At 37.2% G+C, this 69,378-nt stretch overlaps 1 protein-coding gene across 1 annotated transcript; it reads right to left on the bottom strand.

Moving 5' to 3' along the window:
- Positions 1–19,098: 19,098 nt before the first annotated feature.
- Positions 19,099–35,326, bottom strand: ANKRD7 (ankyrin repeat domain 7). The gene is made up of 7 exons (XM_086683465.1): positions 34,932–35,326; positions 32,261–32,375; positions 31,934–32,107; positions 30,142–30,248; positions 29,328–29,465; positions 20,630–20,739; positions 19,099–19,196 (listed from the first exon to the last, which is right to left on the bottom strand). Exons 1-7 carry the CDS (start codon positions 35,159–35,161, stop codon positions 19,189–19,191), a joined length of 882 nt encoding a protein of 293 aa, XP_086539591.1. The 5' UTR covers positions 35,162–35,326; the 3' UTR covers positions 19,099–19,188.
- Positions 35,327–69,378: the final 34,052 nt, after the last annotated feature.

Here is a 69,378-nt window from a genome sequence, read left to right as displayed (position 1 = left end):
TTTAAGTAGTATTTAATAATAAATGTAGGCTCTCCATGTCAACATGTTTCTCAGACATGTAACAAAGGATTCACCATGTGGATGAGCAAGTATAATGTCTTCACAATGGCATGTCAACCTGCCTGGGTACCACCCAGAATTATAGAGCAATCTTTAACCGGCCATACAGTGTAAGTTAGGCCTTCACCTTCAAAATTTAGTAGGTTAAGTGCATATTATGTGTTGGGCATGATGCTAAATGCTTACAACAGTGACCATTTTACACATGGGTAATTTGATGCTCAGCAGGGTTAAGTGCCTTATGAGAGGTCACACTTATGAGTAACAGGGCTTGAATTTGATCAGGTCTTCGTATTTTTATAAACTGCCTATGAGTAGAAAGTATAATATCAAATTCCTGAGGCCTGACTGAAAGAAATATTTAGATGATCTAAGGCAATTTGCAAAGCTGTGTTGTGGGTCATTTTCAAATTACCTGAATTGCTTTAAATATTATCAGGTCCCACGCACTGATACGGTTCAGTAGATCTGGAATGATGCAAAAAGTAATAATAAATAGCTAACTAAGGAAAGTGTGGTAGAATTATTAAAAGACCTATTATATGCCTTGATGAGTCCCTAATTATGCTTCAAAATCCTTACCTTTAAGACATGGATAACAATATGGATCTTTGGGCATTGTGACAAAATTAGATTCCCTTTACAAAATTTGATTTGATTTATGGGATTTTACAGTAAACAGCTTATTCTAGGTATTCAAAGGCCAAACTGGAAATGGCGGTCTTGCACCTTCGGTTTTCAGAGTCCCACTGGCTACCATATCTCTATGTAAGAGACTGGAGTATTTATATTATGATGATTTAAGGTGAAGTGGAAGGTATGTGTAGTAAGTTTATATTATTTAACAAATATACAGTATAAATAAATTTGTTTTATGGCAATCATATACACTTGATTGTTGGGGTTTAAATGAAAACATAAGTTTTTCACATATAAACTAGGATATCCAGGGGCGCCTGGGTGGCGCAGTCGGTTAGGCGTCCGACTTCAGCCAGGTCACGATCTCGCGGTCCGTGAGTTCGAGCCCCGCGTCGGGCTCTGGGCTGATGGCTCGGAGCCTGGACCCTGTTTCCGATTCTGTGTCTCCCTCTCTCTCTCTGCCCCTCCCCTGTTCATGCTCTGTCTCTCTCTGTCCCAAAAATAAATAAACGTTGAAAAAAAAAAAAATTTAAAAAAAAAAAAAATTAAAAAAAAAAAAAAAAAAAACAAAGATAAACTAGGATATCCATTCTGAACTTGTGTAGTTATATACCTCAGTTTATAAATTTATTCATTTTAATATTCTTGTTTACTGATTTGGCATTTTGTTTTGTTTTTTTACCTTGGGCTGTTATTCTCAGTTTTTAAGTCATTGTCAAATTTGGTAAAAATTCTGTTTATGTTTAAGACTGAAAAACAATGTTGACAAGTGAGAACTCTCCACTCAAGTTGATGCTGATCCATTAAACAGCACAGTGTTCCCATTCAACCAGCTACAAATTTGTTTAATTATAAGATATTTAGTCTTTTTTCTCCATCTTGCTTATAGGGACTATTTATGTGAAATTTGGTCAAATGCTTTGCTGTGATCTTCATTTCTTTTTTAGCAGAGAAACTATGTGACATGGGCATATTCAGTCTTTGTGAATCAACGCTGCCTCCTAGTGATCAGTGCTTCCTTTTCTATTTTTCCACAAACTGAAAAATATTCAGTACTTTGGAATTTTATCAGAGACATTTGTAAAGCCATTAAGGCACACTAGGTACCATGCTTTAAACTGTGGATATACCAGGGAATGACATTAACAAGTTTATGTCCTTGTGAAGCTTGTTAGCACCTCAACCAAATCATCTTGACTCAAAAGTTTACTGTCCAAGGTCATGAGTTATTTTGTTAAATTCCTTCAGTACCTTAGGAAGTAACTTACAGGGCTTATACTCATTTAAAGCAACTAGAAACTGTCTTTTTAAGTGGTTCTAATTTTTTTCATGTTTTAAGATTGCAGAGTCTCTGTAGTTGTGTAACAGTAAGAATAAAGGCAAAAGAGGACTTCAGCAGCCATTTTCTCTCCTTAGTTAACAGAATACCATCTGCTGCCCACGATCTTTATTTGGTGAATGGAGGAGTTGAGAATATTCTGCAAGACATCTTTCAGATCTTAGGTGCAGCATTAAAAATTTTTAAACCTCCACTTTATTGATTTTTTTGTTATACCTTTTACTTCCATCTTTTGTGTACATGTTTCTTTTTTAAACATCCTTTTATCTTCTAGATGTATTACTTGCCAGAAGTGGCACAGGTAAAGTATTGCTACAACTAAGATCCAACTCCCATCCTATTATTTCTACCCCAGTGTTCTTTCAAATATATGATATGGCTTCTCTTTTCTCATTAGGGTAATTTTCAGTTATACTGTAAACCTTTGGTTTTTGTTTCCTTTTCCCTGTATAATGTCTTCAAAATACCAAATAATGAAAATGGTACCAAATTGTTTCATTTGAAATATATTAAAAGGAAAAGAATTCAGGAGCAGGGGTATGGGGGGGGCATATCTCTGGGGGATATATAACAATTCGTGTGTGAAAACCGTGTGCGTGTGTATGTGTGTATTGGGGAGCAGGCGAAAATAACGTTCTGTTTGATGTCTTAAAATATGCACAATATATCTTTTGTTTCACTTAATTTGTCTTATACCAGGAAAATCATAGATTATAATAAATTGTACTCTACAAAGGGTAAGTTTGTAAGCTGATACAAGTTGCCAGAAAGCAATGCATTATGGCTTATATAACATTTTAAAAATAATGATGTTAATGACATAATGATAGCTAAAAAGTTTTTAATTTTTCTTAAAAGTTAAAATTTTATTTCAAAAAGTATTTAGAGATCTCAGCCCGACTTGGGTAAACTCTACTGTAATTATGTAGAAAAGGACCAGAGACACTGAAGATAAGTAGGAGGTGTAATTTTTAGGGATTTTTAAATTAGAGTCAGGTGAGGCCAGTGTAGTATGTCAGTGAAGGGAATCAGACTTAGCTTTTGTAGCAAATTAATCTTCCCATGTCTTAGATGCTCTAATAAAAATGGGACAACCCTCCTTGAGTTGTTAAATGAAGATTAAGATAGTAAACAGAACACTGCCTGGAACAAAGTAATGTGTCAATGTTAATAACACCTAACATACATCCTAATATTGAATGAAGGACTTTGTCTATTGTGAGGTAGGAAAAGTACTCAAAAGTAAGAGCATTTCCTGATAAAGCTCTTTGATGGAAAAAATACTAGTAAGATTCTGTACAGAGCTGTAAGTTAACGAAGTAAAAGTATCTTTCCCTTAAAGGTGATAAGTTTTGATCACCACTTTTTTTAAATACTGGAGGTAGAGAAAGTACAGAGAAAAGCAATTAAAGTCAAAATGATTAGAAGTCCTAAAAAGATTAGATCTCTCTAGCATGAAAAGATAGATGGGAAATGGGAATGTGTTAGAAGTCTGAAATTAAGAATGATAAGAACTTGCACAGTTAATTTTGTGTATTAAAATTATCTTACGAAGATTGGAAGTTTATCTTCTAATAAGCCGTTTAGGGCAAATAAAATTCTATATTAAAGAATGAATAATAAACCCAAGCAATTTGTCAATACAACTTTACTTCCTGAGAATGTGCTATATGAGAATCTTCACTGAAAGATGACAAAGTGATTATTTGAGGGCAATACATAAATGTGCCCGATGTATGGCAGAGTTTGCAAATGCTTCCGTGTGCAGAGATGTGGGAGAGCACGGAGGAGAATTCATGGAAACAGATTTGTGCTGGGTCCTTAGGGATAGTAAGGCTTTGCATATGGTTGAGACAGCTTTCAGCATTGGTAGACACAAAGGCCAGAATGAGCAAGATGTGTAATAATTCCTTGAGTAATAAGGAATAGACTGATGTATCTGTGCAGGAAAAGCTCCAACCCTGCACACTCCAAAGAAAGGACTTGGCCTGACCCTCTGTCTTCTGGGGGGGGTAACCTCGGAGTCCTTGGAATATCCTTCCTCATAAGAGAGCTTTCATATACCTGAAGTCTTGGGCCATGCTGGTTTCAGTTTAACTTAAGGGGGTGGGAGCTGCACATCTATCTATCTATCTATCTGTCTATCTATCTATCTATCATCTATCTATCATCTATCTATCTATAAACAGTGTTCACTGAACTCCTGATAAAAACCTCGAACGCCAAGGCTTGGGTGAGTTGCTCAGGTTAGCAACATTTGGCACATGTCGTCAGACATTGTTGGGAAAATTAGAGGCTATCTGCAACTCCACTGGGAGAGGACTATTGGAAGCTTGTAACTGGTTGGGGGTTTTTTGGTTTGTTTTTTGGGTTTTTTTTTTTTTTTTTGGATTTCACCCTAAGTATCTTTTTCATTTGCTGATCTTAATCTGAGAAGGCAATCAAATAATCTATAGTCTTAAGGCCACAGCTGAGATCTGCCCTCAAACCCTTATGGCAAAAACAAGGTATTGATTACTACTTTAACTATCAAACACATTAGAACAAACACATTCTAGGCCTAATTAGGCTTCTCAGAAAATAATAAAACCAAAGCAGTTAAAATCTGACTTCTTGAAGTAGATTTTTTTTTTTAATTTTTAATGTTTATTTTTGAGAGAGACAGAGTGAGAGTGGGGGAGGAAGAGAGAGAGGGAAAGACAGAATCCAAAGCAGGCTCCAGGCTCTGAGCTGTCAGTACAGAGCCTGACCGCAGGGCTCAAACCCACGGACCACGAGATCATGACCTGAGCTTAAATTGGACACTTAACCCACTGAGTCACCCAGGCATCCCTTGAGGTGGATCTTAACTGGATCCTGTCTCTTGCTACTATGGGTGCAAAGGTACCCATGGGGAGAGGAATTGGTTTGAAAGCCTGGTAGGCTTGGAGTTAAGTTATGGGGCTGAATGTATTACCTAAGGGATCTTGGGCCAATTAATCAAGCTCCCTAAACCACAATTTTGTAATTAATAAGAAAATGACAGCATGACAACTTTGCAGAGCAATTATGATTATTATACAGAGAACATACATCAAGCACATAACGTCCTGTCTAGCCCAGAGTCAAACACTGAATGAATGTTAGTTCCATTTCTCTTCATTCCCTTATTTAAAAGGTAATAAATGAATCTATAAAAATCCTACCTGCTAGTAAGTCTTCTTCAGAACTTTCATCCATAACTAAAAAATAAAATGAATCAGCAAAAGGAAAATAATATTATTAATATAATACTCTTATGCTTTTCCACAAAGTATCCCTTTGGAACACCCCTGGAGAATATTCCAGAATGAGTATTAAGTATACTATTGGTAGGTAGTTGATACATTAAAATCTTACCCACTATCACAAATCATTAGATGCAAAGGGCAATGTGATTTATCAAAATTTGATACATGTATAGTTATAATCGTAACCTAAACCTAACAAATCAACACAAAATGGCATCATGAATGGAATTGGTACTACAACTGAACAACAAATTTAAGTACCACAATTTTTCTAGATCTCTTCCATTGGGGGCAGTCAGGTGACAGCATACTTTGCTAATTCTTTAGTTCAAAGAGGAGATGTAGGTAGAAACTGTTCAGTTTAGCATGAAGAACCCATTATAAGGTCTAGAGGGACTATACTATGCAATGTTAGAAAACAGGTAAGAGACAATGAACCTTGCATAAACTTTCCAGTAGCCAGAGGAGAGGAGTACAAAATAGACAAGTGTATTTACTTCCTGTTCTCTGAGAGATGGCAGTAACTCATTTAATCCTAGCCACTTTATGTACCCTGCAAACATATCTACTTCTCTCTTGAAAGAATAAATGAAAAAGGTCTGAACTACTTGGGAGTTTATACTTATTAACTCCAAGATGAACCACTGAGCAGGTGGTGGCAATTTTCCAGAGTGGATCCTGCCGGATATGTAATTAATAATTTACATCAACACAGTCAGGCTCCCAGAGTGTGACATTAGGTATCCCTCTCTCTAGTGGGAGAACTCTCGTTTATAACATGTAAGCCAAAACAGTACCATCTTTTAAAAGTACTTTTCATGACAGAAAAACTAGTAGAAATTAAGCCATATTGTGTGGTACAGGCTGTTTTCAGATTTGTCCCTCAAGGGAAGAGGATCAATGAGGAGCCTTTGAAACAGCATTTATATTCTGTATTGACTCTGTTTCCAATAAGGAGATGGTTGTGGAAAAGTCTGTGATTCTAGTTTTAAGTGGTGACCACTTGAGATTCTCTCTTTTAGTGCTAGAGAATCTGGACTCTCATACAGTAGGATGGTCCAAAGAGTGATGTCAATTTCTTATGACAAGCCCTATGTCAAACGACAAGAAAAATCTTTTTCATTAGCTTGGCGTTTTTGTTTTCTAACCATTTAAAAGCCATCCACTGACCCTTCTATTACAGTATGTTATAGCATGGTTTAGCTGCCTAGAAAATCAAATATAAAGATCAAATTAAGACAATATAGATATTACCCTCAAAAGCGTATGGAAACACACAAAGGAAATAATCTTTAATGTATACTGAGGTAAGAAAAATACTTTCCATCCCCCAATACTAAGAAGAAATACTAATACAACTAAAACAATTATCTGTTGAGTGAATAAATGAATGGATGAAAACAATGTTTTCCTTAGAAAAGATTAGAACCACGGAAATTAATTCTGCTCTAACATGAGTACCTTGAAGATGAGAACTACATCTATTTCATGTTTGTATTTCTGATCTGAAGTAAAATGCCAGATTCATAGAATGTCTAACGAACTTAGACCAAATTAAGATGGCTTCACACAGTTTATTAAATCTGCATTGCACAAGTCACCACATCTAAGGGTACAACTTACATCATAGCATTTTTGTTTTTGTGACACATTTTTGTACTTCTATTGAAACTTTAAGTCCAGAGATGGGCTGGATGTATATTTATTTATTATACAACTACAAATCTGGCTGATGGTAATAAAATATCTTGTTCTAACAAAATTAGTAAATGTTACCAAGTAAATGTTTATGTCCCTCCAAAAGTCCTATGTTCAGATTCTAATTCCAATGTGATGGTATATGGAGAAGGGGGCCGTTAGGAGGTAATTAAGTCACAGGAACCCTCATGAATGGGATTAGTGTCTCTTAAGAAGCCAGAGATGGTCTTTCAGCCATCTGAGGACACAGAAAGTCAACAGAGAGGGCCCTCACCAAGAACCAGATCATGCTAGCACTCTAATCTCATACTTCCAGCCTCCAGAATTGTGGGTAATAAATATTTGTTGTTTAAGCAACCTTATCTATAGTAATTTGTTATACCAACTTGAATAGATTAAGACAGTGAAACATGACAATTAGCCAACAAATGGAAGAAAAATATTTTGTTCTAATGGGAACTCATTCTCTTCAACCTATTAAAGAGAAAGGTTAATAGATTGTTAACGTAACAACATATAAAAGAACTTGTGATCCTCAATAAGGAATTGCTTTTCCAACTTCCATACTGATCTGCAAAAGTAAATTAAAAATGTAACCTGAAATTTCTTATTGCTTTGTGTTTATTTACAGTCCCAGTTTAAATACACAGGTACTTTTATTATGAATAAGTTGCTATCATTTCTTATAAATGATTATTACTTATCATTTATTATAAATAATTACTACTTAATAATTTATTAACTTGTAAAAATAACTTGTAAAAATAGAAATAACTTGTAAAAATAATAAATCCATTTTATAACAAATCCAGTTTGTAACTGTATAGAAACAAATAACAATTATTTTCTAATTTATACAAAGGTACCATATGTATTTAATGAACTTAGTAAACTTTTGAAACTACATTTCTCTTCAGACAAAAAATGTTACACTATGATTTCAGAATCTCACAATTAACATCTTAATTTTAAATTGTAGAATTTTAAGGGGTGCCTGGGTGGCTCAGTCGGTTAAGTGTCTGACTTCGGCTAAGGTCATGATCTCACAGTTCGTGGGTTTGAGCCTCGCGAGCGGCTCTGTGCTGACAGCTCAGAGCCTGGAGCCTGCTTCGGATTCTGTGTCTCCCTCTCTATCTGCCCCTCCCCCACTCACGGTCTGTCTCTCTCTCTCTCTCAAAAGTAAATAAACATTTTTTAAAAATTGTAGAATTTTAAGAAAGGAAAACAATAAAACTTACACACTGATTTTTAAATAGCTCTTTTATTATCAAAACTGTCATAATCCTACTTTCTGTATATTTGTCAGGACCACCAAGAGAAAATTCATTATCAGAAGTTTTAACTAGATAGCTATGTTTGGATACAGAATATTTGGATCTCCCTTATTTTTTCTGGAAAATCACATGGTGACTATTATATAGAAAGAAGTCATAAATAACATTGCTATTTTAATACTGATATAATGTACCAACCATACTACATAATACTCATATTTATAATAGAACAGAAGCTTGTAACTACAAATAATTATATAAAATTGGTATATAATTTCTATATACTCCAAATTTCTGAGCTATACTAACTTTATATTAGCATTTCAGTAAAAAAATTATCATTGAGTAGTCCTGAATTGAGGGCAGTACATTTCATTAAATTAACCAGAAGTTGCATGATATGATGGGAAGATTTTAAAGTTCTGAAGATTAGCTCTTCTCCCAGTTTGGACACATAACTATTTTTCTTGGTCAAGTACTTTCTCTTAGGCTCCACTGTCTTCTCTAAGATGTGAATCTTGCCTGACTTTCCTAATCCCTAAGTGTTGTTGTGGGGCTTTAATGATTGTGAGATAGTGAAGCAACAGAAGAAATTGCTCATTAACTTAGTTACTATCCTATTCTGGATCCTTAAATAAATTCCACTGTCTGTTTTCTTTCTTTTTTTTTTTTTTTTTAATGTTTATTTATTTCTGAGACAGAGAGAGACAGAGCATGAATGGCGGAGGAGCAGAGAGAGGGAGGGAAACAGAATCCGAAGCAGGCTCCAGGCTCTGAGCTGTCAGCACAGAGCCCAACGCGGGGCTCCAACTGACAGACTGTGAGATCGTGACCTGAGCCGAAGTCGGACGCCTAACCGACTGAGCCACCCAGGCGCCCCCCACTGTCTGTTTTCATATAGTTGCTACAGTTTCCAAGTTCTGCAGTTTTCATAAAATATTTTAAATCCCAATATTACTTATTAGGTGGCTTACTCCTTGTGGCTTGTAATTTCATGACTTGCTCCCAGCTACTGCATCATTTGTAACTAAAGTTACATATATTATAAGTCATTAGATAACACATTTGTGATTGCATATAAAAATTTTAGGGTCTCTATTAACAGTGGCTAATCATGCTAATGGGAGACAGCTAACAGAGGTCAAGACTGATTTAGAATACTGTTCCCACTCTATCCACAAACATTCCAAACCAACTGATCTTAGTGAGAATAATGCTCAATCTCCACGTTGATCCCCAATTGTTTTAGAAGATGAACATTAACCTTTATATTTGGATTGTCATATATGGATGGGTTTGAATGAACTTTCCCTGAGAGACTTAGGTTCCCTAGATTTAGAGAATTCTGCTGAACCTTGAAAATTATGATAGCGTCTCCTAAAACTAAGGTACAGATACAAGCCACATAGGAGGTTTTCATTACTATATCAAACTTAGGACTTGAGTAGTTGACCTTAGTAGTTGGAATTGAAAGTAAGTGGTCCCCTACTGCTCTGGAGGAAGATGACATAGGAATTTTCACAATCTGACACAGGCAGCTTCATCAGACATAGGTCTTCTGAGACCATCTAGGAGCAAAGAAAGGAGACTGATCCCTTTTTGCAATACTCTTTGAATTTGATGGCTTAAGCTGGTCCCTATTAGCACTCCTTGGATTTACACACTAAGTGTCCCACTTTCCTCATCCTAGTCCCAGCCCTGATTTCTTGGCAAGAACAACAAAGGGCTCAAAAGGGAACCTAGCAGAGAGTCTGGGTGATGATCTGGGCTCCACATAAAATTCTAACTGACATGAGGGAATGCTTCGGAAACAATGCCTGAGCACTTCAGTGTGCACTAAAAGAGCTGTACTCTAAGACTCCAAGTGCAGTTCAGTACTAAAAATCTGGGCCAGCACTTATGAATTAACCTTTCCCTACTAATGTGAATTTTCATAATGATCAAGTATTGATTCTCAGATATATTTGGGTATGTTTCTAGACTTTCTCTTCTATTCCATTCATTTGTCCACCTATTCTTCTGTCAGTAAAACAATATTTTAATTAATGGAAATTTATAAATATCTTTATCTGTTTCCAAAACTTTTCTTAATATCATCATAATGGTATACGAGAATAGCATCACAAATGATTCTAATTTTTAAAATCTTGATATTTGATTTGGTTTATAGAAAATTACTAAAATAATAAGAGAAAAGTTTACATATTTTAGATTAATGAGTCTTTTTGTTCAAGAACATGGAGGACCTCTCCACTCCAAAGGTTTTTCTAAGATGCCTTAGTAAAGCATATAGTTTATACCTCTCTACCTACCTACATACCTATGATTAAAACAACTATGTTGATTAAAACTACTAAGAGATCTACACACCTATCACAACAGCCCAAACCTAGAAGACTGACAATATCAGATGCTGGTGAAGATATGGAACAAAAGAAACTCTCAGTCATTGCTAGTGGGAAGACAAAATGGTACACCCATTTTGGAAGACAGTTTGTCAGTTTCTCACAAAACTAAACATATTCTTAGCACACAATCCAGCAATCATACCCCTTGGTATTTACCTAAAGGAGCTGAAAATTTATGGCCACGAAAAATCTTGCACATGAACATTTATAGCAGCTTTATCTATAATTGCCAAAACTTGGGAGCGACCAAAATTTCCTTCAGGAGGTGAACGGATACTGTGGTACATCCTGACAATAGAATATTGTTTAATGCTAGAAACAAATGCACTGGGGTTCCTTGATGGCTCAGTCAGTTGAGCATCTGACTCTTGATTTTGGCTCACGTCATGATTCCAGGGTCATGGGATTGAGCCCTTCGTTAGGGCTTTCTTTTAAGGGATTCTTTCTTTTAAGTTTCTTTCTTTCTCCCTCTCCCCCTCTCCCCCACTCGCTCGCACTCTCTCAAAAAAGAAAAGAAAAGAAAAGATAAAAAGAAAAAAGAAATGCACTACCGAGTCATGACAAGGCATAGAGGAAACTTAAATGAATGTTATTAAGTGAAAGAAGCCAATGTGAAAAGGCTATATACTATATGATTCCAGCCATAATGTCATCCTGGAAAAGGCAAAACTATGGAGACAGGAAAAAGAGGTTGTCAAGGGCTGGAGGGAGTGTGGAATGAATGGGCGGCGAACATACAAGACCAAGAGTAAATGTAACCTATGGATTTGGGGTGATTATGATGTGTCAATGTAGGTTCATCCTTGGTAACCAGTGTAGTTTCAGTGAGTGATATTGATAGTGTGGGAGGCAGTGCATTTGTGACAGAGGCATATGAGAAATGTACCTTCTGCTCAATTTTGTTGTGAACCCCAAAGTGCTCTAAAATATAAAGTCTATTTTAAAAACATGATTTTATCAAAAGTATTTTTAGTTCACAAGTTCCTATAAGAGTTTTTTTTTCTCTCATTACAGACTTATCTATAATATGCTAATATTCGATAATTTAAAATGTGTAGGGGTGTCCAGGTGGCTTAGTCAGTAGAGAATCCGACTTCTGCTCAGGTCATGATCTCAGTCTGTGAGTTCAAGTCTCACATCAGGCTCTGTGCTGACACCTCAGAGCCTGGAGCCTGCTTTGGATTCTGTGTCTCCCTCTCTCTCTGCCTGTCCCCTGCTCGCGCTCTGTCTCTTGCTCTCAAAAACAAACATTTTAAAAAATTAAAAAAATAAATAAAATGTATATATTAAAAAAGGACATGGTGGTTTATGTACTTTCTATTACTATTTAAGCTTAGTTAAACCTCTTTAAAATTGTCAATAATGTGTCCTATAATGCATTATGAAAAGATCAGGATCCAGCTAAAAGTTTTTAGTTCTGTTGTTGATGTTAAAATTTTGATAAATGGCTGACAGACACACAGTGTCTTGGATCCTATGTGAGGTTACGATTTTTTTTTTTAATGTTTATTGATTTTTGAGAGAGAGAGCATATGCATGTAAGGAGGGGGAGGGGCAGAGAGAGAGGAGAGAGAATCCCAAGAAGGCTTCACAAGCAGAGCCCCAAGTGGAGCTCGATCCACCAACCCTGAGATCATGACGTGAGCCAAAATCAAGAGCCCAATGTTTAACCAACTGAGCCACACAGGTCCCCCCTGAAGTTACTGGGGTTTTTTGTTTTGTTTTAATTTTTAATGTTTATTCATTTTTGAGAGACAGGGAGAGACAGAGTATGAGCGGGAAGGGGCAGAGAGAGAGGGAGACACAGAATCTGAAGCAGGCTCCAGGCTCTGAGCTGTCAGCACAGAGCCCGATGCCGGGCTCAAACTCACAAACTGCGAGATCATGACCCGAGCTGAAGTCGGACGCTCAACCAACTGAGCCACCCAGGTGCCCCCTGAAGTTACTGTTTTAAGTGCTACTATGTCCCAGCTGCTAAGGAACCTTCGAAGGGGAAACAATGCCTCACAGGGGATGCAGATAGTGTCCATCTACGCCGGGGGGTGGAGTCAGGGAAGACACACAGTCTTTTCCCAGAATGTCTCCACTTCTTCCTGGCCGCGCCCCATTGGCCTCCTGTCACACTGTCCCTATTACCTGCTCTTTTATGACTTGTAGGTGAGGCTATTGATCCCTATCAAAAGGCTACAGGGCACTTTCCTCATGTTCCCCACACAGCACCCCTGTGGATTTCCTGAGCTCTGTTAGTGGGACTCAGGCTCGTCACCATTCCTGCCCATGGCCCTGCAGTCTCTTCTCTGGGTGGAGGACCTGATGTGTCACTTGCCCTTCCTTTCCAAGGAAGAACACAACCTATTTCATTGTCTAGGGGAGTGGGTTGAGGATCGCCTAAAGGAATCCTGATGCTCTCCTAGTTTCCTGTTTCTTGCTGCCACCTGATCCCCGCCCCCCCCCCCCCCCAGAAGCATGAGGTCACAGGAGCAGTTCCTGCAGCAGCGACCCACAGCATCAATGCTCTGTTCCTTATAACCTCGTACTTCCAAGGAAAGGAAAAAAGCTAAACCCTTTGAAACTAAACCTAACTGTAAGGCAGCAGCTCTGGGCAAGTGCATTTGTTCTAGCCACAGGCACACAGTGAGCTGGTGCTGAACTGGCCCTTCTGTGTCATTCGCTAGATATGGTTGTACTTAGAGGAGTGGTTGGGGAGGTGTTCAGGAGGGCACTACAGCCTGTGGACAGTAATGGTAATAGCCTGTGGCATTGTGCTTTGCACCCAGAAAACTTCCCCTGGCACCTTGCACTTGTTTTTCTTCTACTTTCTGATTCTAATGGCCAAAGCTTCCTTCCTGAAGCTGATTCCACTCCCACATCTGGAAGGTAGTGGGGATTATAATTTGGGAGCCCATGCAGCAACCTACGTCCCTGCCATGGTTTCAGAGTGTGACAGCACATGTGCCCAAGGGGAAACCTATGAGGAAAAAGGGAAGTACCCTGTCCAGATGAAAAGAAAAAAGGCATTTCGTCATCTCTCCTCCCCTCCTCTTCCAGCTCTGCCTCACTCAATAAAACCTTACCTTTAAACTTTATCCCTGATGCCAAGTAAGTTTCATGAATTTGATCATAGAGATGGCACTGCCAAGATTTAAAGAAATTTCTCCTCACACAACTTTAGAGAATTGTTAACATCATCAACTCTCTGTTTGCAAATAGCTTAATTACATGCAAAATGTTTTTGTGTTAAGGATTTTTATTTTAAAATTTATTATTCAAAACAAATCCTTCATATAAATCTGTTTCATGTGTTTCTCTCCTCCTCCTCTTATAAAATATGACAAGACGGCCAAAGAAGAAATTGGCTCCTGTCACTGTGGTTTCTGGTCTTCCATTTTTTTTTTTTTCAGTATAGTCAAATCTTTTTTCTCAGCCAACTTTTGATTCCAGTGGATCTTAACACACTGAAAGACTTTTGGGGTGCCTGGGGGACTCAGTTAAGCATCCGATTTAGGTTCAGGTCATGATCTCACATTTCGTGGGTTTGAGCCTCACATCGGGCTCTGTGCTGATAGCTCAGAGCCCAGAGCCTGCCTCGAATTCTGTGTTTCCCTCTCTCTCTCTCTCTCTCTCTCTCTGTCCCTCCCCCCACTCTCTCTCTGTCTCTCTCTCTCTGTCAAAAAATAAATAAATATTAAAAAAATAATTAAAAAAACACTGAAAGACCTTGGAAAAATATTGGTAGTGTATTTTATGAAGCATACATACTTTTATACTTTAAACTAGTAATCTCAGTGTAGAAGTATGTCTCCAATGGACATAATCCCAAAGAAGAAAACATGGATAGCAAGAGAAGCTTTTCAGCCTCTAAGGGGGGGGGGGGGGGGGGGGGGGACAAAAACGTAATACTTCACAGTAAGGGAACATCTGAATCATTTAGCCAATCAATACAATTTATATCAAAGATCCATGATTCCAAGGATGCTAAAGTGTAGTATAACCATAGGATAAAGGAGAAAAGATCTGCCTCATGAGAACGATCTTGGGAAGTGGTTAGTGTATCATCCTTATATTACATTGAAGGAACTGAAGCTATAGTTAAGAACCTTGAAAATTCTTCTGCATTTGAGGGGCTAGGTAGACTTTTGATTCCACCATATCTTTTCCACTGTGCTACTGAAACATCAATGGAAATAGTAAATATATATAGGAAGTGTAGAAGTTGGCAAATTTTTCTCTTGTAATGATTGTAGAAGGCAGAAAAATAAACATCTTAATAGTAACTTGTTGATTAAGTACTTACATTTTCTCAAGACTTAATACTCAGAAGTCAGAAGGAGGCAAAGAAATTGATATTAGAATACATGTGAAACAGTAAATACACAGATGGACAATAGCCAGATTGTATATGAAAACAGTACTCTGCAGTAATCATCCCAGAATGGTCAAAACCTTGTCAATAACTGCCAATTTCCCAGTATTTCACTCCTCCCTCCTTCTGCTTCCAACTCAGCACCAACCAGAGAAAGCCAAATATGCTCTTCAAATTAATCACATAAAATGCAACATTTCTAATTAACCAATCTCTAGCTTCCCCATGCCAACCACCCCCAATCACAGCATACTTGAAGTCTTCCATTGTTTTCAATATTAGAGCTTTCTCATTTTCCTACTTTCCTTTGAGTCTCCATCAAATGTAAGTGATGATGGCTGACTCCCTTACTATAATCTCTGAATGAATAGCTTCTATTTATTCTCATTTGGGTTATCTTTATTTCCACGGTTTCCTTAGACCACCCGGCAAGACTTGATTTACATCACCTATCACTGCAGATCCTGATTTCAGCTGGGTGCAGTTCCCTTGGAGACTTCTTGTGCCTTGCTTTTAGTGGCTTGTTGAATCCCTGCTAACATAGAAAGTCACCACTGGGTCTGAATTATGCTCAACTTCATGTTGAGTTCCTGGGCTATTTATTCTCAGCTTGGTAATAAACTAAGATGAATGTTTTGGTTTCCTAGTTCATATCAAGGTTATGTTTATACTACACTGTAGTCTATTAAGTGTACAATAGCATGTGTCTAAAGATATAATGCACATACCTTAATTAAAAATACTTTCTTACTAAAAAATGCTAACCATTATCTGGGCGTTCAGCGAGTCATAATCTTTTTGCTGGTGGAGGGTCTTGCCTCAGTGCTGATGACTGCTGACTGACTAGGGTAGAGGTTGCTGAAGGCTGGGATGGCAATGGCACTTTCTTAAAATAATGCAGTGAAGTTTGCCACATCGATGGACTTTGCAAATGATTTCTCTGTAGCATGTGATACCGTTTCATAGCATTTTACCCACAATAGAACTTCTTTTAAAATTAGAATCAATCCTTTCAAAACATGCTGCTGCTTTATCAACTAAGTTTACACCATATTCTAAATCCTTTGTTGTCATTTCAGCAATCTTCATAGCATCTTCACCAGGGGTAAATTTCATCTCAAAGACTCACTTTATTTGCTCATCCATAAGAAGCAACAACTCATCCATTAAAGCATTATCATGAGATTACAGCAATTCAGTCATATCTTCAGGCTCCACTTCTCATTCTAGTTCTCTTGCTGTTTCTATCACATCGGCAGTTACTTCCTTCACTAAAGTCTTGAACCCTTCCCTTCCAAGTCATCCATGAGGGTTGGAATCAACTTCTTCCAAACTTCTCTTAATGTTGATATTTTGTCTTCTTCCTATGAATCACGAATGTTCTAATGGCATCTAAAATGATGAATCTTTTCTAGAAGGTTTTCAATTTACTTTGCTCAGACGCATGAGATGAATCACTACTTATGGCAACTCTAGCCTCACAAAAGTGTACAAAAATGTATTTCTTAATTAATAAGACTTGGAAGTCAAAATTACTCCTTGATCCATGGGCTGCAGAATGGATGCTGTGGTAGCATGAAAACAGGCACTATTCTCCTTGCACATTTCCATGAGAACTCTTGGATGACTGGGTGCATTTTCAAAGAGCAGTCATATCTTGACGGAATCTTTTTGTCTGAGCAGTAGGTGTCAACAGTGGGCTTATAATTTTGAGTAAACCGTGTGGTAAAGAAATGTTCTGGCTTTGTTATTCCATGTATAGAGCACAGGCAGAGTAGACATAGTATATTTCTTAGGGGCCCTAAAATTTTTGGAATGGTAAGTGAGCAATGGCTTCCTCTTAAAGTCACCAGCATTAGCCCAGAACAAGAAAGTCAGTCTGGCTTTGAAGCTTTGAAGCCAGGCATTGACTTCTTCTCTCTAGCTATGAACATACTAGATGGCATCTTCTTCCAATACAAGGCTGTTCTTTCTACATTTAAAATCTGTTTTTTAGTATAGCCACCTTCATGAATCATCCTAATTATTATTAATTATTATTAGCTAGATCTTCAGGAGAACTTGCTGGAGCTTCTACATCAGCACTTGCTGCTTCACCTTGCGCTTTTATGTTATGGCAATGGCTACTTGCTCTAAACCTCATGGCGACCTCTGCTGGCTTCAAACTTACCTTCTGCAGCTTCCTCACCTTTCTCAGCCTTCATAGAATTGAAGAGAGATAGGGCCTGGCTCTGGATTAGGCTTTGACTTAAAGGAACGTTGTGTCTGGTGATGTCTCCAGACCGCCAAAATTTTCCCCACATCAGCAGTAAGGCTGTTTTGTTTTCTTAATTCATATAAGTTAACTTGATTAACACTTTCAATTTCCTTTAAGGACTTTTCCTTTGCATTCACAACTTGGTTAACTATTTGGCACAAGAGGCCTAGCTTTTGGCCTATTTCAGCTTTCACCATGCCTTCCTCACTAAGCATAATCATTTCTGCCTCTGACTTAAAGTGACTGACTTGAGACTCTTCCTTTCACTTGAACACTTAAGAGTCCATTATACAGTTATTAATTGTTCTAATGCCAATGCTGTTGTGTCTCTGAGAATAAGGAGGCCTGAGGAGAGGGAGAGAGAAGGGGAACAGGAGGTTTGGTGGAGTGGTCAAAATACATGTTTATCGATTAAGTTTGCTGTCTGATGTGGGTGTGGCTTGTGGCACAAGCCAGTTATAATAGTAACATCAAAAATTACTGATCGCATCACCATAACAAATATAATAATAATGAAAAAGTTTGAAATATGAAAATTACCAAAATGTGACACAGAGACACGAAGTAGGCAAACTCTGCAGGAAAAATGGTGCTGACAGACTTGTTTGATGCAGGGTTACCACAAACCTTCTAGTTGCAAAAAAATATTTCCAAAGTGCAATGAAGCAAAGTGCAATAAAATGAGGTATGCCTGTATTTGGCAACTGAATATTTCCTATCACCAGACATTTTACAAGTGGTGAGGATTTACTATGAACCAAAAGTTCAAGGTCTCACAGATCTTGCAATCCAAAAGGCAAGGGGGAGAGGAATAGATACTAAAACATTGTAAGTGACAGAATGGCCAGGCAGCCAGAGAAGACTTCATTGATGTCCCGTATGAGGTGAGGAAGCATCCCAGCAGACAACTCAAGGAAGAGTCTTCCAGGGAAGAACCCTGAAGCTACACTGTGATGGATGTGTTGGAGGTAGGACTTGGAACACAGTGAAAACTATGTAGTAGGTATTGTTTTTAAAAAGAAAAATGTAAAACTGTAAATTCCCTTTGAGGAAAAAAAAAAAGTCAAGCAGATTTTAAAAGACTACAAAAGATGCCAAAAATGAACAGATATTTTGTTTGGGTGATGACACTATGGGTGATTCATTTTCTTATTTTCTTTTCTGTAATACCCAAATTTTCATGATATGTATTATTGCAGTATTTATCAAAAATTTAAAAAAAAGGTTTTGTTAGTGAAAGTACTTGTAAATAGGAGAGAATTTCCATTTACACAGGATTATTTATCATTTCTTCCTCTATAGCTGCAATTTCCTGTATTTTTATACATCAGTTACTTCTTTGTTTTTGCTTTATTTAAATGCTCTACTGCATACCTAACACAATATATTGCAAAGCTTCCTCTTATGAATATCCCATTCAAAACTATGACTAAAAAGATTTTTTTCTGCCTATAAGCTGAACACAAATTGTATCCTTTCAACGTTTATTTATTTTTGGGACAGAGAGAGACAGAGCATGAACGGGGGAGGGGCAGAGAGAGAGGGAGACACAGAATCGGAAACAGGCTCCAGGCTCTGAGCCATCAGCCCAGAGCCCGACGCGGGGCTCGAATTCACGGACCGCGAGATCGTGACCTGGCTGAAGTCGGATGCTTAACCGACTGTGCCACCCAGGAGCCCCTGTATCCTTTCAACTGACAGTTCATGATATAGATGTTTGTCTTTTGAAACTTCTCCACATCTTCTAAGGCAAAAACTGCTCTGTTTAACAAACTTTTCTTCAAATGAGTAGTCAGTGAAATGCTGTGACAGTTCATTTAGTTGTTCTTTCAAAATGATTTTCTAATTCAAGGCAGCAGCAAAGGATTTGTAGAAATGAGGTTACATGTCTAGAAAACAAGTAATATCTGTAATGTCTTCATTTATGTTCAGATATTTTCATTCCCAAGTATATTTCTTAAAGTCTATGCCTCAGCTTCAAAACATTATAATTTATACATTATAATTATAATATTTCTTCATTTCATGGTCATTTTTAAAAATGCATAATTAAATGACCCCATTTGAATCTGACAGAAATACAAACTTTAAAGGTCACCATCTTTTGCAATGTCTTTTGGCAATTTTCTTGACCTAATATTTCCATTATGCTTCAAGACATAAAGATTAACATTTCACTAAAAACTGTAACATGTGTTGCCATTGATAAAAGGATGTGGGGGGAGGGGTGTTTTTAATTGTTTAGCCTCAGGAGATACTCAAAATATAAGAGTGGTATTTCTAAGTTTCTACTGCTTTATTTCCCTAAAGAAATGAAGTGTAAATCACAGACATTCCTTACTTCTTACAGCTATGTGAACATTATAAAAAAGATAGAGAGAGGGTAGGAGAGGAGCACATTAGGATGAAGAACAAGGGCCCAAAGAAACAAAATTTCTTGAGCGTGTGACATTAAGTTATAAGGAAAATTCAGGGAAATTCTCTCACCTAGAGGCAGTAGGACCACGCACTGCTCTAAGTATCATAACTTAGATACTTTAGATTTGAGGCGATGAAGAAAGAGTGTTTGAATAGTTGTGACACTAATGGGACCACCCATTGCCATCAGGTTTCCTCTCTGCCTTAAGTTTTCTTTTATTTTTCTTCTTTTTTATACTATAGGTGAAGGGAAGGGGAGGAGTGTGGCTATTGGTGAATACAGAGAATAACAAAATTTTTATGTCATCTGATTAAAAAAAGTCGAAGTATGACATATCGACCAATAAAACAAAAACCAATAACAAAAAAAAAAAAACACAAAAAAATCCCAAAACTATGTATGTTTGTTGTTTTTTTAAAATAAGAACCAAAAATCATTTTCATAGATGCATGGTATTTTCAATTCTTCACAAATGCTGTTACCTAATTTTAAGTTTTATGTGATATTAGATAGATATTATATAAACAATTTGCAACTGTATTTACCTGATGCGCTTTTAGAATAAAATTTAAAATTTACTAATAGCTTTATATTTATTTAAAAATTTGTTTTTTATAACTAGTCATCATTATTACAACTAGTCACATTTTGTTTTTTTATAACTAGACTACGAATAAAAATTATCTTAATCATTCAGTTTCTCTTTACATTTTTAGCCAACACATCAGAATATTTTAATTACAAATTTTCTTAAGAACAGTTTTGAAAAATATGTAATATTTCAAAATAGGAGAACTTCTATTTCAAATTTAAATGTTATTTGATAAGGCTGTATCCCTTCCTAAAAAGCAAACAAATGAAAACCATTAAGGAAAACTACTTGTTCAGTTTGTATCTTCTTACCTTCCTTCAGTTCTTCTGTATCAAATGTAGTGTCCAAGATTGTATCTTTAGAGTTAGATACCTGTTTAACTTTCTTCCCCTTTCTATAATTGGCAATTAATTGATAATATCTATCAACAAAGAGAAAATATATATAAATTCCAGAATTCATAGTCAATTAAATTCATAATATATAATCACCAAATCAAAACGTTAGACATTAGCTAATGCCTTCTTAAATATGCTACACATTCACTGCTGACCTGAAGCCTCCTTTTAAGCCAACTCCGTTAACAGACACCATTTTTATTTCTCGTACTCCCATTCTCTGTTTCTTCTTTACTTCCTGCTCTCAAAATAAGCCATAAGCAAGGTATAAAAAGTAGCTTTAGGTTATAGTTGGTGTATTAGTTTGCTAGGGCTGCTGTAACAAAATACCACAGACTTGGTGGTACTTACATTGTCTCATAGTTCTGGAAGCTGGAAGTCCAAGATCAAGGTTGGTTTCTACTGAGGGCTGTAAGGAGAAGATCTGTTCCAGACTTCTCTCCTTGGCTAACAGATGACTGTGCTCTTGCTAAAAGTCGCCCCTCTGACAGCAAGCACCATTCTTGTCTCTGTGTCTTAATCTCCTTTTCTTATAAGAACTCCAGTCAAACTGGATTAGGACCCACCCTACAGCACAATAATTTTAATTTAACATTTCTTTAAAAGCCCTCTCTCCAAATACAATCATCCAGATTGTGAGATACTAGGGGTTAGGACATGATTTGTGGGGGGTGGGGGGGTGGGGGGTAGAGGTAGGACACAATTCAACTCATCAGACTTGGGCTTAACAGTAAATTGACAAAGTGAAGACAATTAATTCAGGGACTGACTGAAACATATCCAGTAGGTAATAAATCTTTTCTCCATGCCTGAAAAGAGCCGACCTAGTTATACATTAATAGACATATGGTTTCACAATTTCAGTGAAATGAATGTGCCAATGTGAGTTAAAGCCAATTGTAAAATAAATAGCTAAATATAATTCTCTCATTTGATAGTCTCGCTTAGTTTTTTTTTAAAAAAAACTACATGAAAAGCATTCTCTATGCTTCTACTTTTACTAAGCCATAGATGTGCACCAAGAAGAGAGCTAACTAGTGTGATACCAATAAGCAGAAGCCATGTGCTAAATACCGTAGATAGGCAACAACTATTTAAACAACAAAAGTCACAATTACAGAGAGCTTAGTTCCCACTGAAAAAGAGGAATAAAAGCAGAAAAGAGGACAGGGAGAATTCGATTGCAACTTAGAAGTTATTTGCAATTTTTATTGAATGCTCATTGTTCCCACATCCTAAAGGTAATTGCTTCATCATTAGGAAATTACCTCTTTTCCTTTTACCTCTCTGAAAAAAAGAAATGATGTAATGCTTAGAATTTTAAACAGTGAACATATTAAAATAAAATTGAGAGGATAATATTCCATGGTCAACATGCTTCTATTTATTCTGAAATTAATGATGGAGTAAACTACAAAAAGAATGTTCTGCAAAACCATTTGGGGGAGATGAATGAAGATCGTAAGATTTCCTTCCCATCGAACTAGCCAATAAGAGCTTCACAAGATTTACAGATGCAAACAAGTTATTTTAGATATATAAGTATGTTTTTTAGACTAACGCATATTTTAAACATATATATATATATATATATATAAATATATATATATAAATATATATATCCTAGTTGCATTTACCCAAACTTTTTAAATGATGAGGAAAATTCCCTATTTAAAAGTAACAGGAATTCTTTTTATAAAAAAGAAGAATCCTTTCATAGAATAGATATTCATCAGTAATTTTTCTCTTTATTTAAATTTTTCTACATAGGGTTTGCTTAAACCAAGGTAAAACACGGTACACATGTCCAATATTGCAAAGAAAGTATTATATTCATTTATGGTTCATATAGGTAATTTCATATATTTACTTTCTAAAGTTCAATTTAGACTTTAAAAATAAACATCTGAATAAATATTTATATATATAATATACATATAAATATACATATAAATAATATATATGTATAATATACATATGTATATATATGTATATAATATACATATATATACATATGTGTGTATAATATACATATAAATATATAAATAAATATATATATATAATTTTATATATATATATATATATTATATATATATATTTACTTCTCTCTCTCCTGTATCCACCACTCCTAAGATGCTCATATGGAATTAATGGTTAAAAGGTATTACTAAAATGTGAATAAGTAGGTGGAAGAAAAATAAGAAAACAGTAAACTAGAAAAAAAGTCTATGTAAAATTAAAATTTTACCTTAAAATGAAATTATAAGGAAAATATCCTGTATATTGTTTAATTTCATTAGCTATAAAGTAAATTTCTGTTCATTGCATCTTACTTCCTCATTGACTTTTTTTTTAAATTTTATTTACAGAGAGGGAGAGAGAAAGTGTGTGATCTGGGGAGAGGGGCACACGGAGAGAGAGAGAATCCATAGCAGGCTCCATGCTCAGCACGGAGCCAGACACCGGGCTTGAGCCCACAAGTCTGGGATAACGACCTGAGCTGGAATCAAAAGTCGGACACTCAATTGACTGAGCAACCCAGGTGCCCCTCTCATTGACTATTAAAATTTAGAAATGCATATTCATACATTAAAAGTTTTGTCTTTTATTTATTTATTTAATATGAAATTTATTGTCAAATTGGTTTCCATACAACACCCAGTGCACATCCCAACAGGTGCCCTCCTCAATACCCATCACCCACCCACCCTTCCCTCCCACCCCCCATCAACCCTCAGTTTGTTCTCAGTTTTTAAGAGTCTCTTATGTTTTGGCTCCATCCCTTTCTAACCTTTTTTTTTTTCCTCCCCCTCCCCCATGGTCTTCTATTAAGTTTCTCAGGATACAAATAAGAGTGAAAACATATAGTATCTGTCTTTCTCTTTAGGACTTATTTCACTTAGCATAATACTCTCCAGTTCCATCCATGTTGCTACAAAAGGCCAGATTTCATTCTTTCTCATTCCCAAGTAGTATTCCATTGTGTATATAAACCACAATTTCTCTATCCATTCATCAGTTGATGGACATTTAGGCTCTTTCCATAATTTGGCTATTGTTGAAAGTGCTGCTATAAACATTGGGGTACAAGTGCCCCTATGCATCAGCACTCCTGTACCCCTTGGGGAAATTCCTAGCAGTGCTATTGCTGGGTCCTAGGGTAGATCTATTTTTAATTTTTTGAGGAACCTCCACACTGTTTTCCAGAGCAGCTGCACCAATTTGCATTCCCACCAACAGTGCAAGAGGGTTCCCATTTCTCCACATCCTCTCCAGCATCTATAGTCTCCTGATTTGCTCATTTTAGCCACTCTGACTGGCGTGAGGTGGTATCTGAGTGTGGTTTTGATTTGTATTTCCCTGATGAGGAGCAACATTGAGCATCTTTTCATGTGCCTGTTGGCCATCTGGATGTCTTCTTTAGAGAAGTGTCTATTCATGTTTTCTGCCCATTTCTTCACTGGATTATTTGTTTTTCGAGTGTAGAGTTTGGTGAGGTCTTTATAGATTTTGGATACTAGCCCTTTGTCCGATATGTCATTTGAAAATATCTTTTCCCATTCCGTTGGTTGCCTTTTAGTTTTGTTGATTGTTTCCTTTGCAGTGCAGAACCTTTTTATCTTCATGAGGTCCCAATAGTTCATTTTTGCATTTACTTCCCTTGCCTTTGGGGATGTGTCAAGTAAGAAATTGCTGCCCCTGAAGTCAGAGAGGTCTTTTCCTGCTTTCTCCTCTAGAGTTTTGATGGTTTCCTGTCTGACATTCAGGTCCTTTATACATTTTGAGTTTGTTTTTATGAATGGTGTAAGAAAGTGGTCTAGTTTCATCCTTCTGTGTGTTGCTGTCCAGTTCTCCCAGCACCATTTGTTAAAGAGACTGTCTTTTTTCCATTGGATATTCTTTCCTCTTTGTCAAAGATTAATTGGCCATACGTTTGTGGGTCTAATTCTGGTGTTTCTGTTCTATTCCATTGGTCTATGTGTCTGTTTTTGTGCCAATACCATGCTGTCTTGATGATGACAGCTTTGTAGTAGAGGCTAAAGCCTCTAAGGCTGATTACAGCTAGTAGAGGCTAAAGTCTGGGATTGTGATGCCCCCTGTTTTGGTCTTCTTCAAAATTTTTCAAAATTACTTTGGCTATTTGCGGTCTTTTGTGGTTCCATACAAATTTTAGGATTGCTTGTTCCAGCTTCGAGAAGAATGCTGGTGCATTTTGATTGGGATTTCATTGAATGTGTAGATAGCTTTGGGTAGTATTGACATTTTGACAATATTTATTCTTCCAATCCATGAGCACGGAATGTTTTTCCATTTCTTTATATCTTCTTCAATTTCCTTCATCAGCTTTCTATAGTTTTCAGCATACAGATCTTTTACATCTTTGGTTAGATTTATTCCTAGGTATTTTATGCTTCTTGGTGCAATTGTGAATGGGATCAGTTTCTTTATTTGTCTTTCTGTTGCTTCCTTATTAGTGTATAAGAATGCAACTGATTTCTGTACATTGATTTTGTATCCTACAACTTTGCTGAATTCATGTATCAGTTTTAGGAGACTTTTGGTGAAGTCTATCAGGTTTTCCATGTATAATATCATGTCATCTGCAAAAAGTGAAACCTTGACTTCATCTTTGCCAATTTTGATGCCTTTGATTTCCTTTTGTTGTCTGATTGCTGATGCTAGAACTTCCAACACTATGTTAAACAACAATGGTGAGAGTGGACATCCCTGTCGTGTTCCTGATCTCGAGGGAAAGCTCTCAGTTTTTCCCCATTGAGGATGATATTAGCTCTGGGCTTTTCATAAATGGCTTTTATGATGTTTAAGTATGTTCCTTCTATCCCGACTCTCTCGAGGGTTTTTATTAAGAAAGAGTGCTGAATTTTGTCAAATACTTTTTCCACATCAATTGACAGGATCATACGGTTCTTTTCTTTTATTAATGTGATGTATTACATTGATTGATTTACAAATGTTGAACCAGCCCTGCATCCCAGGAATGAATCCCACTTGATCATGGTGAATAATTCTTTTTATATGCTGTTGAATTCGACTTGCTAGTATCTTATTGAGAATTTTTGCATCCATATTCATCAGGGATATTGGCCTGTAGTTCTTTTTTTTTGCTGGGTCTCTGTCTGGTTTAGGATCAAATCCTAAATCAAGTAATGCTGGCTTCATAGAATGAGTCTGGAAGTTATCCTTCCCTTTCTATTTTTTGGAACAGCTTGAGAAGGATAGGTATTATCTCTGCTTTAAATGTCTGGTAGAATTCCCCAGGGAAGCCATCTGGTCCTGGACTCTGATTGTTGGGAGATTCTTGATAACTGATTCAATTTCTTTGTTGGTTATGGGTCTGTTCAAGTTTTCTATTTCTTCCTGTTTGAGTTTGGGAAATGTGTGGGTGCTTAAGAATTTGTCCATTTCTTCCAGGCTGTCCAGTTTGTTGATATATAATCTTTCAACGTATTCCCAGATAATTGCTTGTATTTCTGAGGGACTGGTTGTAATCATTCCATTTTTCATTCATGATTTTATCTATTTGGGTCCTCTCCCTTTTCTTTTTGAGAAGTCTGGCTAGAGGCTTATCAATTTTATTTATGTTTTCAAAAAACCAACTCTTGGTTTCATTGATCTGCTCTACAGTGTTTTTAGATTCTATATTGTTTATTTCTGCTCTGATATCTATTATTTCTCTCCTTCTGCTGGGTTTTGGGTGTCTTTGCTGTTCTGCTTCTAGTTCCTTTAGGTGTGCTGTTAGATTTCGTATTTGGGATTTTCTTGTTTCTTGGGATAGGCCTGGATTGCAATGCATTTTCCTCTCAGTACTGCCTTAACTGCATCCCAAAGCATTTAGATGGTATTTTCATTTTCATTTGTTTCCATATATTTTTTTAGTTTCTTCTCTAATTGCCTGGTTGACCCATTCATTCTTTAGTAGGGTGTTCTTTAACCTCCATGCTTTTGGAGGTTTTCCAGACCTTTTCCTGTGGTTAATTTCAAGTTTCATAGCATTGTGGTTTGAAAGTGTGCATGGTATGATCTCAATTCTTTTATACTTATGAAGGGCTGTTTTGTGACCAAGTATGTGATCTATCTTGGAGAATGTTCCATGTGCACTAGAGAAGAAAGCATATTCTATTGCTTTGGGATACAGAGTTCTAAATATATCTGTAAGTCCATCTGATCCAATGTATAATTCAGGGCCCTTGTTTCTTCATTGATCCTGTGTCTAGATGATCTATTCACTGTTGTAAGTGGGGTATTAAAGTTCCCTGCAATTACCACATTCTTATCAATAAGGTTGCTTATGTTTGTGATTAATTGTTTTATATATTTGGGGGCTCCCATATTTGGTGCATAGACATTTATAATTGCTAGCTCTTCCTCATGGATAGACCCTGTAATTATTATATAATGCCCTTCTTCATCTCTTGTTACAGCCTTTAATTTAAAGTAATTTGTCTGATATAAATATGGTTACTCCAGCTTTCTTTTGACTTCCAGTAGCATGATACATAGTTCTCTATCCCCTCACTTTCAATCTGAAGGTGTCCTCAGGTCTAAAATGAGTCTCTTGTAGACAGCAAATAGATGGGTCTTGTTTTTTTATCCATTCTTATACTGTATGTCTTTTGGTTGGAGCATTTAGTCCATTTACATTCAGTGTTATTATAGAAAGATGTGGGTTTAGAGTCATTGTGATGGCTGTAGGTTTCATGCTTGTAGTGATGTCTCTGGTACTTTGTGGTCCTTGCAACATTTCACTCACAGAATCCCCCTTAGGATCTCTTGTAGGGCTGGTTTAGTGGTGATAAATTCCTTCAGTTTTTGTTTGTTTGGGAAAACCTTTATGTCTCCTTCTATTCTGAATGACAGACTTGCTGGATAAAGAATTCTTGGCTGCATATTTTTTCTGTTCATCACATTGAAGATTTCCTGCCATTCCTTTCTGGCCTGCCAAGTTTCAGTAGATAAGTCTGCCACTAGTCTTATGGGTCTCCCTTTGTAAGTTAGAGCCTGTTTATCCCTAGCTTTCAGAATTTTCTCTGTATCCTTGTATTTTGCCAGTTTCACTATGATATGTCATGCAGAAGATCGATTCAAGTTATGTCTAAAGGGAGTTCTCTGTGCCTCTTGATTTCAATGCCTTTTTCTTTCCCCAGATCAGGGAAGTTCTCAGCTCTGGCTTGTTCAAGTACACCTTCAGCCCCTTTCTCTCTCTTCCTTTTCTGGAATTCCTGTGATACGGATATTGGTGCATTTGATTGCATCACTTAGTTCTCTAATTCTCCCCTCATATTCCTGGATTTTTTCATCTCTCTTTTTCTCAGCTTCCTCTTTTTCTATAATTTTATCTTCTAATTTACCTCTTCCCTCCTCTGCCTCTTCAATCCGAGCTGTGGTCGCCTCCATTTTTATTTTGCACCTCATTTATAGCATTTTTTTTAGCTCCTCATGACTATTTCTTAGTCCCTTGATCTCTGTAGCAATAGATTCTCTGTTGTCCTCTATACTTTTTTCAAGCCCAGCGATTAATTTTATGACTATTATTCTAAATTCTTATTCCGTTATATTGCTTAAATCATTTTTGATCAATTCATTCGGTGTCACTACACCCTGGAGTTTCTTTTAAGGAGAGTTCTGTTTTGTCATTTTGGCTAGTCCCTGGGGTGGTGCCAAGCTTCAGGGCACTTCCCCTGTGCTGTCTAGAGTAACTTGTGTTGGTGGGTGGACCTCAGTCAGACCTGATTTCTTTTGAAATCCGCTCTCTGAGCAGAGCTGTTGACTTTTAACATTCCAGATGTTAAGTCCCACTGTCTGTCAGAACTCACGGAGTCCAGCCCCTCTGCTTTTGCAAGTCAGACTCGGGGGCTCTGCCTTGCCAGGCGGGCTGCCCCTAGACTGCCCCAGCTCCCTCCTGCCAGTCCGGGTAGCGCACACTGCCTCTCCACCCTTCCTATCCTCTTTCGTGGGCCTCTTGTTTACGCTTGGCTCCTGAGAGTCTGTTCTGGTAGTGTTCTGGCGGTTTTCTGGGTTATTTAGGCAGATGTGGGTAGAATCTAAGTGATCAGCAGGACGAGGTGAGCCCAGCATCCGCCTATGCCACCATCTTCCCCCATTATCTGAAAAGTTTTGTCTTTTAGATTAATGAGAATATATAGGTTAATGAGAATTCTGAAAACTTATCAAACTAAAGTTAGCTGACATAACAACAATATTCAAAGCTTGAATAAAATATTTATATTACTAATGCATAAAAACATTGAAAGAGGCTTGTGTAGATTAATCATCTTTTGCCCAACACTTTTACACAGATGTTTTATTATTGGCTATGTCACTAGTTGCTGAAATCACTGTCCTGACAGACTTCAAATTCCCATACCACTGGGGGTGAAGCTGTACACTCAGCCCACTTGTAGTTCTTATATTGACTGGATCCCACAACCAGGTGAAATCAAGGATCCCTGGGTCCCTGGGACAAGAGTTCCTAATATGGTTACCCATTCCAGAGCCACTACAGAGCCCATTCCAGCTTTTTACTTTGGGGGCTCCTGGTTCTTATGATCAAATCTCATACAACTGTTAAAAGATATGCAGTACCACTTACACAGTAAAACCATTAAAAGAAGCATAGTCCTCAGCTGTGAATCCATAAATATCTTGGGAAGATAGGTTCACTTCTTGCTGAAGAAGAAGACTGACTAAATTTGTTGGTTCATCACTTAGAGCAATCATAAGGGCTGTTCTGGAGCGAGAGAGATACATAAATGTGTATTTATGGATCTTAGACATGTCTTGTACATCTTTTAAACGTTAGTCTTCTAAATGTACTGTTCAAATGTAGAATCTCTATCAGGAAAAGAATCAGGGCAAGAATGTAAAAAGTGGAGCAGATCTACTCAAAAAGGTTTATCAATCACAGATTATATCATGGAGTCTAAAGATAGAAGAGTCTCTAGGAAGCAGCTAGCTCAAAGGTTTTCAATCCCTGCTCCCTGGAACCCAAATCTCAAAAATCTCAAAATGCTAGGGAGGGGCATGTCTGGGGTTCTGGGGTTCTGGGTCCTCTGCCTCATTTAACTACAGCATCTAGAATTTAGAGACTGAGTTCTGTGTAAGATTCTAATTCTAATGTTATAAGTAATATAATAATAATAACAATAATAACAACAATAATAATAATAACAACAACAACCACTACCACCACCACCACCTACTAATCTGGCCCAACTGTTTGATTTTACAGAAAAAAACAGATCCTGGGTATCTAGGTAATTTGCCCAAAATAAATGGCCAGATCTTTTATCAATATCACAAAATGCATAAACATATAGGCACAAATATATATATAAACACACACACACATATATCATCTTATTAAGTAGCTAGAGTTATATGCTCTTATTTAGAATTTATTATACCTTTGATTCTTATCTGAAGCGTTCACATCTGCCCCTTTCTTCAGAAGATATTCTACCATTTCTGCATTATTTTCAGTAACGGCAAGTAAAAGTGGAGTATACCCATCCTGAAAATTTTATTTCAAAATGATTATTTAAACTATGGTACTAATATTTTTGCATTTTATTATATACATTTTAGATTTAGGTTTAATTTAAAATATAAGTGTGTTACCACCTCACACCTGTCAGAATGGCTAAAATTAACAACTCAGAAAACAGATGTTAGCGAGGATGTGGATAAAGAGGATTTTTTGCACTGCTGGTGGGAATGCAAACTGGTGCAGCTACTCTGAAAAACATTATGCGGTTCCTCAAAAAATTAAAAATATAGTTATCATATGACCCAGCAATTGCACTACTAGGTATTCATCCAAAGGATACAAAAATGCTGATTCAAATGGGCACATGCACCCCAATGTTTATGGCAGCACTATCAACTGGCTGAATTATGCAAAGAGCCTAAATGTCCATTGACTGACAAATAGATAAAGAAAATATGGTGTGTACATACAATGGCATATTACTTGTTATCAAAAAGAATGAAATCTTGCCATCTGCAACAACGTGGATGGAACTAGAATGTATTAGGCTAAGTGAAATAAGTCAGTCAAAGATAAATATCATATGATTTCATTCATATGTGGAATTTAAGAAACACAACAGATGAATATAGGGGAAGGGAAGGAAAAATAATATAAAAACAGAGGGAGGCAAACCATAAGAGACTCTTAAATACAGAGAACAAACTGAGGGCTGCTGGAGGGATACTGGGTGGGAGGATGGGCTAAATGGGTGATGGGCATTATGCAGAACCCTTGTTGGGATTAGCACTGGGTGTTATGTATAAGTGATGGATCACTAAATTCTACTCCTGAAACCATTATTACACTATATGTTAACTTAGATATAAATAAAATAAAAGACAAATACAAATAAAAGATAAGTGTGTTAATAAGAAACCTCTGAATATATACTTTAATTTTGAAAAGGTTTTGATATATAACAAAATATGATTTCAGAGACCAAGAAAACAAACTGGAGTTGGGTCAGTAAAAATTAAAATTAAAGTTTCTACTTTAGGCTTAATTCAAATTGTGGGCAAGAGAAGCCTGGAATATTTAAGTGATAAGCATCTCGTATTTAATGTAAATATTACAAACCATCAATTCACACGTCATAATATTACGCTTGAGTTTCCACAGAATTTCATTTAAACTTCCAAGCCTGGGCATTTATTTTGGGCTGTCATGGAGACAAAATATCAGTGAACTTAAGTGTTAAGAAGCTTTTTTTTAAAAAAACAAACAAAAACAAACAAACAAAACCCCTCATCTCTATAGGAGAGTTGGATTACTTTTAGTATAGTAAGTGATTTTCTATGTCAACCCTATTTTCATTATCTATGAGTATATAAATAAGACAGGAAAAAAATGTAGGCTTATGATTTTTAACCATATCCACTTCTAGGGAAATCAGATATTTCTCATTTGATATAAGCCTTTGAACAGTTATCATTGTTAAACATAATGCTGTTTTGGAGGTCAGCATTATAGTCTAACATGAAATGGACCAAGATTTTTTAAAAAAGAAAACCTTATCAGTATTTCATCATCTTATTCTCCTTCTCCTTTTCCCCAATTTCATTTTGGAAAATTCATGCTTCATATAACATGTTTCAACAGACATAAATCATCTGCAATAAATACCTTTTTCCATTGATTTCTAAAATATGTTATTTTTAATACACTACCTTATTTTGATATTCAAGATTAGCTTTGTGTTCAAGCAATTTTTCAACTAATGAGACACTGTGGCCACAGACGGCATAATGGAGAGCAGTATTGCCATCGAAATCTACCAGATTTGGGTATGCACCATGCTCCAGAAGAATAGTAGCACAGTCTTCCTTTGCGCACTGTACTGCCTGTCGATACAACAAGAATAAATGAGTAACCAACTTACTATCCAGGATATATTAAACTAACATGTGGTACTATATTTTAAAAGATGAAATCCAACCCAAGTTAACTAGAAGAACTCAACTGCATTTCAATTGAAAAGGAAAAAATTAACACACCTTAGTCAATGGAGATCTTTTTTCACCATCACAGACATTTATTCCGCACTGTTTCTCAATTAAGAGAGATACAATATTTGAATATCCATTAGCACAGGCCAGGTGCAAAGGGGTTCTATATCAATATGACACAACACAAAATTAGAGGTAAGTCTTAGTTTGAGAAGTTACGATACCCAAGAACATGCCAGATCATATACTTTCAAGGTATTTGCTTCAGGTACTTATTGATCTTTATAGAAAATTTATATTAATTGCTTTTTACTGAACTAATAAGGCTGTGCAAATGCCTTGAAGATCAAATATTTAACTGGTTTCACTTCAAGGAAAATTTAACTATAATGAGTCAAAAAATGCCTATGTATGTATGCATACCTTCATCATAAAAATGTCTTAGTAATCATTTACTATGGCTAGGCAGGGTTCTGGATGATGAGGATCCAGCAGCAAACAAAACAGACAAAAACACCTGCTCTTATGGATCATAAATGTTAGTGGAAAAGGTAAATAAAAAGCTTGAAATAGAAAAGCACGCCAGACAGTATTAAGTGCTAAGGAGAAAAACCAGGCAGGGAAGAAGGACAGGAAATGTCAGCAAGGAGAGAACTTATAATTATAGATAGAGTTGCCAAGGAATCCCTCGTTGATAAGGTGATTATTAAATAGACACTGTAAGGAAGTGAGAGAGGAAGCCATGTGGGTATCTGGTGGGAAAACACTCGAGGCAAAGGGAACAGCAAGTCCAAAGGTCCTAACATTTCTGGCATTTCTGAGGAACACTGAGGAGGCCAGGGAAGCTGGATATGAAGGAAAGGGAGAGTCATAGGATGTAAGATGAGAGAGAGAATAGGGTGAGAGTGAATATCATATAAGGCTGAATGAGCCATTGGAAGGACTTTGGCCTTTATCCTTAATGAGATGGAAAGCTAGGGGAAGTTGTTAAGGCAAGGAATGATTCATTTTACATACATTTTATAGGATCATTCTGACTACTGTGTTGGGAATAAATTGAAAGGGTTAAAAGACAAAAAACAAATTACTGCCATTGCAGCAATTTTGGTTAAGATACGATGGAGGTTTTGCCTAGAATGGTAACTGTGAAGGTGGCAAGAAATAGTTGGATTTTAGATACAATTTGAAGGTGGAGCCAACAAAATCACATGGGTGGTATGAAAGAATGAGAAGAGTCAAGAATGACTCCAGGAGGCAAGAATGTTTCTGGCCAAACAACTGAAAGAAAGGATTTGGTATTTCTAGAAAGAGAAATGAAGATCTAAGGAGGGAAAATGGAAGCGCCGTTTGGGGATGCTTGAGATTTGTAAAGAGTGAGTGGTGGAGCCAGTGGCTCTCACAAATCAATTACTAAATTTTCAGGAACTATTCAAGCCAAATGACATCACACTGGTAGCTTGAAATCAGGGCTTCTCCTCCCTTAGCTCCACTCCCACCCTCACCTCAGAGCTTGCTATTAAACATTTACCAGTACACCACAGGCTATTAGATATCCACACTGAAGTATAGGTATTTGTATATGAGTCCAGAGTTCAGGGAAGAGGTCTGGCTCGAGATAAAAAGTTGGAAGGCATTGGAATATAGACATTTAAAGATAATCTCTCTTCACCAGGCAAGTGAAGATTAAGAGACAGAATCGTTTCAAGTTCTGAGCCCTCAAATATTTACCAGGCAGGGAGAGGAAAAGAAATCAGCAAAGGAGTCTGACAAGCAGTGTTCACAGAGGTAGGAGAAATGCCAGGTGAACCAAGTGTCCTAAAAGACAAGTCAATATTTCGAATACTACTTATAGGGCATGGAAGATACTTGGCTGAGATATGAGCCAGGTAAGACTGAGAATTGACCACTGAATGAAGTCATTTTGAGGTTATCCATGACCTTGTAAAGTAATTGAATGGGGTGGTGTAGGATAAAAGTTGGATAAATTTAGATAACTCTGTTTTTGTCAAAGGGCATAATACTATCAGCAAACTGACATAAATCTTAAGAACCATAGTTTCCAGTTACCCAGTTATGGTGAAAAATAATGCTCTTCATACCCTATAACTTGAAAATGCCCCCAAAGATTTTAAGGTAGGCACAGAGAGTACATATTTTGTTATTAATGTCAAACACATAACTTCTATGTTTCTTAATATATAAAATTAATTTTGTTTTTGCAGTAAGTGGTTGTTGATGGACTTTTTCAAGAGACTCTGCAATTGAAAAAAATCATCAGAGATCCACATTAAAGTCAATTGTTTTGCTGTCTCAAAATATTAAAATCTTAACAACCACTATTCTGAGAGGTCTCTCTACTCTTTTCCTATTAGTATATTAGTAGTATGGTAAATCTTGGATGGCTTAGGACAATATATATGTATCAAGTTAAAAACAGTAGTTCGCGTAAAGGGTGAAATGCCAGATGTAGATTAATGCAGCGGGGGAAGTGGTGGCAATCAAGGGAAGGCACAGATGCCCTCAAATATCCAGGTAAGCATTAAACAAAATAACAAGCTGGATTTGGTCACGTGACCCTCTGTCAGTGGTTACCTGACTTCTCCACTGTGGAAAACCTGTAGCGACAACCCATGAAGGAGCCCAGACAAGTCCTGCTCCTGATTACAGGACCCAGTGGACCCAGCTTCCCTTCCACACTGCCCTTAATCCGTCTGGTCACCTGTACTGTCTGTCCCGTACATTCACATCACGTTTCTTGAGCTGAAGGTACTCCTTCACCTTCTCCAAATCCCCGACCGAGGCAGCTTTGTGAAGTTTCTTTAAATCTTTATCTCGAAGGTTGTAGCCTGGCTGGGCGGGGTGATGGGTACTGGCCTGGGCCACAGGCAGGTGCGAGGAGGGGCCTTGAGGCTCATCCTTCCTTCTCCAGAAGGTGAGAAGCTTCTTCATGGTGGCAAAGGAGACAGTCCTTCAGCTGGACCAGGATGTCCCGGTCACTCCTAAACCCCCGACCTGCCCCTGGGGCCTGGACCCCCTGGCTTGAGGATGCGTCCGGGCAGGTCTTCACCCCACTCCAGGAGTCCAAGCTAGCCAGAGACAGGAAGTGAACCAGTGACAGGAAGCTGGCAAAGACAAAGGGGTTGGGCCACTTGCCTGGGGCAACGCAGGCGCCTCGGTTGCCTGGCAACGCCCAGGACCTTAAGCAACAACCAGGATTCAGTGTTGTAGACGCCCAAACCCAGACTCTCACTTAAGATCTTTGACTGCTACACTGTCAGTCTTACTAGTAGATCAAAAGCCTTTTGGTAGAAACCTACCAACTTTCTTAGAAATAACCCCTTCTCGTTCGAGTATAAACCTAATGACTTAAACTCTTGAAAGCTGAGATTTACCCTCCTTGTGGTGGGGATGGATCTTCTCCAGGGACCTTGCCCTCCAGCCTATCCCCCACCCTCACCCACATGGTTCACAGGATCACCCACATAGTTAACAGTGACTGAGATCCTTCTATAATCTCAATATCAAACTTACTTTTGAATGCTACCTCTCATATTCCAGCTTACCTTTTCACGTCACAAAATTCCAAAAATCCTTCCAACTCACTGCACCTATAGTGCACTAATTCTGCAACCTTCACTGACCTTGACCACCGCACTTTGTGTCCACATTTCCCTACTTAACGAGATTAAATTCCATGGTTAATCATTATCATCACGCCAATGCTTATACCTTCATGTTTGCCCTCAATATTTTTCTTACTTGCTGCCTAAACCACAGTCCTGGGTAAATCTAAAACTCCCATCTAAACTTATCTTTCTTGAGTCACTGAATGTGACTGAAGGAAAAAACAAAGCCACATTGTCTTGTCTCACCTTTAGTTCATGAAGATTCACCTTAAGAAGATTGCCCTACGTTCCAGCAATCCTCAAATATTTCCGATTCATTTACACTCACACCTTCCTTAACCATTTCATTATCTTCTCTCCAAAGTCATTCTTGGCTGATGACCTGGTATCCTGATCCATTTAGACAAAAGAATTAATCACAAAAGAAATTTCTACACTCCCAGGGCATCTACCCACCTACTTACCAAAAAATATTTTACCTTCTCTTCTGTTCATATTGATGATATGTCCATGTTTCTAGCAAAGGCTACACTTCTCCTGTGAACTGGAACCCATCCTCTGTAGCCTGCCCAGGGACATTGCTTCAGCAACCTCTTGCTTTCTCATGTGTCTATAAAGTTTGTCTCTCTGTTAACTAACTCTTATTAGCATAAATACATACTAATATTTGTCCAAACTAAAAACAAACAAAACTGACGACACCTTCCTCCACAACATTCATTGCCTCATTTCTCTCCTTTACAACAAAACTCCTTAGAGTTGTCTATAATCTTATAATCTCTCTATATCATTTTTCTTCTTCTGTTCCCATAGCAATTCCTATCATTACCTATTTTTTATTGAGTTATAATTGACATAAAACAGTATATCAGTATCAGGTATACAACATAATGAATTGATATTATGATAGGAAAAGATAGGATAAAATAGGCAGAGAGGAAAAGGATTAGGACCTGAGATCCCTGGGTGGAGAAAGACATATTTTGGAACAAAGTTGGGAGTGTCTGACCACAGCATACCCTGCCCCACCCAGGTGTAAGGCTCCTCTTGAGAAAGTAACACACCACCTACTTCCCCTAAGGTTCCCCTCAGGGATCTGACAAAAGACCTGACTAAAAATAAGTAGTAGACCATAAGACCTATAACCCACAAGGAATGATATGGCCATAGACCATCCCTCATACAAAGGAAATGAGCCAATCAGGAAAGGACCACCCAGCACCTAGAGCTATCAAGCCAGTGAGGGTAGGACCTGAGAAGGAATTAGGGGGACGGGAAAAGGGGGGGGAGGGGTTGACCTGAACCTTATAAAACAAGGACCCTTGCCTACAATCGATGGGCATTCACTTTCTAATATCCCCCTCTCTGTAAAGAGAGTTTTAATACTATGCTTCCTTTCCAATCTTATACTCTAATAAACTTTTGCCTGCTGCTCATTTTGGGTCCACCTCTTCATTCTTCAAAGTAGCAAGACGATGAATCCTGAGTATTAAGGTAAAACAATCCTGCAACAATATTTGTATATACTGCAAAATGATCAACACAGTAACTCTACTTATCATCTGTCATCAAAGTTACAACAAATTTTTTTCTTGTGATTAAGAACTTTTAAGATTCACCCTCTTAGCCACCTTTCTTTTGTTCCCATCCCTCTCAACCAACACTGCTTTAAGTATGATTGACCATGATGTCTAGCATGTGAAATCCCATTGTCATCGCTCAGTTTTTATATTAATCCAGTAGCATTTGACACAGGTTTCAAGGACCATTACTTGCTCCCTGAAACACTGTCTTCACTTGGCTTCTAAGATATCACACGTCCCTAGTTTGATTTCTTCCTTTATAACAATTCCTTCTCGGTTTGCTGATTCCTCTTTATCTCCAGTATTGGAGAACCCCAGGGTCAGTCCATCAATAGCTTCATTTTGTGCCCCCCCCTAAATCCTTGGAGTCAGTAATCTTTGAATCTTATCTTTTATACCTACATTTAAATTGCCAGCAAATCCTGTTAACTCTAACTACAAAATATATCCAGAATTCATTTGATTTCTTCCCCTATCCATATTCCCTTCTGGGTGATCTCTCTCATTCAGTCCCATGGCTTTAGGTTATCTATACATTATCAACTCCAAAACTGAGAGTTCTAATCTGTTCCCCTGTCCTGAATTCTGGACTAGTATATCTATTGCCTATAGATTCTTCTTCCTCAACATGTCGTGTTGCTGCGTCAGAGCGCTGGGCATGCTCAAGAAAAAGAGTACCTGTTTGTCCTTCAGAAGGGCCTAGATCTCTTTCAGCGAGGCCTTCAATCTGGCAGATTAACCTTCATGAACTCATTCTGAGTGTGAAGGGGTTGAAGCTGGCCAGCTGGGTCTCAGCCTTGCTTTGCTGGCTGTTGCCATTCCATGCTGAGTGGACTTGCTGTCCCCTTTCCCCTTCCAGTGGGACTCTGTGGTGGGCAAGTGGATTTTTCACTCCTCACTCCTCTGTCATGTCTCCACCCAGATGCCCTGTTTCTCTCACATGGTGGCCTGGGGCCCCACAGTCATTGTCCATGGCACCATTATACTCCACACCTCTGGAATCCGTCTCCTATGCTGTAGCCCTGGTCTCTGGGCCCACAAGCTGTCCACTGCAATCGGCTTCTCCCCTTATCCAGGGAGATAGCACAACAGTCTGTTTCCCACTCTAGGTGAGTGCCATGGGGCTGGATGTCACCCTACTTCCAGTAACAACTCCTATTGTCAGGGTGGACCACGAATCCTACTGACTTCCTACATGAATGTTACACTTCACATCTCTACCTGACATTCCACTCTGTCACTCTCTTACTTAAAAACAGGTAACTCCATTCTTTAAAAGTCAGGTCAAAAGTTGCTCAGGTCAAAAGTCTTAGCATCATCTTTGACTTCCCCCTTTCTCAATGGCCACATCAGCTAGCTCATAAGTTAGCAAAATCTAAATGTATTGCCTCCAAAATACATGCAGAACTTTACCACTGCTGTCCATGTAGCATAGGCCAACATCATTTCTCTCATTTGTAGTTTTACTTTAGTACTTTATAGGAGAATCCTGACTGGTCTTCATGCTTCTGCTCTTGTACACCACCTTGCCCCAGTCTATTCTGAGCCCAGCAGCCTGAATGATCCAGTTAAAGGGCCTTCAGATGGTGTCATTTGTCTGATAAAAATACTTCAATGATTTCCTAACTCCCTCACAGTAAAAGCTGAATTTCTTATAATGACCTGGGCCTGTGCAATTTGTGACCTCCTCCTTCACACTCCACCCTTCACTTCTCTACCTCAGGTCCTTCTTCTTACTCAAGCTCACATAGCTTCAGCCACCATGGTTTCTCGGTGGCTCCCTGACGCACTAAGCATGCTCCTGTCTCATAGCCTCTGACCTTGTTGCTCTCCTTTCCCGAAGTGCTGTTCCTGCCACCGTAAAGTAAGCTTTGAGAGGGCAGCCACTTTTGAATGTTTTGTTCCAGGCTAATTCTCAACTTCCATAACAAGATTTGCCACACTAAATGCTCAATAAATGTCTGTCAAATGAATGGATGAACATTTGAATAATGATCTCTGCTTCTATCTACCTTTTAAATTCTTGAATGCAACTTTGGACACAGAACTTCTCCTTAATTCCATGGATCAGAGGTAAAAAGCAGGATGTACTGTTTAAACAAGAACTTGAGGGTGGCAGATGGGAGTGTAAACACAGAACTTAATGTGAAACTGGCCCACCAGAAGTAACTGCCAAAATCACAGACCCCAGTCCATCTCCACAGGAGCCTTCAGTAAGCAGCTTCCCAGCCATGAAGAATGCCAATCCCTAATCTATCCTCAGTGTGCTCCTAAAATCAGAAATCTTCAGAGAATAGTACATAGCACTCAAAGCATACAAAAAAAAAAAAAAATCCACTGGGTGGATATCAGAACCTTTTTATACCAATTATTATGTGTTGCTTTGAAAATGATTGTATATGTCTGTATGTTCTGTAATAGACAAGATACATTATACTGTATTATACAGTATACTGATATATGCACATAATATATACATAATAACTGATTCTTGTCATGTACTGCTCCAAGTGTTTTGCATAGCTTATCATGTAATCTTCACATAGTCTTGTTGAGCTAAATACTATTTGTATCAACATTTGATAGTGAGGATACTGAGGTGCAGCTAAGTTTAATGACTTGCTCAAGGTTACTGTACTGGCAAGCTGAGAGTTGGTATATAAACTCATATGACATACATTTGAACCCACCCAATCTGACTCCAGAACTTGCCTCGTTAGCCAATATTCCATACTGTCTCTTTCATGAATAGATGAAAACATACCATCTCTGTAAACCCTATTTTTAATGGCTCAGAGGAAAGATTTATTTATTCACTTGAATACATTTGTTGAACTCCTTTCTAGTGCTACATGATGTGGAAGATGTAAGGTGGAGAACAAAACTTGATAATTCTTGACATCAAGTCAATGCACATTAATTCCCACAATGGTTTAGATCAGTGGTTCTCAACCAGGGCAATTTTATCCCCCAGGGAATATTTGGCCATGTTTGGAGATATTTTTGGCTGTCGAGACTGAAGAAGAATATTGCTAAATATTCCACAATGCACAGGGCAACCCTCTACAGGTACTTACCTGGCCCCAAATGTCAACAGTTCCCAGGCTTAGAAACTCTGATCTAGGCTCTATATTATTTCAGAGGAGCAAAGATGAAAAAGATATCTTACATTCTCTGCCTTCAATGAGCTCACTAATGTTTAGTTAACCTCGACCCTTCTAGCCCCCACCACTAAAGAAATTCTTTCTCAGCTATATAAGTTAGTAAGGGTCACATGATGTGTACTCTACCTTTAATATTAGCCTAGAGGGAGGGAGTAACAAAGTAGGTTATGGATGGTCAGGGTGATTTCAAATAAAAAAGAACTTTTGGGCTGGGCTTGAAGGATAAGTAGCTTTTCTAGGCTTTCTAATCAAAACTGACCTATAATCATAAAAGTTAATTCATAATAGAGGCACAGGGGTGACTGGGTGGCTCACTCAGTTAAGCATTTGACTTCAGCTCAGGTCATGATCTCATGGCTTGTGGGTTTGAGCTCTGCATCACAGGCTCTGTGCTGACAGCTGGAGCCTGCTTTAGATTCTGTGTCTCTCTCTTTCTGCCCCTCCTTGCTCACACTCTGTCCCTCTCTCCATCTCTCTCTCAAAAATAAACATTAATAAAATTAAAAAAAAAATCCACAATAGAGGCACAAGCAAAACACCCACGAATCAGGATCATCTAATATTATTTGTGGAACCTTGACCAAGGTTAGCCTGGGATCTGAATCAGGTCCTGAAGGTTGAGTGGAATTTTGATGTGGGACATCTAATAAAAAACTAGACAGAATAGATAATTTTGTATATTTTATAACTGAATTCATGTTGACTTCCCATTTCAGGAAAATGCATACTCTGAAACAGTATTTTGTAGTGCAAGTTTAGTGCAATGGTACTTGATTTAATTGTGACTCGTTGTGACTTCTCCTAAGTATTTAAAATCTTAGAATGTTGCTGAATTGTGAATTACTTTTTATTGTGTCTGGTAATATCTAAGATAGAGCACATTTATTCTTCCTTTAAGAAGTTTAACAACAAAAAGAACTATTTGACACCTATCCAACATTAGGTGAATATTTAAATCTCGACTAGACAGCCATATAAATAGACTATTTTTCTCACTCGTGTGGACAGCTTAGAGGAATACCCTTCTCTATAACTGAAGTCCTTAACCTCCATCTCTCCCTTCTTATCCCAGCCAAACTAGTACGATGGCATAAGGTTGTGCAGATCTACACTGCCTCCTTGGAAGAAACAAGTGGGAATGGCCAAACCACGTACTTTGACACAGGTCTGTGACAAAGGAAAAAAGGGCACATTTTTCTACCTTTCAAAGGTACTTTTTTTTTTAATGTTTATTTATTTTTGAGAGAGATAAGAGTGCAAGAGGGAGGAGAGACAGAGAGAGAGGGAGACACAGAATCTGAAGCAGGCTCCAGGCTCTGAGCTGTCAGCACAGAGCTTGATGTGGGGCTTGAACTCGTGAACTGTGAGATCATGACCTGAGCTGAAGTCGGACACTTAACTGAGACACCCAGGTGCCCCTCAAAGGTATTTCTAATGGGCCAGTAGTGCCCCTGTTTCACCTCCACTACAAACTCTTCTGAATTTGTTTCCTTGGCTATCTCTCTAAAACTGTAGCTTCTGCTGGCTCCAGCTAGTCTCCTGGGGTCTGAGGCTGCACTGCTGTCTTCCAGAAATCCATGGACCATGACTTCCCCTGGGCTACTGATCCAGCTTGTTTTAACCTCATTTCCATGCAAAACCGTCCTTCCCAATTTTGATAGAGGTTGCCATCTTTTTGTGTTTTTCTAGCCTTCTATTTAGAGTCATTTCTTGTGCCCATTGACTTAGTTTTTCAATTTTCCTTAATGATACATTCCCGAATTACCATCATGGAATACAAACTACAGGGACTTGGGCAATATTCTTAACCTTTCTGAGGTTTTTTTTTTCCCCTTTTACTTCACAAGCCTAAGAAAATACACGAGAATGAAATTATTCAGTACAGTACCTGATAGAAATGTTGCTTATCAGAATGTTGGGGTTCACCTTCCTTTTCCTTTAGGTTAAAGAAGTAATACTAACCCAGTTTTTTCTTTTGCTATCTTCCATATTCCCTTGGGCTTACTGTTTCAGTCCTGTGCAGACTTTAATGCAAAACTCAACATACACTATGGCTTTTACCACATTTCAAATGACACCAGGTTCACCATTAGTTTCCTAGTTGACTGAAGTGTTCTGGGATTACAGTGGACTGGAGTGTTGTTCAGCAAACATTCACCCTCTTCTCCCTGAAGTGACAAGTTGCTCTCCTCTAACAGAAGCCTATTACCCTCCTGTACTCTTACCATCCTCTGTGAGAAAAGCATGCTTAGACAGGCTTGCTTCTGCAGCCTGAGTCTCAGCATGAAACACACATCGTGCAGCTCTGAACCCAAGTCTAGCTGCTACTGGGAACCCAGCTGGGCCCAACAGAACCACCACCAAAACTCATGAGTGAGACATATTATTTACTGTTTAAGCCACTGAGACTATGAGATGGTTTATTACCCCAGCAAAAAGCTGATCAGTATAGAAATGGAGAAGGGGCCCTGCAGCTTCTGGCATTTCCTTCACCCAGTTCCCAGGACACATACTCTGGGTTCTATTCCTAGATTCTACATCCCTCCCCTCCCCTAGTTGACCCAGAGCAGCTCAGCCCAGCACTCCACCATCCATCTCTTTTATGATGCAGAATGTTTTTCCTCTTGCCCATGAAACTTGCAAGAAACTTGTCAGCTCCAGAGTGTATATCTCACTTAAAATGTACTTACCTAAGTACATTATCAAGAAATCAAGCCTTTCTCCACAAATAATTATTTTATCAGCTACAAGGAAAAGAATTTTCATTATGTGTTCCATAAGATGAGTGCTTTTTATCCTGCAGTATTTTCTGAGATATTAAGCAAATCTTACTCAAGTTTAGGCAATCACTTTCTTACTTTAAAAGAAATGTCTGATATTTCTTTGCTAAGGAATTGCATTAGTTTCTTATTATTGCTGTCATAATTTACCACACAGTGGCTGAAAACAACACAATTTTTTTACCCCACAGTTCTGGAGATCAGAAGTCCCCAACGGGTTTCTCAGGGCTAAAATTGAGATGCCAGCTTTCTTTTCTGGAGGCTCTCTGGGAGAATCTGTCCCCTTGCCTTTTCTAGGTTTCTGCCTCCCTTTTTCACATGTAAGGAGACTATTTGCATTGGGTCCAAGATAATCTCCCATCTCAAGACCCTTACCCTAATCATATATTTTTTCCTTTTGTAAATTACAATGTTGTGGAAAGGCACTTTTTCATGGTGACCGTCCTAACAGGTGTGAGGTGTTACCCCATTATGGTTTTGATCTGCATTTCCTTGATGAGAAGTATGTCAAGCACCTATCCATGTACCTGTTGGCCATTTGTGTGTCTTCTTTGGAAAACTGTTTGTACAGTTAGTTCCTCTGGCCAGTTTTTAAGTGGATTGTTAGCTTTCTTTATCTTCAGTTGTATGAGTTCTTTATATATATTTGGATATTAACACCTTATCAGATATATGATTTGCAGATATGTTGAGCCATTCTGTAGGTTGCCTTCTCATTTTATTGTTTCTTTTGCTGTGCGGAAACTTTTTAGTTTGATGTAGTCCCACTTTTTTATTGAATTGCATGAATACCTGGAATATTAGGGCTACTGATGTATTACCTGTCATTTTTTATTGCATATGATAAATGTAGACATGATTTTGATTTGGTTCAATAGATTTTAAATTGGTAATTCCTTGTAGAAATGAACTCCACCCTCATTAGTAATATATTTATCCTTCACTAAACTATTATGTTATTTAAATATGTCCTCTATATATGATCATTCATATTTCCCCTCTAGACATAAGTTATAAGTGATTACAGTGTTTTAAAACCTAGACCATTTTACTGACAGAGCTGCTTATGGTACCTTTTCATTTTATTTATTTCTATTTAAATGACGAATAATTGTGAACCATTTATTTAGTCCCTATAGCTAAGAAACATTTCCTCCTTATAAACTTACTTCTATTTTTTAATTTTTGCTTTGTTTCTGATTCATAAATAATTATAAATAGGAATTTGGAAGGATTTTGTCCTGGATAAAGATTTAAGGTGATTTTAAGATATTTTATTTGGTACTTACCGTACTTGTAAAAAAAAAAAAATCTGACTTTTCTTTATAACAAATCTTTAATTCTATAAGATCTTTTCTCTATTGTCAGTCTCCTTGAGTGATCATTTGCCATCTAGTGGACAATATAAGTACTGCTCAGCTTTGTAAGAGGGTTCTGTATGGGTGTATATAGAGATGGAAACTGATTAGAGACATTCTGGTGCAATGTGTGATTTCTATTTGTGTATAAGAGTTCAGATTACATAAGATAAAAATATTTAATATTTCATTTTGTCCTTATATGCTGATATTAGAGATATGTATAGTCATCATAGATAAGGCAACATATTGTTCTTATTACAGACTTAGTATTCAGAAACAGAAAATGAAAAGCTAATTTATAAAAAAGCAAGTAACAATTGTTTAAGAGAACAAGTACTAGTCAGGGAGAGGAGGTGAACCAGTAGATAGGATAGCGGTGAGAAGAACAAGGGATTTAATGAGACAGAAGAGAAAGGGAGAGTGGAGAAGGATACATGGAGAGAAAGGATAATGAAGAGACTGAAAGCAGTAGCAAAGAAGAAACAGAGGGAACTGGGAAAAGAGGCAACTAGACAAAGTGGAAATGGAAAAGGGTATTAAAAGTTTTCTCAGAAGAAAAGAAAGATGGGATTAAAAATGAGTTGAGAGACAACAGAAATGGTTGCAATGTGTCAGCTATCTAGAAACATCACCTCTCTGATTTCATCTGTCAGAAACCAAGAAAGTGCTCCATAGGTCCTACTTCCTGATTACTATATTAATGTATAGACTTACATCACATATACATGTGTGATGACTGATGCTTTCCTTTTGCATCTTTCATACTTACAGTTCTCACAATGCAGGGAAATAGTGATTAGGGTTGTGTTTCTTTTACTAGAAACTGATTTCACTTGGGATTTTGTTGGAGTATTCAACCAGTAAGCCCCTACAAGTGTAATCTAGGACACCTGATTGACTTGAACAATTAAGGCAATTGAGATTGTTGGAGAATAATGTTAATCAACAGATACTTTAGACTTCTGTTATTTACAAAGAGAAGTCAGGGGTTCCATTCAACAAATACTTACTGAATTCCTATTATATGTCAGGCATGTGGTAGACATGGCACTGTAAGATGAAAAACATCTTACTGTCCAGTGAGATTTTTAGTTAAATGGAGAGGTTATGGATTGAAAGTCTCTTATCTTTCTTCTTTAAGAATTATGTTTTACCTTATATGAGTCTCCATGCTTTGCGTGATAGGCAGAATTAATAAGATGACTCCAAGTGACCCCTGCCCTGAATGTGGATGGCATGTGTAAATATGGTAAGATAGCATTTCTGTGATTATGTTACCTTAAATGCAAAAGGGAGCTTATTCTTTTTGAGCTTGATCTAATCACATGAGTCATTTAAATCTAGATCTAGAGGTCAGACACAGAAGTCAGAGATGTAAGTATGAGAAATATTTGATGAGAGGGAAATCCTCTTATTGGCTTTAAAGATGAAGGGGGCCATGTGGCAAGAACGTGAGAGTAGCCTCTAGGATCTGAGGGCATCCCCTAACCAAGAGCCAGCAAGAAATAGGGACCTTAGTTTTAAAGACACTAACCACTGAGTTCTTTCAGCATCTATATGAGCTTGGAAGAAACCCCTGAGCACCAGGTAAGAATACAGCTTGTGAATATCTTGATTTGAGACGCAAAGTAGAAAAGGATAGAGAAATATGGGGCGCCTGGGTGGCTCAGTCAGTTAAGCATCCCACTTCGGCTTGGGTCATGATTTCGCAGTTCATGGGTTTGAGCCCCACCCTGGTCTCTGTGCTGACAGCTCAGAGCCTGGAGTCTGCTTTGGATTCTGTGTTTCTCTCTCTCTCTCTCTCTGCCCCTCCCCACTCACGCTCTCTCTCTCTCAAAAATAAATAAGCATAAAAATTTTTGTTTAAAAAAATTAAAAATAAATACAAATAAAAAAAGAGGGGATATAGAATATACTATTGTAAGATTTCTTATGCTATATGTGAAGCGGTATAACATTATTGAAAGACTGTGATGAGGGGTGTGTGTGTGTGTGTGTGTGTGTGTGTGTGTGTGTGTGTATTATATCTAGGAACAAACACAAAATTAAAAAAATAGATAATCTAACCAAAAAGTCAATAGTGGAGATAAGACGTCATAAAAATACATATGCAGTCATTCCAAAAGAAGGTAGGAAAAGAGGAAAAAGGCCCAAAAAAGTGAGGATAAGTAGAGAACAAGTAACATATGGCAGATTTAAATTTAAACATATCAATAATTCATTAAATATAAAGGTTCTAAACACCCAATCAAAAGGCAGAGAAAATCACTATCAGACAAAAAAGCAAAATCCAATTCTATACTATCTATGAAACACCTACTTTAAACTGAGGGTTGATGGGGGGTGGGAGGGAGGGGAGGGTGGGTGATGGGTACTGAGGAGGGCACCTTTTGGGATGAGCACTGGGTGTTGTATGGAAACCAATTTGACAATAAATTTCATATATTGAAAAAAATAAAAATAAAAAAATAAAACACCTACTTTAAAACAAGGACAAAGAGGGATTAAAAATGAAACAAAATGATATGCCATATAAACACTAGTTGAAAGAAAATTAGATTAGCTATATCAATATTAGATGAAGTAGATTTAGAACAAGAAATATTACCAGGAATAAAGAAGGACATTGCATAATGACATGGGTTCATATAATGAAGAAAATATCCAACCCTAAACATGTATGTATATAGTAACAGAGCTTCAAAATACATTAAGTAAAATTGATATGCTACAACTAAAAGGAGAGACAAATCTACAACTCTAGTTTCAAACTTAAACACTCTTCTTTCATTAATTTATAGAACAAATAGACAAAAACATCAGCAAGCATATGGAAAGACTATTACCCAATTTGACATAATTAACATTTATAGAACACTCCACTTTGCAACAGAAGAACACATTTGTTTTGTCTTTTTTTGCAAGTGCACATAGAAAATTTACCCACATTGAACATATTCTGGGAGCACAATACTGATCTCAACAGACTTACAAAGACTGAAATATTAAAATTATGTTCTATGACAAACATGAAATTTGAAATTAATAAAAATGTATCTGGAAAATCCCTCAATATTTTGAAATTAAACAACATATTTTTAATTAATCCTATCTCAAAGAAATCACAAGGTATATTAGAAAATATATTGAATTAAAAGAAAATGAAATGAGAACCTGTAAAAAAGTGTAGAATGTAGGGGCGCCTGGGTGGCTCAGTCGGTTGGGCGGCCGACTTCGCTCAGGTCATGATCTCGCGGTCTGTGAGTTCGAGCCCCGCGTCGGGCTCTGTGCTGACAGCTCGGAGCCTGAAGCCTGTTTCAGATTCTGTGTCTCCCTCTTTCTGACCCTCCCCCATTCATGCTCTGTCTCTCTCTGTCTCAAAAATAAATAAACGTTAAAAAAAAAAATTAAAAAAAAAGTGTAGAATGCTTCTGAAGTACCTTTAGCAAAATGACTAAAACAGTCCTTAGAAAGTTATAGCTATCAATGCTTATATTAAATGAACTGTCTCAAGTGAATGCTTTAAAATTTCACCTTAAACTAGGAAAAAACATAAAGCATGAAGAAAAAAATACATGAGCAGAAATTGATGAAATAGCAATACAATTCAGCAAAGCTAAAATTACTAAACCTAAAGCCAAAATGATCAGGAAAATAGAAGTTGCAAATAAAAATAAAAAATGAATAAGGCTAGGGTGCTTGGGTAGTTCAGTCAGTTAAGCTTTTGACACTGGCTCAGGTCATGATCTCACGGCTCATGGGTTTGAGCCTGGCATCAGGCTCTCTGCTGTCAGCTCAGCGCCCACTTTGGATCCTCTGTTTCCCTCTCTCTCTGCCCCTCCCCCTTTCTCACTCTCTCTCAAAATAAATAAATAAACACAGACACACACAAAAAGAAATGAATAAGACCATCAATATTGATTCTACAGACATTAAAAGGATTATAATGGAATAATGTTGCAGCTTTCAATAAATTTAATTGCACAGATGAAATATACAAATTCCTGAAAAGAAAAAGAAAATTTTTAAAGCTCACTAAAGGAGAAATATATGAGTAGACATCTATTAGATGCCTAATATAGCTGAACACATTCCCACAAAGAAAATTCTGATTCAGATGACTTAATTACTCAACACAGTACTAGAAGTTCTAGCCAGTGCAATAAAGGCAAGAAAAGAAAACAAAAAGCATAAAGATTAGAAAGGAAAAAATACAATTGTCTCTATTTTCAGATGAGATGACTATATACGTATTAAATCTGAAGAAATCTGCAAAAGAACTGCTAAAATAAGTGAGTTTTTCAAGGTTGCAAGAATAAGATAAAGATACAAAAATCAGTATTTCCATATACTAACAATGAAAAAATGAAATACTTGAGAAAACATGTATAGAACTTGTACAGTGAACATTACAAAATGTTGATGAAACATTAAAAAATTTCTCAAGAAATGGAAAGACACAATATGTTTGTAGATTAGAAGTCTTATAGTAAAGATGACAGTTCTCTTAAAGTAGATGTGGGTTTAATGCAATTTTCTCAACATCTCAGCAAGACTTTTTGTAGATATAGTCAAGATTCTAAAATTTATTTGCAAAGGCAATGGCACTAGAAAATTCTTGAAAAAGAATAAAGTGGGAAGAATCATTCTACCTGATTTAAAGACTTATTATTTCTACAGTAGTCAAGATTGTGTGGTATCGGTAGAGAGATCTACATACAGATCAATGGAATAGAAGACAGAACACAGAAATAGACTCACAAATATGCCTGGCTTTTTTTAAAAAGAATTTTTTTTTTCAACGTTTATTTATTTTTGGGACAGAGAGAGACAGAGCATGAACGGGGGAGGGGCAGAGAGAGAGGGAGACACAGAATCGGAAACAGGCTCCAGGCTCTGAGCCATCAGCCCAGAGCCCGACGCGGGGCTCGAACTCACAGAGCGCGAGATCGTGACCTGGCTGAAGTCGGACGCCTAACCGACTGCTCCACCCAGGCGCCCCTATGCCTGGCTTTTGACGAAGCAATTTTGTAAAAGAAATTCAATGGAGAAAAAATAACCTTTTCAAAAAATGGTGCTGGAGAAATTGGACATCCATAGACAAAAAATGAAACTTGACCTGAGTTTCACATCTGATATGTAAATAGAACAGATCATGGGCTTAAATATAAGATATAAAACTATGAAACTTCTAAAGAAAACAAAAATAAGAGAAAATCTTCAGGCTCAATAGCTAGAGAGTTCTTAGACCTGACACCAAAAGGATGGTCTATAAAAGGAAAAACTGATAAAGTAGACTTGATAAAAATTTAAAACTTTTGCTCTATGAAAGGCCCTGCTTTATGCTCTGTTAAGAGGATAAAAATACAACCCAAATTCTGGAAGAAAACATTTGCAAATTACATATCTGACAAAACACTAGAAGCTTCTACAATATATATAGAACTATCAAACTGGAGAATAAAAAAATTATAAAAATAAAGCAATCCAGCTAGAAAAAGGGACAAAATACACGAAAACACCTTTTAGAGAGGATCTACAGATGGCAAATAAGCATATGCAAAGATTTTCAACATCATTAGGAAAATGCAGATTAAAACTATAATGAGATACCACTACATATCTATCAGAATGGCTAAAATAAGAAACAGAGTCAGTGTCAAATTCTGGTTAGGATACAGAGAAACTGGACCCCTCACACATCATGATGGAATGTAAAATGGTACAGCCACTCTGGAAAATTATTTGGCAGTTTCTTTAAGTAATAAATATGTAACTACTGTACAAACCAACAGATGCACTCCCGGGAGTTTATCCTGGAGAAATGAAAACTTACGTTCACACAAAACTCAGTACACAAATGTTAATAGTATCCTTATTTGTAATAGCCACAAACTGGGAATACCCTAGATGGCCTTCAAGGAGTGAATGGTTACACAAACCATGGTATATCCATAGCATGGAATACTATTACAATAAAACAAATAAATACAATAAAGTACTACTACAATAAAACAGAAGTGGACTATTGATACATACCACAATCTGGGTGAATTTCCAGATAATTGTGCTGAGTGAAAAAGCCAGTCCCCAAAGTTTACATATTGTATGGTAGATACCATTTATATAACATTCTTTAAATGCAAAATTATAGAATTGAAGAACAGATAGGTGATTGCAAGGGATTAAGGAGGTGGTGGGAGGTAATAAGGGAGCAGGTGTGGCTATAAAACGGTCACAGAAGGTTTCCTTGTGATGATGAAAGTATATGTCCTGACCCTACCAATGTCAATATCCTGGTTATTTGTAGTTTAGTTTTTGTATGGGGGAAAACAGACTAAAGCATAAATAATATTTCTCTATTATTTCTTACAATTGAATATGAAATGACATTGATCTAAAAGTAAAAACTATATACATATAAAAATAATTACTAGGGCAAAATGTACTCCTCTGAAGATATGGGTATTTAAGAATAGTTTACTTCTTCCTACCTAATATTAAATATCACAGCTTCACTTAATATTTTTATGTCCTCGAAACTGCTAATTATTCTGTACAGCTGGAGAGCCAGCTTCTGTTCTAGGTGTACAGTGTTCATATTTCTCCAGAGACATGAAAATTGGTAGTAAAAATAGAATTTTAACAAAAATGATGTATTTATTTTTCTAAACAATAGGTGGCATCTGAGTTTCACAAATAAAATTGATGATTCATGCTCCTATATCAGGAAATGTAATTGTATTTTTCAAATGAATTTAAATTTAACTTACATACATAGTACTCCTCATAGTTTATAAGTATTTGTAAGTATTTGTTAACTGACTGAGAAAATACACACTTTTTTCTAAAATTAACACTGGGAATGCTGCTACTTTTTGGGAAAAATATAAAAATAACCCATAGATTTCATAATGCAATTATGTGTTCTTTCAATGCATTCTAAGTTATACGTAACTAAAATCTAGTAAATTCTAGGTCATATTAAATATTAACTTTTCTTATTTTAGATAATATTATTCAGATGTGTAGAAAAAGCTAACATAAGTATTCAGCATATGACTAACACATAACTTTATTTTCTAATAAAGTTTACATTATTTGGGAATATTACCCTTCCAACTCTATGAACTTTGACAATTCTTTTATGTTCTTAGGCATCAGATGTTTCCTTGTTCCTCTTCTTTAGGATTTAAAACTTATTGTGGGGCTCTTTCAAACCTGAGGAACAACCTTAGGTGAGACTTATCACTTCCTGTTGCTTCCAGGTGTTTGGTATTTGTTGGCTACCTTTACTCCATTAAACAAACAAACAAACAAACAAAACACACACACACAAAAAAAAAAACAAAGCCTAGAGTTTTCTGTGTGTTATTTCTGTTTATAAACTCACAAACATATTCAGAGCTGTTGATTTTATTCTTCCCTAAGAACCAGTAGGCTATATTATTCTGAACATATTTATATTTTATGTTGTCATTTTGTCATGGTAACTACAAGTATATAACCCTTCATAAGAGGCCATGAAGAAAATCACCTTCCAGCCTTGCTATGATTATATCTGGGTCTTCAGTCTCTATCCCCTCAGCATAACAGGATAAAATCATAAACCCTGACTCAATGAGTGGTAAAAAAAAAATTCCATGTTTTCCACTGAGAGATTGGATTTGAATCTATGCCCAGTCATTTTTGACCTCTGAAACCATGAGTAGGTCTCCAAACCAAACCTCAGTTTCATCCACAACATGATCTGTTGGGAGAATTTAAGTTAAATAATATATGTGTAACCTATTCTATAACAGGGGCCGTATTCATTTTTGATCACTAAAATATAAAATTTTTAAAAATGAATTCAGTGTATAGATTCACACTATATGTTAGCACAGTATTAAAAATAAATTGTCAGTAATACCTAGCCAGCAGTTGTCAGCTATAGAAAATTTAAATTTAAAAAAAAGAAAGAGAGAGAAGAGCTTGGGTGGTTTAGTCAAGTGTCCAACTCTTGCTTTCAGCTCAGGTCATGATCTTGCAGTTTTGTGAGTTGGAGCCCTGTGTCAGACTCTGCACTGGCAGTGTGCACTCTGCTTGGGATTTTCTCTCCCTCTCTCTGCCCCTTCCCCCCACCCCCCACTGTTGCTGTCTCTCCCAAAATAAATGAATACATTTTAAAAAAGAATAAAAAATATAAAAAAGAGGAAAAAAAGTTGGAAAAAAACTTCTTTTTTTCTCTTTCCATTTTGGAATTTAGTGCTCAGGGTAGAAATACTCTACTATTGTCACAGTCTCACCTTGCTTGATCAAAACATTGCTATAAGATCTTTGAGCTGAGAACAGCAGAAGCTGTCATGCAGAGGGCTTACTTTCACTGGAGAAGGTAAGGACAGCCTTAAGGAGAGCTGAGCAGCATTTGAAGGGCTGTGGCATTCTAGGAAGAGTTGTGGGAGAGGCTGATACCAATACTGAATCAACGGTGTGAACACATGGTTTAAAAACCTAAAGGAAGACATCATCTCACAGCAGTATACTATCACACATTGTCGTATACTGTCAGGCATTTAATCTTTGTGGGAATATATGAATATATCTTATCTCTGTAAGCACAGCCTTCTGAGTGGTGGTGCTTTATAATCTTTGTGTCCCTTAGAGTGTCCAGCACTATTATGTATAATCTGATTATATAATAGATGACTTAAATTAGCCTTTACATCTATAAAAATAAATTCTTAAACTATGCATCCCAACTACAAAATGATTTTTATGTAACTCTGAAGTTATATTTTCTTTCAGGTTTTACTTTTATGTTCTTCAAGGATTTACTGTAGCCACTTTCTTAATCAAGTTATTTATTTTCTATAAATTTATTTCATTGTAGTAGAAAGATAGGGAGACCCCTAACTATATTTCTTCCCTGAGATGGCTGGTATCCTTAAAATAAATTTGTAGATGCTAGGTCTAGGTAATGAGGAAAATGGTTTGCCTAAGACCTTGCATACAATTAGCATAAGTGAAAAAAAAAAAAGTCCTGAGAGCAGTGGTGGTAACGCAATGACTTATTTGAGCATTCTCTCAGAATTTACTGTGAATTTGACTCATGCAGGACACACAGAATAAATTTTTGGTGACTTAAGGAATCATGTCTCAACAATGGTTTTCCTTTTACTCCTTAGTTTATGCTGTCTATAAATTATCAAAGACATTTACAAATGATTTAATAGTACACCCAAATTTTCTTTTAAAGTAAACTACATTAACTTTTAAATTTGGACCCCATACCAAAGGAGTTGTGTAACTGGAGAGAACATGGTTGAAAATTAAGTAGTTTATGGATTCCTTGTACTGTGGTTCTTTTTTACCTGATTTACTTTTGCAAGCACTATATTCATAATTAACTAGCCAAATCAAATTAAACATACTGAATTTAGAGCAAACATGACCTTTGTGTTCTATGCTGAAATGTTCATCCACTAACTGTCAGCAAATTCCATCAATATTCAATTCCCTGGCTTGGTGTGAAGCAGAACCTTCCCTACTGCACACACACTCATGGGGGAAAGAGTTAAAGAGGAGGGCAATGACATGGCCTGTCGCTTTTTATTTATGAAAACATGGTTCCCATCTTTTCTGCACCGGGTAGGAATGCAATAGCACATTGCAAACACATTCACTGTTCACTTACCTGTGGAAAATGGTTTCCATGAGCAAATTTAAATAAGGAAGAAATATGCTTGGATTTTTTGTTTAGAACAAATGCTGCCCTCATATAATATTTCTTTTTGCTTGGCAACACTGCTGAGCTCAGCATAACCTGTTGGTGCTATAAACTGTCTAGTAAATCTCCAGCCCTGCTATATATTGAAAATAACACAGTGATATGACAGGCACATCAGCAGTGGAAATGGCTGTCCATGCAAAATGATCTAGTGCTAAGATTAGTTTAATTTTATTGGCATTAGTGAACGTTCTATATCGTAGGAAGTCTTAAGGAGATCTTGTTATTCATGTTCCCTATTAATCTCAGTAAAATGGAAGCTAATCCTTTAACTGCTAAGCCATAGCTATTGTAATGTTGTTGGTAGCAGGTGGCAGTGAGTTCCCCCCTTTTCTGATAAATGCTGTTTATGGCAAGTTTCATCTATTATTGTAGCTTGAGAAGAACTAAATTATAACATGAATATAGTGATTAAAAAAACATATAATACGTGTAACAAATAGAATAGCCATTGTAACAATCAGAGTCCTAGAAAGAAATAGAATCAAACTTGGATGATATGGGACTTTAATGAATATAGAAATTAAGGAATTATGGCAAGATTAAGTTAACCAACAAAGAAGCTGAGGAATTTAGAGACTAGAAATGCAGAGACATCATTACTAGTCCAATAATAGCGACAGTTCATAGACAAAGAGTGCAGGACAGAAACCCTAGTAGGGGAGGGGATGCAAAACACTGCCAAGAAACACATTTTAGACAAAATGAAGAATGTGTAATACACACAACTCTTTCTAGCACCCTCTAATTTACTGAGGTCTTCACTTGGCCAAATACAAATGGGAGCAAGCTGGCCACATGTAATCCACAGATGCCTTACATAGTGTTCAGCATCTTGCATCATAGAGCAGACCATAAAGAAGGGCTAAGAACGAATCTGGGGCAAGGTATGTAGAGAAAAAGTTGAATAACCAGCAAATTGTGACAAAAATAAACTTTATTACAATAATCTTCTGTAACGGCTGCTTCTTGTATGAATTTTTCTCTTTGGACGCCAGTTAGAGCCTTAACTGTAAGGCACGTTGATTTAACACTACTCAGAAAGAGATTCTTTAAATCAGAACATAATGTGCTATGGCTCAGTAACTTCTGGTGGTGCTCCAATTCCAAATACCCATTTGCATCTCCTACCATACACAGAGGTCACAGAACTCAAAGAAAAAGTTTTAACCTCTGTTCATCAATGGGACTCAGACAATTTGATGGTTAAAGGGGCTCCAATAAATGCTAGTTTGCAGAGAAAAAGGGAAAATGGAGTCTGGTAATCCAGCAATAGAGGCTTGGTTAGCAGAGTTTAGGTCTACTTAAAACTACAGAGCTGATTTTTGACAATTTTACTACTCTTTATCTCCTTACTTGAGAAATTTTTGTTGAAATGCTGTTGTGGCATTGTTGGTGGTGCTGGAGCCAGAGGAAGTAGTCCACAATATGGGGCAGAGCCACTCCACAAAATTGTCCTATTCTGAGCTTTGAAATCTCAGTTTGGTTTGCTCTGGTGACTAATGGAAAAGCTGTTCTCATTAGTCACCAGAATATTCTGTATTTCAAACAACAGGATAACTTCCCTACCTCTATTAAATATAACACAGAAGATTCATTCTTCTTCTCAAGAGCAATAAAATAGATCTTCTACTTAGTAACCACAGTCACAGTGATCTCAAAGGTAGCGCTACATTAGTCAACTTGGATGTAGTAGATTTCAAGCTTCTCTTGGCAACCGTTTCTGTAGTGTGGCAACAAGGAAGAGGACAGTGGAATTCCAGATCTGCTGTAGAGCTCAGTTATCATGACTGTGGGACAGCGAAGACAGTTCTGATTTGTTAGCACAGGTACACACAAGATTGGGTTTCTAATGACAAAGCCTGAATTTCCCATAGCCTAGCAGGTGGGTAATTGGAACACTGCGATTTGAATATTGATGTGACTAAATCTGCATTTAACACCTGGTGAAGCTCACATACTAAAGTTATAGCTCACATACTGAAGTCATAAATAAACTGTGTGTAAAAGGACAATCTACTAAAATATTAATTTGAGTATGTAGTTTTCTTTCCTCTCCAGTTTAAGTATGCTTGCTAGTCTTGGTGATATCTTGCCTCAGGAGTTGGCAAGGATGTAAAGCAGAAGGTCCTGAACTCAAAGGCTCTTCTCTTCTTTGACAAAAGCAAAGAAGGATAGTCTCTTCAATGAATGGTGTATGACAAACTGGATATCAAGTGCAAAAGAATGAAATTGGACCCCCACAGCCTAAGCCTTTTGAAGAAGAGATGCTAGAGGGAAGGCTACTGAACATAGAGAGACAGGAAAACTGCCTACGAACTGGGAAGGGGTAGAGGTTTGTGGGTTTGGGAATGATTCATTTTCCCATATTGACATCTCAGAGAGGCAGTAGGTCCTTACAACCGGGATTCCCATCATCCCCGAAGGTTCTCATGCCCCATGTGTGCTGTGGATTCTGCAGAAACCAGTGGAGCAGGCTGACTGGGAGAATGACTATCACTACTGTTTCATTACTAATGGCCAAGGGCTTACCAGGACCTCTGCAAAACCTTGCAGTGATTTCAAACTATATTACAAAGCAATAGTATTCCAAACAGTATGATGTTGGCATAAAAACAGACACAGATCAATGGAACAGAATAGAGAACTTGGAAATAAACCCATGCATATACAGTCCATAAATTTTTGACAACAGCTCTAAAAATACACAACAAGGAAAGGATACTCTCTTCCATAAAATGGTGCTTGGAGAACTGAATATTCACGTGCAAAAGAATGAAATTGGACCCCTATCTTAAAGTCTAATTCAAATGGATTAAAATCTTGACTGTAAGAGCTGAAACTGTAAAAATCTTAAAGGAAACCATCAATAAAATGAAAAAGCAAGCTACGAAATGGGAGAAAATGTTTGCAAACCACATATCTGACAAGGGGCTAATATCCAAATATATGAAGAACTCATAGAACTCAATAGCACAACAAACAAACAAACAAACAGAAAAACACCACACATACAAACACAAACACAAAAACAAACCAAATAACTCAATTAAAAACTGAGCAAAGGAACTGAATGGATATATTTCCAAAGAGGACACACAAACGACCAATAGTTATGAAAAGATGCTTGACATCATTAATCATCAAGGAAAGGCAAATCAAAACCACAATGAGATATTACCTTATACCTGTTAGAATGTCTATTATCAAAAAGACAAAAGAGGAATGCTGGTGAAGATGCAGAGAAAAAGGGACCCTTGTATACTGTTGGTGGGAATGTAAAATGGAACTGGTAGAATTTGAAACTGTAGATTGTTATGTATGCTACCACCTTCATCAATTGTTTTATTGTCTACATTTAATGGACTACATGGGCTTTGGACTTTGACTTTTTTCCTTTTTTTAAATGTTTATATATTTTTGAGAGAGGGAGAGAGAGAGAGACAGAGAGAGAGATACAGGTAGAGAGAGAGGGGGTCAGGATCTGAAGCAGGCTCTGTGTCGACAGCAGAGAGCCTGATGTGGGCCTCAAACTCATGAAATGTGAGATCATGACCTGAGCCAAAGTCGATGCTTACCCAACTGAGCCACTTAGGTGCCCTATTTTCTTTTTCAAGAGCAGGGTTTCTCAGCTGTGGCAACTAATAGCACTTTGGGATGGATACTTCTCTGTTTTAGGAGACTGTCCTGTACACTGTAGGATGTTTAGCAGCATCCTTGGCTTCTACCCACTGTATGCCAGTAAGCATCCCTTTGCCCCCGTCATGACAACCAAAAATGTTTCTAGACATTCGCCAAATGGGGGCAAACATTACCTCCAGTTGAGAACTACTGTTCTAGAAGAAGCTAATGTAACTCATAATTGAATTTCTTTTAGGATATGTTGTTAATGTGCACAACACGTACTGAAAGTTTTATATTCCCCCTTTTCCTTCTTTTGTTTGTATGAAGAATCATTTAGCATTGGAAAAATGCATTGATGGTATCCTGTATTACAGCAGTCTCTCTTAGCTGTATGGATAAAAACCTTGGAGGAGGATCTTTTAAGACAACCTTTAGATTAACCAGAAATATATACGAATGTAGCTTATTCTTGTATATTTTTACATGAACATGTTTATATATACATTTATTGTTCTATTACATCTGAGAACAGAAATTCAAATGAAAAGTGGAGCTTAGCTTAAAGAACAAAACTAGAGAAATGTTTTACTGTTTCAGCACCAAAGAGAAAGGAGAGATAAAAATTGTAATAAAATTCAAAATGTCAGCATTTTGAGGTAGTTTGTTTAAGATACAGAGAAATCGGGTTTACTCAAAAGGTAATATTTTAAAAGATGTATCCAAACAGAATTTTCCTGTGTTTTAAGACAATGAACTTTATATTCTCCAAATTTAGTTTGCTAATCAAATCTCTTCATTATTAAAACATTCCTAAAAGTCATAGTATAAAAAAGTACTCCATTATTTCCCCTAAGCCTTCATTCCAAAAGATAAGCAATCTCAAATTTAAACCTTTTTTATGACTATGTTAAGTACATCTATTACACTACTTTTTGCTGTAAAATCCCTTCTGATAGAAAGCAGCAAAAATTAAATGTTTTCTCATGCCAAATCTTCAGTGTTTCCCAGCTGTGTTGGTGTTCCCGGGTAGGCTCTTTCTCTTTGGAGACTGTGTAAGGAGCTATAATTGATGGTGGCAATGACTGTGACAAAGGATAAAGGGAGCCCTTCTCATGTAAGCTCATTCAAGGAGTTTTGTGCTATCACTCCTGTGTCAGAGTCTTTTAAGTTTTTAGAATGAATGAACAAAATCATAAAAAAACTAAAACTCTCTATTCTAGACATGATGGTTTTTGTTTTTTGTTTATTGTCTTTTGCTGGTCCATAAATCTCAAAGTTCTTTTCTTGTTTTGGAGGTTTAAAAGTGGTTTATTTTTCAGAACTTGAGTTTCCTATATTCTATCAAAGATTTCTTCTTTGTTCAAAGTGCTATGTTAGCTTAAATAATCTTGAGAAAAAAATTTTAAATCAAGTATTAGATCAAGAAATGTACTTCCTAGGTCTTTTTTGTGGGGGCTGCTACAATTTTGGTATGCATTTTCAAAGTGTTGTGTGACATGTTATCTTGTTAATGAGTGGAGGGGGTACACAGCAGTAAGTTGAATAACGTCCTGATTAATAAGTTGTACACATATATAAAGAAAAATAAATGTAGAGAAGCCATTCATAAAAAATATTAAAAATTCAGTTGGGAATCATTGACTTGTCCGAACATGAAATCCTGGTTGAAAGAGACCTGTAGAGGTCCCTAAGTTCAAATACTGTAAGTCACTGCAAAAAAATCTTTTCTAAAAGTATGATGATCCCTGGAATTATAACTTCAAGGAGTGGTGAGGCATTTGAAGCTAAGGGCCAATGTCTTCCCTTGGCTAAACATCTTTACGACCCTGTTGTCCGAGTGTCAGAGTAACTTGTTCATGAATTCATAGATGTGAGGTGGCATTTAAACTTCAGTTTTTCTAAATTTAAGGCCAAAGCTCTGTGTAATCATATTCCTATAATTCCTTTTTTTTTACTCCAGAAAGAAAATTTCAAACATCAGAAAACTTGAATGAATTTATTTATGCTCTCTACCTGGATTCCTGTGTTTCATACTTGCATTATCACATACTATCTTTCTAGATCTCTATTCATCCATCATTCTATTTTTTCATTTGTGCATTTTAAGGTGAGTCACAGACATCTGTACACTTCCCCTCAAATACTTCAGCATGCATATCAACTAGAGATTAATATTTATTTATATCTTAAGATAACATTTATATACAACGAAATGCTCAAATCGCAAGTATACCAAGGGATGAACACCTACAAATGCATTTATCTGTGCAAGCCAAATCCCTATCAAGATACAGAACATTACTCAGGAAGACTCCTCATGTCTCTTGATGTGGGAAACAAAGGCAGAAGGAAATTGCAGATAGAGCCAAATTTCCTTATCACCTGCAGCCCATTGGCAAATATTTGAGGCTGGCAGAATAAAATATTTCTCCAGGAACTCCCTACCGTCTTAATGCTTTGCTAGAGGGGAAACAACCTTAGGTTGACAATAGCTAGGCCTCCAATATGCTGTGATCTTCTTTAGCACTGAAAATCTCATCGGAAACTTCCCCTGGACGTTCCTCCCCCAGCCCCATAGTATAAAACCAGTCTGTCCTCATGGTCCCAGGGCAGCTCATCCTGCCTGTGGTCCTGTCCCCGTGTTTCAATAAAATCACCTTTTTGCACCAAAGACATCTCCAAGAATTCTTTCTTGGTCATTGGCTCTGCACCCCACAAGCCCCACTGTCACCCCCAGAACCTCATCATCTGTTACCAGTAAATCCATTTCCTCCATCAGAATGATTTCGATTTTTTTCTACCCTTGGTTAGCTTTGTTTATTCTAGAACTTTATATATACAGTATTTACATTTTTCAGTAAAGCTTTTTTCCAGTAAAGCTTCTTTCATTCAGCATACTCTTCACAGATTCACCAATGCTATTGCATGTGTTATTTTTTTATCTTTTCTTTTTGAAGAGTATTCCATTTTAGAATATGACACATCTTGTTTATCCATTTTCCTATTAATTGACATCTGAGTGAGAAGAAAAACCAGTAAAAACAAGATAAAAGGGGCCAGCCAGATGTCCAAGGCTGGATACTCCCCTTGCATGCTTTTGGCTTCTATAATCTGGCTTGCCTCCTGTGTCCACCAACTGCCCACCAACTGTCCGAGGAGCACCACTGATAAGTGCCCCCTCCCTTTTTTCTTTTGTCACACAACTCCCTACCATCCCAACCATAAAAGGAGGCCTATGCCAAGGTTCTGGGCTCAGGCTTTGGAGGTGACTCTGCTGGGCCAGCACCGGTGTGCGATAAACAGTGTTTTCCTGATTCCCCGACTGCGTGTGGCTTGTCTCTTCCTGGGCACTGAGTATTTGCTGTAACATGAGCGCTTTCTAGTTTTTTAGGTATCCAGAATAAACTGCTGACTTCCAGTTTCTGGCATGTAAGGAACTTGGAAGTCACCACTGTGTCCTAACAAGCAGAATGCTGAACAGACTGAAAAATTAACAACTCTTCTTGGATCCTGAAGAGAGGGGAGGACACAGCACAAACCTCTTTCTTCAAGATTAGAGAGACAGTAGAATTCAGGAGTCAGGATTTACTAGGGATTCACAAGCAGAAACCGCCACTTGAACAAGCACTGGGTAGGAAAACGTGAACGTAATTGACAAACTGTGGAGGCTCAGTGTGGACATGTCAGAGAGTTAAAAACTCCAGGGGGACCCGGTCATAGGACCCCCACAATATGGTGAGACTTACCTCCAAAAAGTTGACCAGGTTCCCACAGTAAATAATGGAGTAAAATCCTCTTGTACTGGTGGCATAGGTAAGGGAAAAAGAACCATTTTGAAGTAAGTCTGAGCTCTGTTCTTCTTAACAAAGCCTGCCCTCAGGGTAAGCTAATTAACCTAGGTCTTACCAGCTGGGGTATTATTAGAGCCTAACTGACCACAGGGAGGGGAAATACCCAACTGCAGCCCCCACCAGCCTCCTGTCCTACCAAGGGGGAAAGAAAAAAACCAAACAAACCTAATTTGTGTGCTCGACTAATTTAGTGAGCATAAATAGGCTCACTAAAAGGCTGAGATTTACTTACAGGATTTATAGACTGTTTCCCCTTCCCCCACAAGTTACCACCACCTTACCTTACTAATGTCCTCTTTAAGCAGTTCCTTTTACCTGGCACATTCTGTTCAGCTATCAAGAAAGCATTGGGGCCCCTGGGTGTCTCAGTCAGGTGAGTGTCCGCCTTTGGCTCAAGTCTTATGATCGCACAGTTTGTGAGTTCCAGCTCCTCATTGGGCTCTGTGTTGACAGTTTAGAGCCTGGGGCCTGCTTCAGATTCTGTGTCTCCCTCTCTCTCACCCCTCCTCCACTCACGCTCTTGTGCTCTTTTCCACTCTCAAAAATAAATAAACATTGAAAAAAAAAAATTTTAAGAAGAAAAATTACCAGGCATACTAAAAGGCAAACAACATGATTTGAAGAGACAGAAACAAGCAGCGGAACAATGTGGCAGGGATGTTAGAATTATCAGATGGGCTGGGAGGTGGCCTTGGTTGAGCATCCAACTCGATTTCAGCTCAGGTCATAATCCCAGAGTGGTGGGATCAAGCCTCCCATGATGCTTAGAGCCTGCTTAAGATTCTCTCTCTTTCTTCCTCTGCCCCTTTTCCTTGTGCACTTGCTCTCTGTCTAAAATAAAATAAAATGTAAAAAATTTTAAAAAAAGTCATCACACTGGAAATTTAAAATAACCATGATGCATACGCTAAGGATTCTAATGGATAAAATAGTGGTAGGCAATGTAAGCAGACAGATGGCAATCCTAAGAAAGAGCCAAAAACAAATGATAGACTTTTTTTTTTTGTTATAAAGATAATTCCTCATAGTTGACAAAAGTAATAGACATTAAAATAATAACATAGGCAATAGGCCTTTTTGAAATTACACTACTTAAGAAATCATTTACTATAGCAAAGATAAGCAGTTATATAAAGTTATTGGCACCCATTTTCTGACTTTGAAATCACATTCATTAGTTTTTCTACTCAATTTTAAAATCATGTCCTAAAACTTTGTTCTCTTTGACTAAAATCAACATTCTCAACTGGAAAAAATATAGCTATTCCAACAACCAAATTTGGGGGAAAAATCATTATAAATATATGTATATTTAATTTATGTAACAAACTTAGCTTTATTAATTGATTCCTTCAATTAATAGCTTTTTTGTTTGTTTGTTTTAATCATTTGAAAAGTTTAAAAGTAACCATCAGTTTTCTGAGAACTCTGCAGATTGCCTTATCTGGACAAAATTACTTTATATATTTCATTAAGACAATATTCTAAGTGGGGCGCCTGGGTGGCTCAGTCAGTTAAGCGACCGACTTTGGCTCAGGTCATGATCTCACGGTTCATGAGTTTGAGCCCCGAGTCAGGCTCTGTGCTGACAGCTCAGAGCCTGGAGCCTGCCTCTGATTCTGTGTCTCCCCCTCTCTCTGCACCTCCCCTGTTCATGCTCTGTCTCTCTCTGTCTCTCAAAAATTAAATAAATGTTAAAAAAAAAAAAGATAATATTCTAAATACTCCCAATTATGGTCATCTGCCTTAATATTTATCCATTTATCCTGTTTTTATACACTACTACAGTAAAAACTCATTATTTTGGGGTGTGGCTGAAAGGATTAATTGTATAAAATGATGTTAAACGTGTACATTAAGGAATCATACAGAAAAGAACCTTTTTTGATTTCAAGCACATGCAGTAATTTAATTACTAACATGATTCTAGATAGAAATCTCAATGTTCTTGCTTTAATAAATAGACTGATGAACTACATTTGTAAATAGTTGCATCTACTTTGATTTAAGCATTAAGCCTTCTAAAAGTCCATACAATTTATTTTTCTTTTTTTTTTTTTTCAACGTTTATTTATTTTTGTGACAGAGAGAGACAGAGCATGAATGGGGGAGGGGCAGAGAGACAGGGAGACACAGAATCGGAAACAGGCTCCAGGCTCTGAGCCATCAGCCCAGAGCCTGACGCGGGGCTCGAACTCCCGGACCGCGAGATCATGACCTGGCTGAAGTTGGACGCTCAACCGACTGCGCCACCCAGGCGCCCCCAATTTATTTTTCTTAAAAATGTGGAATTGGATTTAGAATTTTAGTGCTAAAACAGCAAAGGAAACAACCAACAAAACTAAAAGGCAACCAACGGAATGGGAAAAGATATTTGCAAATGACATATCAGACAAAGGGCTAGTATCCAAAATCTATAAAGAGCTCACCAAACTCCACACCTGAAAAACAAATAACCCAGTGAAGAAATGGGCAGAAAAAATGAATAGACACTTCTGTAAAGAAGACATCCGGATGGCCAACAGGCACATGAAAGGATGCTCAATGTCGCTCCTCATCAGGGAAATACAAATCAAAACCACACTCATATATCACCTCACGCCAGTCAGAGTGGCCAAAATGAACAAATCAGGAGACTATAGATGCTGGCGAGGATGTGGAGAAATGGGAACCCTCTTGCACTGTTGGTGGGAATGCAAATTGGTGCAGCCACTCTGGAAAACAGTGTGGAGGTTCCTCAAAAAATTAAAAATAGACCTACCCTAGGACCCAGCAATAGCACTGCTAGGAATTTCCCGAAGGGATACAGGAGTGCTGATGCATAGGGGCACTTGTACCCCAATGTTTATAGCAGCACTGTCAACAATAGCCAAATTATGGAAAGAGCCTAAATGTCCATCAACTGATGAATGGATAAAGAAATTGTGGTTTATGTACACAATGGAATACTACGTGGCAATGAGAAAGAATGAAATATGGCCCTTTGTAGCAACATGGATGGAATTGGAGAGTGTTATGCTAAGTGAAATAAGCCATACAGAGAAAGACAGATACCATATGGTTTCACTCTTACGTGGATCCTGAGAAACTTAACAGAAGCCCATGGGGGAGGGGAAGGAAAAAAAAAAGTGGTTAGAGTGGGAGAGAGCCAAAGCATAAGAGACTCTTAAAAACTGAGAACACGGGGCGCCTGGGTGGCGCAGTCGGTTAAGCGTCCGACTTCAGCCAGGTCACGATCTCGCGGTCCGTGAGTTCGAGCCCCGTGTCAGGCTCTGGGCTGATGGCTCAGAGCCTGGAGCCTGTTTCCGATTCTGTGTCTTCCTCTCTCTCTGCCCCTCCCCCGTTCATGCTCTGTCTCTCTCTGTCCCAAAAATAAATAAAACGTTGAAAAAAAAAAATTAAAAACTGAGAACAAACTGAGGGTTGATGGGGGCGGGGTGGGTGGGAGGGGAGGGTGGGTGATGGGTATTGAGGAGGGCACCTTTTGGGATGAGCACTGGGTGTTGTATGGAAACCAATCTGACAATAAACTTCATATATTGAAAAAAAATTAAAAAAAAGAATTTTAGTGCTAAAAATGACTTTGGAGATCATTTGTGATTTTGGGAAATCAATTTGTTTAGCAAAGCCATTCTTTATAGAGAGTGCATTGGTACATTTCAGCTCCATTTGAATGAATGATCAAACATCCAAGATTATATTGCATTACTCAAGATTCAAATATAGCAAATGTCTGATTTTGGCAAGGGCTTATGTATATACATTCATATTTTAATTCTTGACATGGAAAATTCACTATATCAGTGAAGAAGAATTTAACTTACAGTTTAAAAGATAATTTTAAAGTAGCAAAGTATTATTTTTGATCAAAATAAAAATGGGGGCACCTGGGTGGCTCAGTCGGTTAAGCGTCTGACATTGGCTCAGGTCATGATCTCACGGTTTGTGGGTTCAAGCCCTGCATCAGCTGTGCTGACAGCTCAGAGCCTGGAGCCTGCTTCCGATTCTGTGTACCCCGCCCTCTCTGCCCCACCCCTGCTTGTGCTCTGTCTCTCTCTGTCTTTCAAAAATGAATAAACATTTAAAAAATTTTTTAAAATACAATAAAAATGTATAGTTCCTCTTGTGACATTTAAGCATTCTTATTTACAGGACAAAAGGCATTTTTACATAATGACTTGGATTTACATTTTTTACATCAGTAAAAAGTCTTAGAAGTCTTAGAAACTTTTGAGGTTTTAATATTTTCCTTGAAAATATTTTAGTTTTGAGGTACTCTCTATATATTTAGTGACTACTGAAGTTAATTTTGATTTTAGTACTTTGCACAATTTTTAGTATAATTATTAGTTAGTCAGCCAAAATTTACTTAACAGAATTCCAGATTTAAGCAATTTTAAACTTACTTTATAAATTAAGTTACAGATTTACTCCAAAGAGCAACAGCTCTTCATTTATGTGTTTTCAGGCACACTGTCTAGTGGTGCACCAATAGAACTTTCTGCACTAAGGGAAACGTTCTGTATCTGTGTTCTCTGATAGGCAACCACTACCACATGTGGCTATTGAGTGTTTGAGATGTGGGTGGTGTGAATGGGAACTGAATTTTTTATGTTTAATTTTAGTTAATTTCAATTTAAACAGTCACATATTGTTAGTGGTTACTATATTTGATAGCACCAATTCCAGATTTTCATGTTACTAGGTAGTAATTCTTTTTCTATACCAAGAAGTTCAGCTGAAATAGAGCCCTTGTCTAATTCATGACTCTTCCAAGATATTTTCAAGTTCAGCAGCAATTATTTTTATGTTTCAATATCCCCTCATTATGATACTACCATGGGTTACATGAATAAATACGTTAGAAACTGGATGATCAATATGAAATTTACTAATATACAATTACTATTGTTAAGTGTTTATCAACTGCTAGGCACTTAAATGTTCCAATAAACATTTCACAAAAATCATTGTTTATAAATGAGGATTGACGACCACTCCATTAATTTCATGTGCTGTTTTTCATGTCATATAAGAAAAAAATGAATAAATAAAAGTATTAAAGGATGTCTGAGATGTGCATTTGAGTTCACATAATGGGGAAATGCAAAAACAAAAGCAAAGCTTAAAAAAAAAAAAAAAAGAGCTGAGCCCTGTATTCTAAATCTGTATCTATCTTTTCATGACCAGTGCCTTACTCAAAAGTCTATGCCAACTAATTACGATGCTTGGAAAGTTGCAAATGGGACCAATGACAGATTATTCTGTTCAGGTTTTTCCCATTAATAACTCAAATGTCCACCAGGATGACTGTCATCCTCCTAAGAAAAGACTTCAGAAGGCAGCCAACAAGATGAAAGCGATAATGACTATAAAATGCTTACCACAATGTCAGACACAGAATCATTGTTCAATAAATGCTAGCTAATGATAATAAGAATATTAAAATACCAGCTTTAGTAAGGACCCTGGTTCAAGTTTGGCGGATACACAATACTAAAAATTAAAGGGACTCCAACATACATCGATATGTAAATATCTAAATATGTTGTAGAACAATCCAATCTAAATTTTGAAGAGAACCAGGTTCCAGTCTGGGAACAGTGTCCAGAAGTGCCCTGAGTCATCTAGTGACAGAGGAAATATACAGTAAATAATCAAATGCTAGTATTTACTGAGCTCTTTGGTGTGCCCAGCATTGAATTAGGTGAAGTGGCAGATACAAAAGGAATGTTAAGATATTGTTTATCCTCTTAGTGAGTTTTCAATTTGATGGAAAGAAGGAAATAAAAATTATTGAATTTTGGAATAGGCACATGGGAAATGACAGTAAACCCAGAGGAAACAGGCTAAGGGAAATTAGTAAAAGATACACAGCTGTTAAGTCTGCAGGTGGAAGGCCAAAGACTTCAGAAAAAAAAAGATTCATGTGGATACCATCCTAAGTTAGTCAAACTGTCATATTGTTTCTAATATGAATAATATGAATAGTATAATAATTATATGATTATGATGGTTGTATTTATTTTTCTTAAAAAATTTTTTTTAATGTTCATTTATTTTTGACAGAGAGAGAGACAGAGCATGAGTGGGGGAGAAGCAGAGAGAGAGGGAGACACAGAATCTGAAGCAGGCTCCAGTCACTTGAGCTGTCAGCACAGAGCCCTACACGGGACTTGAACTCACAGACCAGGAGACCATGACCTGAGCTGAAGTCTGACGCTCAACGACTGAGCCACCCACACGCCCCATAAGTATTTATTTTTCAATTGGAATGACTTCCGGTAATTGATTTAAACATAATTGCAATTGTCAATGTAAACTGTTTAGCTAGTGTAGACGCCAGTGCTTCCTTTCTTGGGTTTTATAACCATGTGGAGGAAACTACTAGATGGGGCTGATAGATGCCTATGCAGAGTCAAAGTTGATTTCCTTTCAGCGTTTAGTATCTTACTCTTAAAAAAAATCACCACAGTAGTATTCACTGTTTTTGGCATTGAGTTCTATGAATTTTAACACATGTATAGATTCTTGTAGCTACCATGTCACCTGATTATAGCACAATTGCAATATGCTAGATACTTCCCCATTGTTGACTTTTTAAATCAGAACCTCTTGGGGAACCTCAGTTGCTCAGTAGGTTAAGAGATGGGCTCCTCTTGATTTCAGCTCAGGTCAGGATCTCACGGTTTGTGAGATCAAGCCCCACATTGAGCCCCATGTCAGGCTCTGCACTGACAGCACAGTACCTATTTGGGATTGCCTCTCTCTCACTCTCCCCCCCCCCCCCCCCCCCGCTAGCTCTTTCTCTCTCTGAAAATAAATAAATAAACTTTAAAACAAAATATAAGTCAGAACCTCTACCCTACCCTTAACCCGTAGAAACCACTGATTTGTACTTTGTTCCAAATTTTTTTTCCAGGATGTCATATTAATAGAATCATATGGTATGTAGCCTTTTGGGATTTGACATTTTTTTCAATCAGCAAAATGCCTTTGAGGTTCAAGTTCTTGTGTAACTTGAATACACAGTAATTAATTCATTTTTATTGATGAATAGAATTGCTTTGTATGGATGTACCTCCATTTATTTATTCATTCACTCATTGGAGTATATTTGGGTTATTTCCAAGTTTAGGCAATTGTAAATAGTGCTGATATAAACATTCATGTATATGTTGAAATTTAAAGCATTTTCTCTGAAAAAAAAAAAAAAACAGTTAAGAGAAGGAAAGGACAAGCCACAGACTAGGAGAAAATATTTGAAAATCACATTGCATCCAGAATATAGAAAGTTAAATCCTGAATTATATTAGAAAGGTTTTTCCCTGAAACAAGGAAGATAACATTAGAGAAAGTGAATGGTAATGTTGTTAAGCCAGCCGGGATTACATTTTGTTCTGAAATG

The sequence above is a fragment of the Puma concolor genome, chromosome A2, assembly GCF_028749965.1.
Source record: "Puma concolor isolate L17-30 chromosome A2, mPumCon1.1.hap2, whole genome shotgun sequence".
Taxonomy (NCBI): Eukaryota; Metazoa; Chordata; class Mammalia; order Carnivora; family Felidae; genus Puma; species Puma concolor.
This window is presented reverse-complemented; position numbering and strand designations above follow the sequence as displayed.

Excerpts from the sequence above, each read along its gene's own strand:
- ANKRD7 (XM_086683465.1), bottom strand. The coding sequence starts at position 35,161 with ATGAAGAAGCTTCTCACCTTCTGGAGAAGGAAGGATGAGCCTCAAGGC. Across the intron at positions 30,249-31,933 it reads ATCTTGAATATCAAAATAAG|GATGGGTATACTCCACTTTT; the intron begins GTAGTGTATTAA and ends TAAAATTTTCAG. Across the intron at positions 29,466-30,141 it reads GCTTCAGATAAGAATCAAAG|AACAGCCCTTATGATTGCTC; the intron begins GTATAATAAATT and ends CTCTCGCTCCAG.